Source organism: Oryctolagus cuniculus, chromosome 2 (genome assembly GCF_051225735.1).
Source record: "Oryctolagus cuniculus isolate XC-2025 breed Fujian yellow rabbit chromosome 2, ASM5122573v1, whole genome shotgun sequence".
In the NCBI taxonomy this organism is placed as follows: Eukaryota; Metazoa; Chordata; class Mammalia; order Lagomorpha; family Leporidae; genus Oryctolagus; species Oryctolagus cuniculus.
The window spans coordinates 5,233,703-5,303,348 of record NC_142868.1 but is presented as its reverse complement, the minus strand read 5'-3'; the positions used below and the strand labels follow the sequence as shown (position 1 = coordinate 5,303,348).

At 55.9% G+C, this 69,646-nt stretch overlaps 1 protein-coding gene across 2 annotated transcripts; it reads left to right on the top strand.

Annotated features, from left to right (window-relative positions):
* The first annotated feature begins 21,981 nt into the window (after positions 1–21,981).
* Positions 21,982–59,896, top strand: WDR1 (WD repeat domain 1). 2 transcript variants are annotated; one of them, XM_089326941.1, is made up of 15 exons: positions 21,982–22,093; positions 22,506–22,627; positions 32,568–32,658; positions 34,765–34,912; positions 36,434–36,614; positions 44,297–44,374; positions 44,562–44,642; positions 44,929–45,162; positions 47,006–47,095; positions 49,542–49,696; positions 50,835–50,922; positions 54,186–54,296; positions 56,625–56,798; positions 57,077–57,221; positions 58,846–59,896. In XM_089326941.1, the coding sequence occupies exons 1-15, from the start codon at positions 22,078–22,080 to the stop codon at positions 58,950–58,952; spliced, it is 1,821 nt and encodes a 606-aa protein (XP_089183067.1). In that variant the 5' UTR covers positions 21,982–22,077; the 3' UTR covers positions 58,953–59,896. The 2 variants fall into 2 exon arrangements, 1 of the variants encoding a protein (XP_089183067.1); XR_016229747.1 differs by lacking the exons at positions 54,186–54,296; positions 56,625–56,798; positions 57,077–57,221; positions 58,846–59,896 and having other exon boundaries at positions 47,006–48,214; positions 48,854–49,696; positions 50,835–50,877.
* The last annotated feature ends 9,750 nt before the right edge of the window (positions 59,897–69,646 follow it).

The following is a 69,646-nucleotide window of genomic DNA, read 5'->3' as shown; positions in this document are numbered from 1 at the left end:
ATAAGGACAGAGGTCAAGCTCAAATGCAAGAGCAGAGCCCTCACGTCAGATTTCCAGGGACATCCAAGCCAGAGAATGTCTTCATTTTGCTAAGTGGTAAACCAAGTGTGTGGCCTCCTCAGGTGGCTCCAGGTTTGGAACAATGAGAATTTACTGTTGACACCTACCTTGCAGAAGGAACTGACAAGTGAACCAGAGGTTGAGACGCGACTACAGGCCGTGAGTTTGGTAGCAATTCCCCCAGTAACGCACTCCTCGTCCCCAGCCCAAGTGACAGTGTTCCCGGCATAGCCCTTGCCCCAATGACCCAGAGTCCATGTCCCCATTTCCCAGGAAACCTGGCTGGCCCATCAGCAAGCTCTGTCAGACTCCTGTACACCTGTGGTGTTCCATGAGCAGACACGTCCGCTTTGCCACGGCTGCCAGAAGTCAGGTCATTCCCCCCAGTTCCCACAGCCCAACCAGTGGCAAGAATCAGCCCACCCAGTCCCAGGGGACACTTCCAGGCCTGACCAGTCTATTGAGACCTGCCAGGCATAGTGGAAGCCAAGGTGACCGCAGATCTGGAGAATGCCAGTTCAGTGTGGAACTGCCCTCTGAAACTCAACATGCCTACTTGTCACGAGCACTCCCAACCCCCCAGAGTTCTCCCTGGGCTCCAGCTGCTCACTCATGTCCCATTCGAGTTTGTATTGCCTCCCAAAGTCTAAAAAAGCCACCCTGAACACCACACCTGGGCCCCTTCTTGCTGGATGACTCCCCCTTTCCAACACCAAGGTCACATGGCCCACCCAGACCTGGCAGCAGTTCAAGGCACGTCTGGATGATCAACACCTGGGCTTGCCTCCCTGGCAGCTGCACCCTGTGCTGGCCCCCATGTCAGCCTCAAGGCTGTGCAGAGGCCCACGCCTAGAGCCAGTTTACCCCCAGGCACTTCTGACCATCCAGCACCAGACTGTCCCCCACCCACAAAGGGCTCCCAAGCGGGCCCTGGCTCAGGGAAGCTGAATTTGTGATATTCAGAGGTAGGGGATTGGTTTTGGACACCAAGTATCCACCTATGCAGTCAAGCAGGACATGGACAAAGTCCCCTCCTGGATCCCAGTGGCAAGCTGGGGTGGTCCACGTGGTCTGGGCCAGATACAGAACCCCAGTGTGAAGGACATGCACGCTCACAGGCTGCTGGGTCACCAAGCACCATCTCAAGTGTAGCGCCACATCTGCTCATCACAGGAAGCACCGTCATTCCTATAACCTGTGTTGACCTCCGTGGGACTTGGGAGAGCTTTTGTAAGAAACAAGGGCCTGCGTGTCAAGGGGCTAGTGCTGTCACACTGTGCTGCTGCACACACCCTTGTTTAAGAGTGCTCCTCAGAAGGTCCCACAGATACCAGACACAGGAAGGTGTTGTCATCCACGCATCCCACTTGCCGCCAGCAGAGGTGCACTGGGAGCACAAAGCCACCATACTCCGTGGACTTTTCAGGGTAACCATTTTGAAGGCCCCTTACCCTTCCAGAATTCAGATGAAAAAGCTGAGGTTTCTAAGGCCTTCAATTTAGAGCAAAACCATCAACTACACCCCCAGCAACACTATGTACAGGGCCATGTAAGTTACTTTGAAGGCAAGCCCTCAGATTCCCACTTTGCAGGGCTTTCTTGGGTTTACCTCTATTTTGATACATTAAGTTACTGCCTTATCCTTTAACACCATGGGAACGTGTTAACTGGACTGGTGCTACAGGCAGTCCGAATAACCCAGTGGAAGTCATGGGTTGATTTTCACCTGCAGCCCCTCAAGAGCTGAGCTGTCATCTTGATAGCCAGCCTATTTCGGCCTATACCAGAGCTACCCCCAAAGACGTGCTTGCTGGCTCCTGAATCTTCTGAGGCAGCGTGCCCCATCTCAGCAGCTGCAATAAAAATCCGTGCAGGCTAGTAGAGACAGCCGTGTTTGATTGCCGACCTACCAACATTAACCTTTTTACCCTCAAGCCACATTGACTTGGCACCAAGGACAGGAAGTGAGCTTTCGGTAAAGTTACCTTCAAAATTGACAAGCCAGCTAAAGGTGATCTTTTCAAATCCACTGCCACCCAACATAAGCGGTGTTCTCTCAACGTCTACAATAAAATCATGTATAATGGAAAGCCTTGATATACTTAAAGTACCTCAAGTTTTATCAATTCACACTTTAAGTTCGGAAGACATGACCCTGGTGAAGAACCTCATCGGTGTCCCACAAGTTACCCTTTATACCCCTCACCCGACCTCTAGGAGTGGAGCCACAGGCCAGCCCTTTGTGCACGACTCCATTGGAGAGCAGAGGGCACGTTAGTGGCCACCCTGCCTGCACTCCTGTGGGACAGGCGAGGGCTAATCCTTTCTGGTCCCCTTGACACCAGCTCCACAGGGCCAGGTCACCTCAGCTTGAGGGCCAGCACCCTCTTAGCTGCCATGGACAACCTCGACTGGCAGGAGCTATTTGACAAGCCCATGATCTGACTCGGCAGGCATTCACAGGTTAGCTGTCTCGTGGGGGAGTGCTGGATGGTAACCTCAGAGAAAGCCATCAAGATACCCCGGCTAGCCTTCATAGGCACACTGCCCAAGATAGTTTGACCAAGTTACTATGGTCCAACACCGGAGCGGCTCCTGTAAGCCTTTTCCTGGACACTCTCCAGGGAAAAAGGGCTTACGCCTGATGACCACTGATCCCCTGGGACTCCAGACTGAGCCACCATGGGAAACGGGGCAGCACTGGGTTAGGAATTTCTATGATTCCTGTAGGGGGGAAATGCAGGCTTCAGCAGCTGACAGCACTCAGGAGCATGCAAGGGAGTGCAGAGGAGACCCTCAAAAGCCTCGTTACCAAGGCTGGAGTGAAAGCCATATGTCGCTCCCCCTCTTCGCGGAGGAATGACACAGGACCCTGCGCTGTTCTTTCGTCTGCTCGGCCCTCCCCGGGTTTGCTGCTGGTTCTTCCCGGGTTGGCTACTATCCCTTCCACCTCCGTGGAAGGGCAGTTCCCCCTGGCCGCATTCCCCACTTCCGCAGGGGAGCGGCACACCGCCGGCCGGCTCTCTCGGGGGCTGCACAGGTGTTCCTCTTAGATGTTCCCCATAGATGTTCCTGGTGCATACCGTCTCTCTCCTCCTTTATAGTCCTCCTCTGCCAATCCCAACTCGGCTGCCCACACGCCGAGTACGCTGCTCTCCTCCAATCAGGAGCGAGTCCTACAGTTTATTGGTTGAACTGGAGGCACCTGTGTAGAAGCTGTTTTCTTCTCTCCCAGCGCCATATTGTGGGAGAGCAGATGCATAGAATAAGTCTTAATTCCAGTAACAGTCTAGTCCGAGCTGCTCCCCACAGCCATATCCCATCCTGCTGGTCCTAGCAGCCCCTGGAGGCATCCACCCATCTCAGACTAGCAGCCGTCACTCACAGCAGGGCAGTGGCTGAGGGACACTGGCCAGGTTGCCCAGAAACCGACTCTGCAGACAGCACCTTCTCAGCCCAAGTTTTTTGACCAAGGTGTCCCCTGTGACTGACATGGTCCGAGATCCACCCATGTCTCCATTCTCTGCCACCGGACGGTCATCTGCTTCAAACCCTTACCACCACTGAAGAAGCCAACTTGAGAACTGACCCCCAAACCTGACACGGGTCATCTGCCAATTCTTAGACTCACTGATCGAGGTGTGTGGAGGCAGATCTGGAGCAACCTGTGGGTACTGCCCCTTGGTTCCGTGCCTTAGCCATCATCCACCCATCCTGCTTCCAGCAAGTGAGGCTGCTGGAAGACCCGAAAGCAGCCATCAAGATGCTGGTACCAGTCTCCAAACCCCACCTGGGCAACCCATGTGCTCAGGTGGACACTGGGCTTGGTCAAGAGTCCCACAGGAGATGAGCACACCCAGAATGCAGGAGGACTTCAAGTGCTCAGCAGTGACCAGAGGCCGAGCCTCGAGACCAGCATCCTCCCTAGCTCTCAGGCAGTCCACGCCGTCTGAGCCCTTCCCCCCCCTGCCAAATCCCAGCGAAGACCCTCATTGCTTCCTTTCCCAGGTCACTCTGGTGGGCTCACAAGTGCCAACAGCAACAAGGTCTGGGTTACTCCTGATGACAGAACCTGTGCTGAGAGGAAACCTATTACCACCTGGTTAGTACCAGATCTGCCCCCAAACCCACTCTTGCAAGCCGGTCTTCCTGTTCTTGGCAACATCCAGACAGCACTCCACGTAAGGAGCCTGTTTCCTAGATGCTTGAGAGCTCGAGATGCAAAAACTGAATTCAAAGCCCAGGGAACACCGAGGTCTGGGACTTGCTAGTGAGGAAGCTGGTAGACTTCGTCCAGAGGGCCCACTGCTCACTCCCACGGATTAACTGCTGCCAGCACAATGCAGGGCTTCAGAACATACTATCTCCACCAGTGTGGCTTGTACATGACACCCAGTGCATGTCTGTGCAGTCATGGGAGAGCATTCAGGGAGCTAAGGCCAAGCCTAAATGCAAAGTCCTCAAAACCCACACGGGATAGAACTCAGTAGCTGTAAAATCTTGAAGATTCCAGAGCAAAGAGCTGAAGTTTCTCCACCCTAAGTTTAGAGTCACATCAACAAGGCAGTTCAAAGGTCAACACCACCATGGAGTGCACAACTCCCTGTGCATTAGGCGCATTGAATGCCTAGCACTCAACTATCAGTCTGAACTGAGCCATCCGCCCCTGGCCCAAGACATATCTATGGCCTACTCCTTCTCCACTGTCATCTCTCCTGGATCTACAAAGACCAAACACAATGAGAACTAGAGCCAGGTTGGGCTCAGAACCCACTAACATCCAAGCCAGTCCCCAGACTCCCGTGGTCTTTCACAGGTTACCAGCCCTGCCTTGCACCAGGGTGTTCAGATTCAGCTAAGTCGAGCCACACCTTAAGAGGTAAAAGGGATGTGTCCATCTCTAGACACCAGCAGTGTGCCTCAGCCACAGAAATGCTCCTACCTCACTGAGCTCTGCCAAGCAGAGACCGTGGTTGGTAAGGTGCTGCTTTGACCTGACCTGTCAAGTTCACGAGATCTCCTGCGTAGTGCATCCCAGAATGGATACCATCGCAGTAGACTCCAGGAGGGCCCCGCTTTTCCAGGAACCACCCCTTTTATTCCAGTTCTGTAGGGTCTTTGCTGCATCCCACCTGAGTTCTGAACCTTGCCCTCATGTCCCCAGATCACCCCGAAGAATCCCCTTCCTATTTGTGCAGCCTACACAGCTAACTCCTTCTGGAGTCTGGACTCTTGGCTTTGGGTACCAAGAGAATAGCAATCCAGATGTGGAAGCATCGAGAGCCTAGGGTCCTACAACGTCAAGGCTGTGGCCTCAGCTCCTGTGGTCAGGCTCCTCTCCCAGTGGCTCATTTTCAGAGCTTTCTGCTCTACCTGCTACTGCCTACACAGGGGCCTCCAGCGCCATGAACCGACTCACCTCACAGAGGCTACCTCTGGCCCTGGACTACAGGCAGCCTCAGGACCTCGAGGAAGCGAATATTTCTGGGCTGAAACAAACCTTCTGGTTTAGTAGCTACCCTAGTGCCATGCTGCAGCTGCTCTGCGCAAGCCACAGGCCCCAGGCCAAGTCCCCAAGAGGGCAGCCATTCATAGCAACTAGGACGCTACCCCCAAAACCGCTTACCGGAACTCCCAGCACTCTCCACCCACGCTGTCCGTAACGTGCCCTGTGTCGCTACCAGGAAGCCCCAGCACGACAGTAAATCAAACATTCCCACACAATGACTTCAGCCACTGTACTCCTGAAGGTTTCACACCAGCCGAGACCAGGCCCACAACCCATGCCACACAGGCCTCCATCTGGACAACTCAGTATGGCGAGATGTCCTCAGCAACACTCAGTGCCCAGGTCAGGGTCCTACAGTGGATCTGAACAAGATCCCATCCTTCAGTGACCCAAAGACACTAAGGACTGGCGTCTAGAGCCAGCAGCCAACTCAGCCACTTTTCACCGGGAGCATCCAGCCAAACAGAGGAGCTCCCCCTAACCCACAACTGCTGGTAACACCCACCAGGTAAGTTGGAGGTCGTGACCTACCTTTGTCCACGTAAGCCGATACCAGCCAGCCTGGAAGGACTGGCACCCACGTGGCATACACCAGGGGAGCTGTTTTCTCAGCTCAGTGGTATCCCACACGTCAACCCCAGATCTATGCATCTTCCTCAGGCCTCCATGCTCCACGACACAGCCCCATCTGCACGTTGTATGCCTTATGCAAGTGAGCCCAGGAGCCTCCCTCCATTTCTCTCCAGGCCCTGAAGCTCCCCAGAGGTCCAAGATCCAAGTCCTGACCAGCTGAGATGTCCAAGATGCCTGTCATGTCAGCACTGGTCCTAAGCTGATCATAGCTCAAGAAAAGTGAGAAGCTCCCAGTGTTTCAGTTGTAGACTACCCCACTTCAGGACACGAGGTACTGCCCCTGTCCAAAGAAAAATCTTAGGGGCTTCTGAGCCCTCAATTCTTTTCTAGGCAAGTCTGCGAACCTCCTCAGGTTTCGGCTCATAGCCATAAGAACTCTGTAGAAGGGTAGCATCAACTCCTCATGGCTTGAGACCCACAACTGTATGCCCTGGGGAGACAGGGTAGTGGGACCAGCAGGCATGAGCACCTAGCACACGGCATCCTTCGGCCTCTTACCAGGCACTGAATGTCGGGCTTTTTCTTCTGGGACAGGTTCCCAAATACGTGCTCCAGATGAGAAGATAAAGAGCCACATAGGACATTACACTGTCTCCTACATTCTACCAACTTAGAGATCAATGGAGCTCTAGATTACAGGCAGCATCCCATCCCCAGATACCTTTCATGCATGCATCACACCAACAGCAGGCTTATAGGTCCCCAGGGTCTTAGTTATGCTGGCCAGGGATTCAGGTTTTAACATCAGGTTCCATCCCTCAGCAGCTCCAGGTTTCCAGTAGGTGAAAGGCGGGGGGTGGGGGTGGTCTCTCCTGGTAGCAGTTCGATTATGAAGTCAATTTGTCCAGGGAGGTCTTAACACTGGGCCCAGACACTGCCCGATTCCAGTGGGCAAGTGGGTCAAGGGGGCATTTCCCGGTGCTTTACTGGGAGAAGTAGCTGGTGCCTTTCTGCCCACTTTGTACGGGCGCCCCAACCCTCCCAATCTGGATTCTCACAGATCCCTGTTTCACAGGGTTTGACTCCTTTGGGCAGGCCCTGGCTGTGCTCCAACACTGAACACTCAACTTCTGACCCCCCGTTGTCTTCAGATCCTCGGTCACATCTGGGATTTAAGAGAACTGAGATGTGCCAAGAACCTGAGGATGGAGGAAAGAAGGCATTAAGAGGACATCTCAGGCTTAAGATCAAAAGCCTACTCCACATCCCTTTGTTCAGGACCCATTGTCAAGGCAACATCACACCCGCATACTGACCCAGCAGCTGTACTGTCTTCCTAGGACTCTGCCAACTTTGTGCTGTCCTATCTCTTATCTACAGAGATTACAGGCTCAGAATTGAGTCATGCCGCCCAGATTATCAAATACCTTGGCTTTAACAGTCAGGTGGACATTTTTCCAAACATCACCATCTGCCATGCTGCTGGGGAGTTAGGCAATTTGTTCCAAGCTGGGTATTTTGGCTACTATCTCCAGTAGTGCAATAGGACACTTCCGTTAGTGACTTCCTGGCATCAGATCAACAGGGTCGTCTTCCAGTGAGGGCCTCTTTCCCAGTGAAGATACAGGCACAGATTCAAAAGCAGCTCCATCAGGCTCAAAGCCCCACACCCCTAAATCAACGTCCATTTGGGTGAGAAAGTTGAAGGGTTAGGAAACAGCTATGAAAGCTGACATTTTCTACCTTCCTTTGAAGGAAGACACATCTTGAACTTCGTTGCAGGTTTTAGATTCCTCAGGTGAAAGGCTTCATTCTAGCCTATCCAGGGACTGCAGGGTCCAGATTCCCTCAAGGTGCTGTATATCATTGATGTCTCTTGCCTGCTTTTATCAGTTACAATGTCACTTCTTATTTGGAGCAAGGATGCAAAAAGACAACATGCCACAAGGGACAGTTGCCCATCTGGCCACCTTGAGTGTGAGCTGCCACCTCCTGGAGAGGATTTTTATCATCTATTAAGGCATTCACAAGACAGTCTTCCTGCAGAGTTCCACGGCTGAAGCTTCTGAGGGAGCCCCTCCCAGTCCCAACAGCTCCAAAGATATGGAGCGCCAAGCCCTGAGCTGGTGCTCAAACCAGGGCACAGGTCCACCTGCTTTCCATCCTCCCTTCCTCCCACACAACCCACTGAGCAGCATGAGCTGTGCCTTGTGCTGGGATTCTCAGCCATCTGAAGGAGCTGCAGAAGATGGAGAGGGGTTCCCAAGGGGCAGGCATCCAGACAAGGAGTTAACATCTAATAGGATCTTCACTGGACGCACTTAGAGCCTAGATCTCATCCAAGACCACGGTCAAAGAGAACTGAAACCCTGCAGGATTTACTCAGCCACAGCTGGTGACCGAAATGCCCAGGGCACCCCACATTGGCAGGTGCCACCCATAGGGGCCTCGGGCAAAGTTCTAGCACTCCAGAGGGTAGGCTCACTTTTACCATGTTCAGTGCACAAGGCAGGGATCCCACCTTCCCGAGCATTTTCTGGGAGGAACACAGGAAAACCAGGATTTTCCACGAAGACAGAGCAGATTCCTCCCCCATGCTAGGTAATCCCAAGTCTCTTAAGAGATCAAGCTCGCTCAAGGGGGCCCCATAGTCCCTGCATTGGGAGGCTTTCTCCCTGAGCAAGTCCCTTCCATGTGTTCGTTTCTCTCCGGTCTGGCCTCCGGGGGGAGGAGTGCTCCAACACTGTTCATGGAGGATGTTCAAGGGATTCCCCCCCAGTGGCCGTGGCCCTGGCCCTGCATCTCAGGGGATACAGCGCTGCTCCAGTCACTGCACCCACACCGTCTGCCTGGCCCGCTTCACTCATCTCCCACCCGGACCTCCATTCCCGAGCCTCCATCTCTGCAGTCATCACTGCCCATCTCTGGTTTGGGGCTCCTCTCCAGGATTGTACACCCTAGCCCCATGTCCTTCTGGCTTCCCTATCTCCACTCAGGCCAGACCCCAGCTCCATCCAAGGTCGGTTCAGACTGGGAGGCAAGACCATTCCACCTTAACCCTAAGATCAGGGTCTTTTCTAGGTTTGAAAACCCCTCTTTTCAGGAGTCTTGCACCTGAGGTCACAAGTCAAAGCCACATTTGATATGCCCACAGCTGCAGTGGTCTAACATGCACACAGGCAAGGAGCAGCCTCCGACACAGTCCATGTCTGCCGAGAAGACACCAGCAACTAACCAGAGGTTCGTTCCTCCAGAACACTGACCCTCCAAGCCTGTGTTAAGGAGGCTCCCACTCGGGTCACACCAAGTTCTCATCCACCTTCAGCATTGCAGACACAGCGAAGTGAAGTGAAGCACTGGCCTCCACCCCAACTCCAGCATAGGGAGCCCTGTTCAGACAGCACTTCCATCAGGGGGAAGCATACTATAGGGCACCATTTAGGGCATCCATGAAGACCAGAGTCAGGCACAAAAGGGCAGTGACTGGTGCCTAGAAAATCTCCATGGTTCCCAGTAGTAGAGAACGGGGGCTTAAGAGGCTGATGAAGATTAAGAGGCTGGTGATTCAAAGGAGGATGTACTTTTCTTGAGAACTTCCACTTTGCTCATGGCCCTGTCTAGATAGTTTGTGGATTCCAAAGGCTTCCAGAGCCTAAGCAGCTCATGTCAAGAGTCTCAGGTGATCACCAACATCATAAGAGTGGTAATTGTTAAATTAACAGGAGTCACTGGGCACTAACTCCCCATAGAGGACCTCTGTCCTCAGCGAGTTGTACTATGAGTTAACTGTGATACTTGTTCTCAAACAGTTTGGTACACACCCGTATGTGCAACTTGAAGTCTTTGTATACAGTGTCTGTGTACAAAGCTAATTGAAAATAAATCTTAATGGAGACTGGGAACGGGAGAGGGAGGGTGGGAATAGTGGGAAGAATAACCTCCTAAGTTTGAACATGTGAAATATTCCTTATTTTAAAAGTGCTACAGAAGACAGGCTGATGAAGCAGGGCGAGTTTGGACATTCTGCTCCCCTGGTCAACGCTCACAAGCAGGTACTTTGTCCCTTCAACCCCAGCATCCGACTCGCCCTCCATGCCAACAGAAACCTGAACTTCCTTCTGTAAAGCTCCACGCCACCCAAACCCCTGCACAGCGAAGCCACTGATCCGACAGCTAGAGTCACCAAGAGCGTAACATGCTCAAGGCCAGCACGGTCCAACGCACTAGCACTGAGGAATGCCCGATACAGCCAGGCTTCAAGACAGTGAGTCCCGAGTTTGGCCAGACACTGATCTCCGTCAGGTTGCACCCAGAAGGCCTCCTTAACAAGCACTAAGGCTTCCTGAAAAGGATTCAGACGCTCAGAACATCAGAGCCATCTATCTGTGGTCAAGTACTAATGGTCACCTTTTCCATCTGGGATCACAAGGATTAAAGGCTGACAAGTCTGTCCTGACAGCTGACTCAGCCTGGCCTGCTTTCCCCTCATCTCTACCTGCCACCTTAGCAGTTAGAAGCATCAGATGCCAACTACTTGGCAGTGGACAGGTTTAGCTTAAGTATGTGCGATGACTTGAGCAACTTGAAAATGGCAGGTGAGAATTCGCATGTTTGACTTCTGAGGTTCTTGGGCCCACTGACTTGAGCTTGCCTACCACAATGAAGCAGAACCCACCTCCTCGACTCGGGACAGGTGTCAAAGGCCTTCCTAGAGACGTGTTTGCCAGTAGCAGCCCCAGCCCTGCTTCTCTCGTCTGCATAGCCCTCCCGACACAGCCATCTGCTGGATGCCCCAGGAACAGGAGGCACAGGTCTGTGCTAGTCACTGGGGGTGTGGAGACGCAGACAGCCAGGCCCTCAGTCACATCTCGTGAGCTTTCCCTGACAAGAGGCCACAAGAGATTCCCCCAGGACCTTCTCAGGAAGGGCTGCTAACTCGCCCCAGGTCTTGAAGGCCCTGTATTACCAGGCCAGCTCCTCCCCATCTTCTGGAGAGTCCCGATAATTCCCTGGCACTAAGTGACTCACAGGCCCACATGCTTGCACCTGCCACCTGTGTGTTCCTCCCTGATCCTGGGCAGGCAGCCCTTTCAGTCACTAAGTGTAAGCTGGAGCTCCACAGCCACCCCCCACCCCCACCCGGTTTCCTCCAGATCACAAGAGGGAGGATGAAGGAGTCTTCCTCATCTGATCCCCGTCCAGACCAGGGGTTATAAGGCCACCATCCAAACCATCTTCAAGTCGCCAGCCTCTGTGGTAGAATCCTTACCCACAGGGAGGCAGTCTAGTTCTAGGTCCTAGGATTCTGTGTAGTCAAGAGCAGACTCGGGCCTTGGTGCTCCCAGGTCCCTGTGTACCTTGGCCTTTTAGCTGACATCCGGGGCATTCAATGCAGTATCTGGAACACAGTACAGTCTTGGTAGCAGACAGTGTTCATTTCTGCCCAGACCTGGAGGGCCCTTTCACTACATACAAGGCACTTATTTCCTCCAAGTCTAACATTCTGGCCACTTAGACTCAGGTGCCAAGTAGCAAAGTCAAGTACCCTGCATCCTATTGCCCCAGTATGTCCAACACTTCCACACGTTACAGCAGAAAGCATACACCCAGTGGGGAAGGGGGAGATCACAATCCAATTTGCAGGACCCGATCAAAGCTCGGGTACACTGAACACCGGACTATCCTATACTACAGGTAGTTGTAGGAGCAAGTTGTGTAGCTAAAATAGCAGTTGATTGATGAAAAGACTAAGTCTACCCAAAGTTTGGAAGTGGGATATACCAAGAGACTTAAGTGAGATTGATTTGAATGTTAGCTGAGGCTTAGTATCTCAGCATAAGGTAGTTTGGATCATGCACACCATAATTTTATCATGAAAATAGGCATCTTGATGGCCAGAATATCCCCATAAACCTGGAGATTGTCAACCATGCTAACATCCATGTCCAATCCTAGCATTGTTTGTTCAGCCAATTCCCTTTTACAGGAAGGGTAACTTAGCTCGTCATCCTGATCAAGCCAACCATGGAGGAAATTGGTCGATTTGCTACTTAACCAGTCATAGCTTTGAGAACTTCAGGACCAATTCCTCTTTGGCTAGAGCAAGGGCCACACAGGAGGTCACCTCCTTTGGGAGAGACAAGAGTGATTAGGAAGTTGTGCATTCTACATCTAAATGTTCACCCCAAGCAGGGACAATGCAAAATACAAGATTAGACAATTCTAAGCACTAACACGTGTGTATACTTCATGATAGATCAAACAGAATTGGTCTGGCTACTAGGTCCGTCGCTGACATCTGTCAGGACGAAGAAATGATAGGCTCACACTGAGGTGGAAGCATTATCAGGCACACTACTCCAGGCCGTGATCCTGTAGTGTTATGACAAATGGAGCCATGCTTGTAATACTTGCGACTTCTGCCAACAGACAGCACTTGATGTGACAGGATCCATCAACGTGAATGACTTGGCTGCACAACTTTCAAGAGACAATCCAACTCTTTCAAGTAAATACACAAAATGTTAACAGCACAAAGGCGGCCAGTTCCTACTGGTGCGTGTGCAGGTGGTGTACCCACACCAAGGTCTCGAGACTCAGCCTGCAAGTCATAGTCACTCACCAGCTGTCCAAGATAGTTCTTGGGTTAAGTCACTAATTTAACCTTAGGTACCTGACATTAAAGTGGTCAACCTTAGAAGTAAATTTGCCTGCAAGTTCTGAAAAATCCCCAGACCCAACCATTTGAGCTTGGCTCATCCAAAACCACCCCCGAGACTGAGAACACACTGGAGATGAGTTTACTAACAGCACACCATGTCCCTTTTTCTACTTCCTGCACGTATCTGGCACAGCTCTCAGCTGAATGCCCCAGAACAGTCAAGACTCATGCAAGTCCCTGGGGACATGAAGGATGCAGACAGGACCCTCAGTGATCGGCTGCAACACCCTGTCCTGGTCCTACGGGCTCTGAACTTCCAAGGCCAGCCCCTCCCCATCCACTTCCAATAATCCTCGGCACTAAGTGACTCACATGGGTTTGTTAGGCACCTTGCACCTGACACCAAATCCTGTTCTACCCTTCTGCATATTCCTCTTCCCACCTTGGGATGCTTTTGTCTTATCAGTAATCCAACCTAGTAAGAACTAGAGCTCCAGAGATATTCCCTCTAAAATGTTCCAGATCATGAAAAGAAGCCCCACCCCACCTAGAAGTCCAACAGGTCCTAGGTATCCATCTCCAAGTAATGACACCTTCTAATTGGCACCAACCTGAACATTAGGCCCCAGGATTCTCTGTACAATCCAGCAGCAGCTACGAGCACAAACTTGGGTCCTCATGCACCTTGGCCCGCTGCACCTCTGGGGCACCCAGCACAGTACCTGGAACAGAGCTCAGTAGCAGTGTTTTCACACCACATGAAGGAGCTCTATGAACAAAGCCCTCCGTCTTAAAGTACCAAAGTCAGCCCTGCCACTTGTTACTGTTGTCAAGGTGTGATAAGTCGGAATATCCCACAGCATAGCACTTTATTCAGTGTATCCAGAACTCATGCATGTGTTATACCCCAGGAAGTGTAACACAGCTCATTAACATTGAGCAAACTCGAGGGAATTGTCACCCAACCAGTGTTACCCTCAGAGGCAACAACTTTGGGTCTAACTCCAACTTAAAACACGAGCCACACAGTTTGTTCCATCTAGGCTGAGACCAGAGTGAGCAAGTCAGCTGTGTAGTCTACATCATGCACTCGTCTTGAGTGGAGACAAATACTGGATGTGGTTGAGATATCAAGGTTCATACCTTGAACTCAGACAAAACTGGTCTGGCTACTGGGACTGGCACGGACATCTGTCAGGAACCAAGCAGCCGATCCTGGCCTAGCACACTTAATGCTGTCAACATCTGAGACCAGTGGTGTTATGACCAGATGTGTCCCCAGGACCTGACTCCTCTACACTGGTGAACGAAGTGTGACAGACGGGTCTGCATCAGTCATGGACTTGGATGCACAGCCTCCTCTGTGCCTGCAAGGCCCCTGATAGTAACAATCAGCTCCTCCCTTTTAATAGGAAAATACCTTGCTTTACAAGTAACTTAAGTGTAGGTGAACCCTTAAGTGTTCTGTAAGAAAGGCATGATGTGTTTAACATGCACAACTAGAGTCTTAAGTACCAAGAAGCCTACCACCCTCACCAGCCCTTCCACTCCGTGGGGAGGACTCCCAGGAGCAGCAGGAACTGCAGATGCAGTCTGGTCAGTTCCTACTGGTACACGTGAAGGAGGTCGTCGGATCCCTTGAGGCTTGGCGGCTTAGCTTGTGACAGCACTGAAGTGCCCAAGTTGGCTGCCACAGGTCTCTTCCAACTACAATGTCATGTCTCCACATGCACCTTATGTTGCCCACCATCTCCGTGTCCCCGCTGGTTGTCTTTCCAGCCTTGTTACACCCAAGCTACCCTCCAACGAGGTCAGAGTTCTAACCCGTGTCCTGTTTCCAGTACTGGGACACCCCCTTGGTGCTGGCATAAGGTTTTAAGGACCTTCTACTAAGCAACTGCTCGAGCCATTATCTCCTGCTGGCCCCCATACCCCTGCTTCTGACCCAAAGCACTCCTCCAGTCCCACTCAGTTTGTGTATCACCTGTTCTACACTCTCCCGTACCATGCCCAGCTTCTCACCCATGTCAGCTTTTGAGCCGTTCTTCCTATGAAAGGACCCCAGCCTTCTCCGTATTTCTATACCACCTCCAGGATTAGCCATACCTGGTCTACATGGCTTTCACGGTCCAATGAACTGGATCTCCTTACCCAGAGTCTGCCATCTTATACTGAATGCAGTGAGATAAGACACCCACCTTGCACCAAGGTGTAGCTGTTTTACACTGTGTCCGACCATTACACTATGCTCCAATCAGACCCAAGAGTGGCTGACAGTGTCAGCACTGCCTATGATTAAGGCTTTCTAGTTTAACACTGCTAACATGTAGATTCCACTAAGTGGGAAGACCCCTTCCCTGCACCTAACAGGACTGAGAATCATTTATTCAACACCCAGTGTGCCAGGCAGACACCAGATGTGTGGTTGATAAGCAACACCCAGCATAACTTTGGTGGTCTCTAAACCAGAAGCCAGGCTCTCGTAAGGGTCCATTCTTATCCACAACCTTACGTCCACAGTGGTTAAACCTACAGCATCTCTCCCAGTGCTTAGTCTGCCCATCAGGCACTCAACTGTGAACAGCTATAGTCAGAGCTCTTGGTCTTCTAAACTGAAGAGACAGCCTTAATTCAAAATCAAAACCCAAGTGTACATACAGCAGTACAACTTAATCCATTAACTCCACTACTCCCGCTTATTTCCACCTTCACCTTTGAACCATGAGTGATAAGCTTCAACGTGACTCAGGTTCTCTGTACAGAAGGTCCTATTTCTCTAGTCCCATCAATGCCATTGGTAGCGACTGCAGTCCAGCCCCAGGGCAGTAGCCCAGTCTGTGGCTACTGCAAGGGGAAGGATGTCCCAGCCATACCAGCCATGCTGGGAAGTTGTCCCCCAGCCCCGAGGGAAGGGATAGACGTGGAGCGATTTCCCAGAGGTGAACACTCTGGTGGCTCTTTTTGAAGGTTGCAGTTCACCTTAAGCTACTGCACTTAAGCATGTAGGAGGTTCCAAGTGGGAACTTGTGGCCGTCGAGTAAACGATTCTCGATCCCATTGAAGCCAAGAGCTGGGAAGGCAAACTTTTGCAGTCAATTTTCAAGCAACCCTTTGATCAGGTACATGCCTTGCAGGAACCTGAGGGCTGACATCAGGTGTAACCCCTGTACTCTCTCCCCAAAGGGCGGGTTGCTCCAGAACAGGCAATAGTAATTTGTGGTGTGGGTGCTAACACCATCCACGAGGCGGCGTGCTGCCAAATTCAATTCTGTCTTACCTCCAGAGGCCAGGGTTTGTGTGGTTCTAGGCCCAGGGAAGGTAAGAGGGGGCAAGTCCTGTCTGAACTACTGATTAAGACCAAGTTTCTAGCCGGCGCCGCGGCTCACTAGGCTAATCCTCCACCTTGCGGCACTGGGACACCAGGTTCTAGTCCCGGTCGGGGCGCCGGATTCTGTCCCGGTTGCCCCTCTTCCAGGCCAGCTCTCTGCTGTGGCCAGGGAGTGCAGTGGCGGATAGCCCAAGTGCATGGGCCCTGCACCCGCATGGGAGACCAGGAGAAGCACCTGGCTCCTGCCATCGGATCAGCACGGTGCGCTGGCTGAAGCACGCTGGCCGTGGCGGCCAATGGAGGGTGAACCAATGGCAAAAGACCTGTCTCACTGTCTACTGTCAAAATAAAAGACCAAGTTTCTTTCCCCCGCAATTCACATGTTCGAGTCCTCACCTCCACTCCTAAAACGTGTCTACAGTGATCATTCGCAGCAAGTTAAGACGGGATCAAACCAGGAGAGCATGGTTTGTGTAAGGGACACGTCTGGAGACAGATGCAGACAGAAGGTCCTGTGAGGATGAAGGCCAGGGGATCATAGAAGCCGAGCAGAGATGGCCGGCAAAGCACCAAGAGGTGGCCTGGAATGCAGGTTTTCCCTCCTAGGCCCAGAAGGCACCAAACCCATCCTCCCCTGCATTATGGACTTCTGCATTTAAGTACATGTGATACTGTTATGGCAATGCTAGCAGACAAACCTTCAAGCCACACGCACGCAAACCTGCAGAGTGCTGCTGACCCTGCAAGTGGGCTGAGCAGTGCCCACCGGGACAGCCTCCTGGAAGCAGCCATTCGGAGCACCTGTTCCCAGCAGCAGGCCGAGTCCTGAGCCCAGAGGGCAAAGGGGTTGAGAGTTAGGCCTGTGCAGATCAAGGATTAGCTTTGGTTCAGCTTGCTCCCCTCAGGTTGAGGCAATGAGGAAACCCATGCATCCAGCTCGCCAGTAATCCCTTGGCATAGAGGCAGACATGAGCCCTCTGTGCCATAGCATCTTTGTCCACTAGATAGGAACTAGGTCTCTGGCAGAAAGCAGACATTAGGAGTTTGGTACAACAGGCAAACCCTCAAGCAACCGAGGGCAGCAGCCTGCAGAAGCTGCTGGAGCCAGGATGACTCCCGGATGGCAGCACTCACTCCTAGAGATTCCCTGCCCTCTGGGGAAGGGAGCAGAATCCATTTCTGTAGAACTGAGACTTGAACAAGCCAGTCACATGGTGTGGAAGTCAGTGTCTCCTGGAGCCACAGGGGAAGGCGGCCGAAGAAAGACTTTCTGCAGAAAGCACAGCCCCGGGCCAGAGGCTCCACGTCATCGCCCAGACACTGGCACAAACCTCAACTAAGCCTCATATAGCAGAACCATGCAGTAAAGCCCTTGCACTAAGGGCAAGAAACAGGGTTAGCCACCAAGCAGACGACAACTGACCACACCTGAACCGGCGGCCAAAGGTTTGATCTCTGGTGTAGGACTAGAAGTCTCCACCTGCCCAGAAGGGATAGAGCGTTTAATTGGAGAGTGACCGATGCCTACAGAACTTGGCTAGAGAAGCCACTGGCCTCTACCCCTTAATTGGAGTAATAGCTGCCCATTTAGGGGCCTAACACTTGCAAATAACAGTCCCAGGTTACAGCCTTGTGTTGAGGAAACTGAGCTCTGAAGACGGCACAGCCAAGCTTATGCTAGCTGCAGCATCTACTGGCTTTGGAACTTTAACAAGTCACGGCTTCTAGTCCTCTTCCAAGGGCCAGAGCACAGCACAAAACCCAGACCTTGCTCAGAGGAAGTGCCGCTCAGTTTGAGGGGAGAGGCTGCCATTCCGGAGAAGGCCCCTGGAGATACAAGACCAGAGGTCTAGCTCCTGTCATTCAGCCTCAGGTCTACGCTTCATGGTAGTCTCAGACAGTGGAAGCAGGGAGTTCTGTTCACGAGGTGCAGGGGAACAGTAGTCGTCCTAGAGGGGCAGCCCCCTGCCCCCAGGAGATGGGAGAGGTTGAAGGAAGCAGTGTAGGACACAGGCTTAGGTCTGGCCCCCAAGCCTCCTAGACAGAGCTGGCTAGCCATTACCAACAGCTAGAAAGATCAGATTACCAGGTTGATTAGGAAGAGATTGTTTGAACAGGAGTACAACTAGCAAGTGGGATACATTTCCCTCAACTGTTACAGCTAATCCAGGACCAGGTGATACTGTTTACCAGCTCTCTGCAAGACAGCCTCAAACGGGGAGTTCAGGCACAGGTTTCCACGATTTGCAGATATTTGAAAGTCAGTGTAGTACTGGCTACAGGTGAGGAATCTGCCCGTTTGCCAAAAACCTACTTCCCTGACAGGCTGCTCAGTTACAAACGGTAATTTCAGGTAAGCCCAAACTCGCATGGGGTAGGAATTCACTTATTTCTCATCTTAGGATTTGTAATCCCGAGTTCAGACTCGAACCTTCTGTAGAGGCTTCACACGGGCAAGGCATCTTGTCAGTCACAGGCATGGGTGACAGAGGCCCTAGGGCTTCTGGAATGACGGCCCAGCTCTGCAAGGGTCCTCCCTTCTAGGACAGCCCCAGGCCCTCCCCCAGATTCCAACAGGTGGGTGCCCTGTAGCTAGTTTTGCACCAAATTCACCACCACTCCTCAGTTAATCAAACAGACCCTTGAACCAACCTAGACTGCTGAGAACATTGTAGATCAGAGCACAGCCAAAGACCTCACACCTTTGACCCACGGACACTGGCAGCCACTCCTTAGCAGGTAAGACCACTAGGAAAGTCACTGGCAGCCATGTGGGGGGAGGGGCTGCTCCCAGGACTTGGTGAGGCAGGCCGTCACAGTCCGGCTGGCTTTGGCAGAACTGACCCGCAGCCCATCTCTTCCAGGGGTAAGCTATGTAAGGGGCCCCTGTATCACCTGAGGCCAATCAAGGGTTATAGAACTCGTAGTTGAGCTAGTTCACCTGAAGTTAACCTAACAGGCGCGTCAGGTGTTCTAATACTAGTTTATGCTCTGGAATCAAATCCAAGCTCAGGGGATGCTTCTGTTGCTCACTCCCTCACATGGGAGCTAAGTTATTCGGAGCTGGTGGGTGCTAGTAGTAAGGGTTAGGAAACAAACGCACTCTGTTCTCCCATTCGCAGTGGGAGAAATAGAAGTTGATCCAGCACTCAGTCATGAGTGTGGAACAGGTACCTGCCTGAAAGGTCTAGTCGGAGGAATTGGCCTTAACTCAGGGGGTCACAGATGGGCTGGTAACTGCAGGTGCAGCAGCCCCAAGGCACGTGTGGTCAAGGGGGCAGGAGAGCCCTAGTGACAAGGCTTCAAGGTTGCTCACTGGCTGCAGTGGAGTTCTGCAAACACGTAGGGAAGCCAGGAGTTGCCCAGCTCAAGGCAGGTGCTGTACGTGACACAGGCATTTAGAGTGACAGGATTTCAGGTGGGATTGAGTAGGTTTGCTGTGGTTTCTGAAGACACCCTGGAGCAGTCTGCAGTGGATCAAGGGGGAGGTGGGTGCGTTTGGTCTGTGGTTTGACCCGAGCATACGCCTCAGACATCAGCACAGATACCAGGAAGCACGTGACCGTTGCAGAAGTGGGGCCCATACGGGCAGCTGTGATCCATCAGGCTTTGTGCTACGTATGCGGCTATATATGCGGCTCCGCAATCAGTGAGCACCTTACAGGTGTGGTGGGGACCACAGAACCTAAGGAGTAGGCTGGATTCACAGCTGGCACCAGCCAGGGGCTGCAGAGCCGCTGCAGCCGAGACCCGGGCCAACAGGGCGCCCACAGCGAGGCACTAGATACCCCAGGCACCCTCCATTCCAGACCTGGAGAACTGCCTGACGAGTTCACACTGCCTCTAGACACCTACATCACTTTGTTAGGCAGTTACTCCAGCACTCCCCATCCACGTTTTTCTTAGCTTCTAACTTATAATTTCCTCTTGAGCTAAAAATAAGCCATGAATCCCAGCCTCCTGCCAGGGATTTGCGAACAGTTTGCCCACATTCACTTTGTCTCGCTTTCAACAGTGTCACCTCCAACAAGGCTTCACACGCAAAGGTCCCCGGCTCACAGAGCACGAGCTGGTGTGTCAGCCTCCTACCACTACCATGTAAAAACCGGAGGTAGATGGAGCTGTAGCACTTGTACACCAGTCTAAGGTGGTCGGACTAGTCCTAGTTTCTCGGTGCGGCTAAGTGGTCTGCAAACGGGGGCTTGTCTCGTTTCTGCTGCAGGAATCTCAGCCTTTGTGGGAGACTTAACTTGGGTCCTTCAGCTCACAAGGTGTTCACGTTCACCGTTTCTCGATCAAGGGTTGTAGGCAAGGAGTGGGCTCATTCACTTAAGCACCTACACGTGTCAAGGCATCCAAGGGGAAGAGGGCAAACCAGCGACTGCGGGGGCGGGAAGGCCGCCGTCTAAGATGAGAGTGGGCACTTAGATTAGCTAAGGCACCTGCAACACGTATCAGCACCTGCTTTCAATGCTCGGTTCCTAACTCCACCTTTTTGCTGATGCTGATCCTAGGAGGCAGAGGCCACAGCCCAGGTAACTCCCGCTGCCTGTGTGGGAGACCTCGACTAGGTCCCTAGCCCCCAGCTTTGGCCTAGCCCCGTCTTTTAGGGACACTTTGGGAATGGCTCAGCAGATAGGAGTCGTCTACCTCTGAAGACTTAAACTAAGGTGAAGAGGAGGCAACGCTCCAAGTAGCTTGAGCACTGAAGTATCTCTGAAGGAGCTTTAGTCAGCTGGGTACATCCCAGCGAATCTAGGTCCAGGCAAAGAACCAGCACGCCAGGCTTCGGGGCAGGCGCACACCTGGGCACGCCTGCGAGGCAGAGGAACCCAGGGACAGGCAGAACAGCTTTTCCCTAGCAAGCCCAGGGCACAGGCTTTAGGGGAGCAGGCCCAGTTTACGAGGCTCACCGGCTCGTTTTTTGGAAAACAGACCAGAGGGGGAGGGGAGGCAGCCCTAGCCGGGAAGCTGACAGCAAACCCCCGTGATCTCAGGCGAGCGCCACCCAGCTCTGTGGTTAAGGACTGTGGAAGGTGGCACGAGACTTCCCGGTCCGACAGAGCAGAGCAAACCCAGGGTGACCCGAGGCTGGGTTTGGGGACGTCTGAGCAGCTCCGGGTGCCTTACCCGCCTGCCGTCCCCTGCACCCACACCCCGGGAAAAGCCCGCACCCAGCCTACCGCCAAGCTGAGGCCCAGAGCGCCCACTCCTCCCGCCCGCTCCCTCCACGAGGAAAACACCCCTGGCTGCCTCGGAGCCTACACCCCCTTCACCTAAGCGTCTTCAGTGAACACCCCTAAGGCTACTGCTTCCCTCCTCAGTCACGGTCGTGAAAAAAAAAGCACCCTCTGGCCTAGAACCCGAACCGGGGCTCAGCCGAGCACATCCACCCGCCACGCCAACACCGGCGCCAAGGAGCCTAGGCGGCCCCGGCGGGCTCGGCCACCCCACAGCGGCTCAGCGGCACAGGCCCACGCAGCCCACCCGACCCAGCCCTCCGCCGCCAACCTCCCACTCCCGCTCCCAAGGCCATTCTGACGCCAGGGCCGCCGGCACCGCCTTTTCACGGGGCCGCGGAGCGGGTGCGCTACGTCACTTCCGGGGCGGGCCGGGCGGGGCCGGGGGCGGGGCGCGGCGTCCGCGCAGGCGCTCTGGAGCGGCGGCCGCTGAGCCGAGCGCTTGACTATATATGGTCAAAGCTGGGGGCGAGCCGCGCGCGCGGGGCCGCGCTTCCGGGTTCGGGGCGTCCGCGGCGGCCGCGCGCGAGGGCAGGAGCCAGCCGGCCTCGGAGCCCCGGCCTGGGACCGCCCCCTCCGCGCCCGGCACGCCCAGCGCCGCCTTCCGGCCGCTGTCCCCGGGCTCGGCCTCGGCGAGGTGTGCTTGGCGACGCGGGCCGGCGCCGGAGGCTCTCGGCTAGCGCGGCGCGGTAACAAGTGGGCGAGGATGCCGTACGAGATCAGTAAGTGGCGCGGGGCGCCGGGGCCCCCACCCCGGGCGGCCGCCAGCGGCGGCCCGGCTCTCGGCCCCGGGGCGGCGGCGCGGTGGGCGCCCAGGGCTGCGGGCGCAGAGGCCGGCGGCGCGCCCCGCCCGCCCGCCCGCCCTCGAGGTGCCCGGCGGCCGCCCCCCGACCCCGGCCGGGGTCGCCCCAGAGTTGGCCCAGCGGGTCGGGCCGGCGAGCCCCCCGAGGGCTTGGGCCGGGAGCGCGGACCAGGAAGTGGCGCCGGCCCCTGCGCCCGGAGGAAGTGGCGGCCGCCCCTCCCGGAGGCGGCAACAGGTGACCGGCCGAGACCGGTCCGCTGCCCGCTGCCCGCTGCCCGCTGCGAGCCTCCGAGCAGGGGGCGGCCGCTAACGAGCCGCGTTTGTCTCCGCAGAGAAAGTGTTCGCCAGCCTCCCGCAGGTGGAGAGGGGCGTCTCCAAAATCCTCGGGGGCGACCCTAAGGGCGACAATTTTCTGTACACCAACGGCAAGTGCGTCATCCTAAGGAACATCGACGTGAGTGCCCCTCCCCACCCCCACCGGCGCCCGCCCCCAGCGCCGGGCTCCCTCCGGAATGGGGTCTCCCTCCCCGCGCACCCCGCGCCCTGGGGAGGTGCGGACGCCACGCCCCTCGGCCCTGGAGCCGCGCTCAGGAGCCCCGGAATTGGGTTTAAGTTCTCAATCGCAGTGGGGAAACTGAGGCAGGGGTTCCGGGTTTGGGGGGAGGGGTCGGACAGACCCGGCAGCTGCTGCTGGCTGTGGCCTGGGCCTCTGGGGCCGCCGACTTCTCCTCCGTGGAGGGAGGTGATGAGGCGATGATCCCCACTTCCCCCCGGCGACTGAAGGAGCCGCCGGCCTGCCCGGGCCCTCGCGGCGCCTGGCACAGGCCGCCGAGCGCTTGGTAAATGCCGCTGCCGCCCGGGGTCTCCCCAGTGTGGCCGAGCCCAGGCTGACGCCCAGTGCTGACTCCAGCCTGGTCAGACACTGTGGATCGGAGCCCCAGAGGGAACACAGGAACCAGTTTATCCCGGTGAATCATTCTCTGCGGGCACCCGCCCCCAGGCTACCACTGCTTCCAGAGCCAGCTCCTCGGGAAGCCCTGCGAGTGTGTGTTTCCTCTGCGATGCTCTGAACGACCCAGTCTGTTTTCCCACTTCCCCCACTAAGGGCATCGCACACTCCAGCCTTGCCTCTCCCTTCCTGGGCCTGAGGGGTGGATGCAGGCGGCGCAGCACGGCCATTCCAGGGGTTTCTGCCGGGTGTGGGGTTGGTGCAGAAGTGGGCAGCCTGTTGGGCCCACAGGGTCGCCGGCTCCGGTCAGACATGCTGGGCCTCTGGGAGCTCACAGGTGATGGCAGGAATGAAGGGCTCTGTGCACCTCCCTGTTCCTTGCCTGGAGGTGCAGGGCCCCTGCGTGGTCAGAGGCACTGCTGGCCTGCCCATCCCCCTGCTGGAGCGCCGGTGTTTTCTTCGCCGCCCAGGGTGCTGGGCACTTTGGGTGAGGGGTGGGTGTGAGTGCTCTGAAGGTGCTAACAACTTGCTGGCCGGGCAGATTCCTGGAAAGCCGATCCAGCCGGCCTTACAGCTGGGGAGTCATCACCAAGGACTGAACCGGGACGATAGGGAAGTCTCTGGAGTGAGGTCTTGAGATGCTGAGAAAGTAATAATGCGATGGCCCTGGGAGGTAGTCACTTAGCAGATTAGTGAAGATACGGAAGCATTCCAAGCGTTCCGAAGTCGCAGGATGTGGTTTCGTCTCTGACAAGGCCTACCCATGTCATCGCAGTCTGCGGCCGCTCCCAGGTAGACGTCCCGCAAGGTAGTGCTGGGAGTCTGGGGCCAAGTCAGCAGCGTGGGCCCAGCCCGGGAAGGAGGCCGATGGCGGGGGCTGCCTCTGCGGAGAAGCTGTGGCCCCTCTGCAGGAGGCCACTCGGACGTGGGAAACCCGTTCTGCCTGCTCCTCCTGAGCTGTTGCCCGGAGCCTTCCTGTGAGGTTTGCCGCCCTTCCTGGCCTTCCCACGGGGCAGTTTGCAGGGTGCCAGGGCGGCAGGGGATGCTGCTCGTCTGTCTCCCCCCGCGCCAGGTGTGACGCCAGGCACTTAGTCCTCAGTGGTGGGTACAGTTTTTATGAGCCCAGTGTTCCTGGAAAACAGGAGACATGAGCGTGAACAGTCAGTGTATGGAAGGAAGGCGGTGTGGTTGGACACTGGCTGGGGAAGAAGGGAGGATGAGACCAGACGCCTACAGCACCTTAACGGTAGCATACCCTGAGCTGCTTGGGGTTTCCCAGGTGCCCTTCCCCCTAAAGGGAAACCCCCTCACTCCACCATTCAGGCCCGGGGCCTTGGGCTTATCTGCTGTGCCTCATTCATTCTGCTGAAGCATTCAAGTGTCTGACAGATTTCTCAGTCCTCCTCTGCCTCCACCCCCATCTGAGCTACTGCTGTCTCCCCCACCTGGATTGTTGCCCAAAACCAGGAAACAGTCGCACGCACTCCCTGCTTTTATCGCTGTTGCCCTGGGTGTGATCTGAGCAGCAGCTGGTGTGGTTGTGTTCAGATGCGTCCTTGGCCCCGCAGCCTCCCACTTTGCAGAAAACCTGACCTCGCTGCCTCCCCAGGCCGGGGCACCCGGCTTCGTCTCAGGACCTGCATTTCCATTGCCTTTGCCGGGGTGTTCTTTCCTCAGATGCCTGCAAAGCCGCTCCCCAGCCTGCAGGTGTCTGCTTAGGAGTCCCTTAGCAGAGGGGTCTCCCTTAAATAGCGTCTCCCTCCCTGGCCTTCCCTATCCCTTTGCCCTAACAGTAACTAGGAAGCCAGCTGCAAGCAGACCTACAGATGGGCACACTCTGCCCCCGTACCTGCTGTGTCCTCGTGCCTGAGAGAGGGCCTGGCACACAGGAAGTGCTTGGTGAGTTACTGGTTGGTTGGAAGACCTTGGAAGCGCTCTGTTCATGGAGGTGATAGGCAGTCACTGAGGTGGTGCTGCAGGAGAATCAGCAAGGCTTGGTCTTGTTGAGGTTGGTGGAGTCCACCCTCGAGACGTGGCTGGAGAGCACTCTTGCTGACACCCACACGATCGTGGTGACTGGCACTCGTTTTGCAAACCCAGCACAATGGCGCTTCCTGAACCTGTTGGAAGAGAGTGCTGCTTACCTGTTTCAGCTCATCCCTTTCCGCACCTCGGAGAGGAAACTGCACCGTTAAAGGGTGTGATGCTGCCAGCCGTCGGGAAGCTGACGAGACCTCAGTGGACAGCATGGACGCCATGCGTAGGAGGAGTTGCCCGCCGAGGAGGGGTAGTCGGTGACTCCGGGGGCTGAGGAATACTTCCAGGCGCTGGGGCCTGGGTGGCTCCTCTGCGTTGAGTTGTCCTGTGGGCACAGCAACGCCTGATCCCATCTGGCATCTGTGAACAGAGTGTCACTCCCAGTGGCTGGGAAGGAACCTGCTTGATTCCAAACTCCCAGGATCCTTTCCCTGGAGAGGCCTCCGGTGTGCTACCAGAAGCAGCCAGCCAATCTGCTGTGTGAGCGGGTTTTTAAACGTCCCACTCCGGGATGCCAGCATTGCAGTGTGCAGTGGGGGATTTCATGGGGTTAAGTAGAAATGTGTTGCTTATCACAGTGCAGTGTTGGTAGCCTTTGCTGGTAACAGAGTGGAGGCTACTTTGGCGGCTGGAGGTTAGCTGGTGTCATGTGCAGAAGGAGCCCTGTATGTCCCTGCAGATTCGGGGGATGGGACAAGGTTTGCAGGCTGACCTAGGTCCTCTCTCCAGTTGCTGGCTCCCTCTGTATCCGCACAGCCACCATCCTGAGGGACAGGATGGTGGGCCCTGCGCTTGGAGCTTGCTGCCTCAGGAGGAAGTGAAATGAGACTGCTCCGATGGAAGTAAGCTGACAGCAAATGAGAGATCTGTAGCTTGGAGCCTCAGGCCTTCAGGCTGGCCCCCCTGAGGGAGGAAGCAGAGGGTGCCGTGTAACCCTCATCTCGGGAGACTCAGAGCCAGATCAGAGAGGGATCAGCAGGTGCCATTTGGGAAGATGGAATGGTGCTAGGGCCCTGCAGGACACTGCATCTGGGCCATGGCCACAGCACTAGGGGCAAATGGAGTGGACAGATTGAGACAGGAGGTATCTGGGCACCTAGTGCTGCTGGGTGGTTTGGGTGACCCTGCAGTGGCCTGGCTCGATTCCAGGGGCCCCTAGAACCGCGAAAAGGTCAGACAAGTCCACTCAAACCTGTAACAGTCCTGCACCTGAAGCTGCTTGAGGATTAACGCGTCCCTTGGCTGGCACTGCCCTCCCCAGGTTTCAGTGTTTTGGTTGTACCTGCACCAAACCCCCATCTCGCTGAGCCACACCCATAGGCCAGAGGAACAAGACTGACCTCCGTGGTTCTCAGGGAGGGGCCCCTGAGGGAGGTTTGGTGGTATTTGGAGACGTTTCTGTGCTGCTGTGGCCTAACAGGTAGAAGCTGGGGATGTTGCTAAGCTACCTGCAAGCCCCAGCACCATCCTACAGTGAAGGTTATCCAGCCCATAATGCAGGAGTGCCAAGGTTGAGAACCTGTGGGAGTGGCCTGGAGCTTCAAGAGAAGGCTGTGCTGCCCACTGTGGGAGTGGGAGGGGAGAGCTGAGTGCTGCAGAGTCGCAAGGGTGGCCGCCTGGAGACCCCACTTTTGAGTTGAGCCTTGGAGGATGAGTAAGTCTCCAGGAAGAGGGTTTAGACATGGAAACAGCCCATGCAGGAGACCGCCCCACCCTGTGTGGGCTCCTGGGGGGTAGCTTTGATCCATCTCTTTGTAGGGGGAGGGGTGTGGAAACCGTCTTGGAGGTAAAAGGTGCAGGCTTGTGCGGCGAGGTGCAGGCAGCAGCCGACCGTCCTGCCAGCAGCCGGGCTGGAGAAGATGCTCACCCCAAGACCCTAGGAAGGTGGCTGCTGCCTGCTGCGGGGCCCCGTGGGGTGGCTGTAGTTACTGGAGTTGGCAGGGCCTTTGTGGCTGTCACCTCTGCCCTCAGAGAAAGGCCACCATCCTCCGTAGTCAGCTCTTTGCAGGAGCACCGGTTCCCATCCGGCTCAGGGCTTCGAGGGTCCCTGGTCTTAGAGCACATCATGTGCACGTCTGTAAGAATGGGGAGCATATCTGGGGATGGTAGTGTGAGATTCAGCCCAGTTAACTACAAGGCATCCTTAGAAGATTGCCAGGGCCATGACCCACACCCCCTGCACGCCATGGCCACCTGTTGATTGAATACCCTCGGAGGTACTGCATGTGAGCCTTGGGACAACTCAGGCCTGAGGTGGAGACCCTGGGTGGGTAGGGGGAGTGAGGGACAGAAGGGAGATGGCAGTATCCAGATGACACTCCCATGAGGGCTGTTGCCAAGCCTGTCACAGGGTGAGACCTCTGGAGCTCCTGATCCAAGTCATGTCAATGAGTAGGGGGAGTCACTGGGGTGCGGCAGGCCCCCAGCTGAGTGACCAGGCTCCACGTGATCCTGCCAAAGACTGTGGGCCAGTGCAGACTTTGATTCCCTGAGTGGAGGCGTCAGATTAGCATGGGGCCCACACCAGTGAGAACAGAATCAGAGGAGTTGTCCCGAGTTGAGGTCCCAGCAGCGTGGCTCAGGATGCACTGCCCTCCCTCTGTCTCTGCCTTCGGGTCTCCACCTGTGAAGTGGCTATAAGGTGACCTTCCTTACAGAGAGCCGTGCCACCCAGTGCCTCTCTGTTGAGAATAGTCAGACTCCCATAAACGGCTCCCAGGGGCAGCCTTGTCCTGAACTTTGCGGGGACTTGGAGCTACATTGTGGTGAATCAAACGGGGCCCTTGCCCTACGTGGGATCCCCTTATGAAGAAGGGGGGCGGGGCAGAGATGACAGGCGGTGCAAGGTGGAAAGCAGTAAGGGCTGGAGGGTGGGGTTAGCTAGGAGAGATCACTCACTGCCTGAAGCAGTGGGAAAGGCTCTTAGAGGACGGTCCCTGGGGATGGGGAAGGAGCGGCAGATGAGGAGAGGTGTGGAGTGGTTTGCGGGAGGGGCAGGGCACAATGGGAAGGAAGTACACTTGTGCAGAGAGCTTGGGGCTCCGTGTGCTGGGCCTGGCTGCCGCTCTGAGTGGGGATCCACGGGAGAGTGCTCTGGGCAGGGCGTGCTCACTGTCTGCATCCTGAGTTCATGGGCCTTGGGCTGCTTCCTATCTTGGTGGCTGCCACCTTGTACCCACGGCTGCAGAGTGGGTGCCGGCAGGTCTTGGAAGGAAGGCGTACATGGTGCCTTGGGCATCGGCAGTCTTTAGAGGCAGTGTGCTTGGGAGCTGGGTGTGAACTCTGGTCTAGACGCCCAGAACTGTTTTGCTGCTTTGGAGCTGGGCTTCTTTGCATAATTGGGTTTGGCCTTGGTCACCAGGGAACAGAGGGCCCCTGCACACTGCATTTGGCTCCCAGGCCTGGCCACTTGAGGTCCTGAGCCCAGCTCTGTTACTCCCAAGCACTTGGACACCAGTACCCTGCCTGGATGCTCATGCCCACCTTGCGCAGGTTTCCCTGTGGGCTCCAGGGACCCTCGGCATGTAAAGAGGCGCACAGGAGGCCCCTTCGCTTGGGAGGCCTCCTCCACCTTCTAGCACGTTTCCTCCAGTGCACTGTGGGCCATCACAGCCTGCTGTGAATCCTTGTAGAGACCTGACCTCACTCACACCTGAGGTGAGAGGACAGGATGTGAGGGAACTGTGAGGAGCTTCGGATGTGGGGACCCCTCGCCTAGCCCCGTGGGCATGAGCTTAGAGCAGGTCTCACGGGCACCACAGAAGTGAAGGTCTTGCAGTCTGCTCAGGTTCCTGTGTTCAGGCTTCCCAGGAAAGGAGAGGGGATGTTGTTGCTGGGCGGGGCGCCCCAGCCGCAGGTGGCGGTGTAGGGGTGGTGTCTTCTGGGCATGGCAGGAAAGCCCTGAGCAGAACAGGCCTCCTGCTTCACTTGCCACTGCCAGGCAGGCCTTGCGCCCTGTGACCAGGCCGGAGCAGTCCTGCTGCCTCCTGCTGCCATCTCTGTTCCACAGAGCCACCTGGTTCCCTGGACTCTGTGCCAGTGTCACTGCTGGGGCCCTTGAGCCCTGTCGTCCTTCATGTCACCTCTGCCGAGGTGACAGTAGCATTCTGGGGCTCTCCCAGGGCTCTCCCCGGCCCTTGGCTGTGGCCCTGGTGGGAGCACTGGGGAAGCCATTGGAGCCAAAGCAAGAAAGGGGGTGGCTTTCGCTCCGAGGTGAGACTGGCAGTCAGTGGGCCCACGCCTGGGTGGGTGACTTAGGTGGATAGGTTGAGGACAGTCTGGCTCAGGGAGAAGGAACACTGGGCCAGGCTCAGTGGGCTGGAGCCCCAGGGTCCTGTTTGTAGTGGGCAGCAGGGTCAGGTCCTGCAGTTCCCAAAGGGAATGAGGACGGACTTCTAGCTGGGGAATGAGAGCATGAGTCTGGATTTAGAGGTGGAGATGGGTTAAAAAGTGATTGAAGTGCTGGGTTGGAAATGGGGGGAGGGGGCTCTGATGAAGAAGACTGGCAGGTCTCGGGTAGGGACCAGGAGGCCTGCCTGCTGGAGGTCCCATACTGTCTCGGTGTGCCCAGGCTTCCTCCTGTTTTCTGCCCAAAGTTGTCTTCTGACTGCAAAACCTGGCTCAGCCTGGGAGGAGGGGCACCCCAGCTTACGCACCTGCGGCCAACCTGGACAGGTCCCCTTGCCCTGGAGGAGTGCCCTTGGAAGTGGCTTCCCTTGCCAGCTCCAGCCCAGAACACGTCCCCAGATAAGCTGCTCCTCCCAGTCCTAGTCTCCCTCCCCAAAACACCAAGAGGGGAGGACACCCTCTGGGGTATGCAGTGAGGGTGCTGACGCAGCTGGTGTGCATTGAGCCTCAGGTGCACAGTGACACCGTGGGGCCTGGGGTGGGAGGGATCTGCTCTTTCCTGCTCCAGCAAGGGCCTCCCCCTGGGAGCTGAGTGAGGAGGAGGCTGCTTGACTCAGATCTAAGTCATTATCTGCAATTTGGAGTCTCTCACCCCCACGCTGACCCAGTTGTATTTAGAATACAAACGAGAGTGATTCATGCAGCTCAGTGTAGGATTCTGCTGCCCTTTGGGTGTTCTACACACCCTGCTGCAGGCTGTGACCATGTAGGGGAAGGAATCTTCCAGGGCAGAACTTCCTGTCGTGGCCCCTGCCTGGTCACTCCATCCATCAGATACCCTGGCCCATGACCTTGCTCCCTGGGGAGGAGGTCAGGAGAGTTAACCCCTTGTGGAGGGCTCTGTTGGCCATGAAGTGTGCGTGTGAGACCCTTGGTCAGCTGTGAGTGGACCCTGGATGTTTGCATTGGACAGACTGGTCTGAGCAGAAGAATTGGATCAGGCGGACATTTAAAATCTAGCCGGCATCTGAGTGCTGTTGAGGTGTAATTAGGATACAACAAGGCTCATCAGTGTTGAGTGCACACCTTGAATGTTAGCAGCCAGTTCTGCATCCACCATGCACCACGCAGCGGCCACGTGGTCCTCCTGCAGCCCAGCCTCTGGCAGCTCGTGCTCGCCTTTCTGCTTGCCTTCCCTAGAACTGACCCCCACCCCCACCCCCACCCAGTCTGTTCAGCCTGCCATCTTTTGGCGGTAGTGCTGCGAGGGAGTTTGCAGTTTGTCCCTTCTTGTCGCTGAGTGTTCTTGTGTTGGCAGATCCACCACGACCTGTTCCTCTGTCTGCCTTCTGATGGGCGCTGGGGGTGCTCCCAGTTTGGGGCTGTTATGAATAGCTGAGTCATGGTTCACATCTCTTTTGGGGACAGAGGCTTCCGTGTCGCTTGCCTAGGTACATTTGGCGCGTGATAAGTGTTAGGTTTAATCTCGTAAATGGCCTACCATTTTGCATTTCCACCAGCAGTATGTGCAGCCCAGCATCCTCCCCCTCCTTGCCAGCAGCTGGTGACCTTGGTCTTCTAACCTGGTTGATCATGGTGGGAGTGTGGTGGGCTCTCACCATAGCTGGGGTTTGCATTTGCCCAAAGACTAATGGCACTCGTCACCTTTTCTGGGCTTACTTGCTGTTCTTGACATGCTCTTTGGTTACTTGGTATCTTTATACCTTCATTAGTGAATGTTTGTTCCAAAAAGGACTAATTTATGAGTCATATACCCCTGGGTACTTAAGAAAGCTCATGGAAAAATGGAATTGAAAGGCAAGTGTATTTTGAGGCCAAAATGCTTTTTTGAAATCCATGCAACTTTTTTCATAATGCACATGAATTTTCCCATGAACTTGTTGAAAGTGTGAAGTGTACTGTTGGCTGCATCCCATGTGCTCTCTGCTGGACCTGAAGGGAGGACTGTGTACACCCTTTTCTCCCCAGAACCATTTTCTGAGCACGTGTCGTTTGCTGAGTGCTGTCATAGGGTAGGTGAGGAGACAGGTGCCGTATTAAGCAGGTCATTAGAAAGTTGGAGGAGACTGGTAGGAGCCTTGGGGACCACCGTGTGTGCCCTGACTGCCTTGGAGGTGCAGCGGGTGCTGTAGAAGCACAGAAGAGGGCTTCCTTGAAGAGCAGCACTTGGTTGGGCCTGAGAGACACCTGGGTAACCCCAGGCAAGGGAGTGGGCACCGAGTGGCGTGTGTGGCTGGGCCGGGTCTGGGTGCTGCTCTGCTCTCAGTTCCAAGAGGGAGACACGGCATTCTTTGGCCAGCAGGCTGAGCAGAGCGGCTCCTGGGATGTTGTTGAGGGGTGTAAGGGAGGCAGGAACAGCTTGAGGTGGCCATGGGCGAGGTCAGCGATGCCTGAGCAGCCGCATGGGCATCGGGTGTGTTGTCAGCCTCAGCCCTGGGCAAACTCTGCCTCTTTTCCAAAGCGCAGTTGATTCCTGGGAAGCTGACAGTAGGAATCAGGAGATTAGGGAGAGCTCAGCTGTGGATCACTTGATGGTGTGTTGGGGGGAGGGAGGCAAGGGAGGGATCATGATCTGCTTGCAGGAAATCATGTGTTAGAAACACAGCGCTAGGGCCATTAAGATACCACTGGAGACACCTGTGTTCCATGTCAGCGTCTCTGAGTGTGCATCCAGACTGCTTCCAATCCAGTTTCCTGCAAATGTGAAGGCGTGGATGGAGTTTCAGACTCCTGGAAGTTAAACTTTTGTTGTAAGGATATATGTTTATTGTGTATTGTGGAAAGTACAGAAAAGCAGACAAGGGGGAAATTTGCCTTGAAATTTATAATTACAAACTAAATAAAAAGTTAAAATTGCCTGGAATTCCTACCACCCAAAGATAGGCAGGCATAGGTGTGGGGCAGCAGGCTTCTGTGTGAAGGTTTTCAGTGTGTGTGTGTGTGTGCACCCCCTCCCCAACCCACCATCTGTTAACTGGGAGAGCCACGGGCAGTCTGGCTCCGTCTGCACTCTGCTCACCCTGTGCTCTCCTCCCTGCAGAACCCAGCCATTGCTGACATCTACACTGAGCATGCCCATCAAGTGGTGGTGGCCAAGTACGCACCCAGCGGATTCTACATCGCTTCCGGAGGTACTGTGTGAGCATGGCCCCTGTGCACGTGTCGGGTGTTGTGTGGCCCAGGGACACCGAGGTTGTAGGCCAAGTGGGCTCCTGGCTTGAGAGGAAGCAGGAAGAGGGACTGAGGAGGGTGAGGTGGGGAAGGAAAGGTAGGGAGTGGAGGTCAGTTGAAAGGAAACAAATGTAGCTAACAAGGAATGAATAATAGCAAAATGTCCCTTTCCAGAGTTGGCCTTCATTCTAGAAAATGCACTTTGTTTACCATATTCCAGTAGGTTCCAGCTCAGCGATCAGAAGGGTGAGGTCGGCCAGAGGCCTCTGATGAGGGCCGTATTGTGAAGCACTTGGGCTCATTTATGTGCATGTGTGCACTGTGGCTTTGTTGTGTGCCTTCCTTGCCCACTGCTCCTCTCCCAGTACCTAACCTAACAAGAGGCTTCCCTTTAAAGAGCCGGCTTTGTTTGAACCTGGACTGTGCTTTTGTCTCTGGCCCCAACTCTGTGTGGCCCGGCAGGAGGGGCCTGAGGATCTGCTTTGTTCACTTTGTTCTGTGAGGTGGAGGCTTGGGCCACTTGTACAGGAGAAGGAGGCAGGCTTCAGAGTGGTTGCCTTCTGCTCATTCAGGGATAGCCAGGTGCATGGGGCAGGCGATGGCTCATCAGAGTGTCCGACGGTAAGGGCTGCAGCCAACAGCTAGCAGGGGACATCTGTGTGCTGTAGCCACTTTATCTGCACTGCCCTTGCAGCCGGCGTGCCCCAGTTACAGTGAGGGGCTGGGCCAGGAGTCTGGCACATAGTAGGCTCGTAATGGCTTTTGGCTTAGAGCTGCTCTCACTCCATCTGTATAACTTGCTGTAATTTATGCCTTGATTTATGTCAGCTCTGGGATTGCTCCCACCCCACCCTACTTGCCAGCTAAATGTCTCTTCATTTAAGCCCCAAGATTTGGCCCAGGTGTCTTAAAATTGTTGCACACACAGCCAGGCACTCTGAGGAGTGTCTTGGGAAGCGAGTGTGATTAGTGAAAGCCTCAGCTCTGCCTCCACCTCCCCCTGGCCCAGCTCCCTGCAGGCTGAGAGCCGCCCTCCCCTTCCAGAGGAGCGTGCAGTGAGCCAGGAGCCGATGGCCTCGGGTGCGGACACCAAAGCTGTACCCGAGGCTGTCGCAAAGGATGGTCCCTGAGGATACAGGTCATCCGTTCCAGGTTCCCCTTTCCTCCACGCACCCTGACGTGGCGGAGGAACCGAGGGTGCTCGCTCGCTCGCAGGTGGAGAGCCATTCATTTCTTTGAGTAGCCACTGTGATTGTTAAGGGTTACAATGGAACACTTGTGCAGAGATGAGGGCCTTGGGCTAAGAATAGCGTGGGGTGTGGAGTGAGCGGGGCTGGCACTCAGACAGGGCTGTGCTGGCTCACAAGTGGGTTACCTGGTCCCTGGTGTGCCTGGCTGGGTGAGGGGTCCCAGGACCCTGGGAAGCCTGCTGTGCAGTACTCCCAGGTGAGCCTCAGCCTCTGTGGGATCTTAAATCCCAGTCTTACGGCCTGCCAGGGGAGGGCTACTCACACCAGCTGGGGCTTGGAGCACCCGATCCCCAGGCACAACTAAATGGAACAGTGAGGTCCAGCAGAGGAGGCGGGAGGTCTCGATGGGGGAGGCAGCGGGAAATGACTGGGTGCTGGGCCTGCGGTGGAGCCCGAGGGCTGGGGCCGCTGGGCCTTGGCCCAGATAGCATGGCCTTCTCTATAGGGCAGCTTGGGCATGGCAGGCCACATGGCTGACGTGTGGCTTCAGGTGTGTGTTCTTCATGCACGTGTGGCTCCTCCTGGCACTGCCAGCCCATGTTTACTCCTGCAGGGAAAGAGACACTGTGGAAAGCTGAACAGCCTCATCATGGGCTGGAGTCTCGCCCTCCAGTGTGCCTGCACTTCATGCCTAAGCGGGGTTTGTTTATCCTGGTGGTTGCTGGAGAATCCAGAGCCCCCAGGAGCAGCCTGCATGGAGACAGGAGGCTGAGAACTAGACCTAGAGGTGGTTCCTCCCCTGCAGAAAGCAGTGGGCTGTGGCCAGGCTTGGCCAGCCCAGGAGTGATGGTTTCCTTGCCCCTGGTGTGTTCACAGATGTGTCTGGGAAGCTGAGGATCTGGGACACCACGCAGAGGGAACACCTCTTGAAGTATGAGTACCAGCCTTTCGCTGGGAAGATCAAGGACGTTGCGTGGACGGAAGACAGTAAGAGGATTGCTGTGGTCGGCGAAGGAAGGGAGAAGTGAGTCACTCGCCTGGCCCGGCCCTGCCCCGTTCTGCGGCCTGTGCTCTGGTGTGCCCCTGGTGGGGTGGCGCACAGTGAGCTCCTTGCCAGCTTGGACTAGTACAAGCTGAAGCCCTCTACCTCCTTCACGACGGTGTGACTCCCCAGGCTCCTGGCCCCCTCCAGGCTCCTCGTCGGGCCGGCCCCTTCTCTCTCTCCTTTGACATCCTTGGCCCTTGTGCTAGCCCTCCAGCTTGTCATGCCCTCGTGGCAGGCAGCAGGAGGGGGCCAGGGGGGAGGTAGCTCTTTTGTTGGAAGTCCCCATCAGAAGGTACCGCACAAGCACAGGGAGGAGAGCGGATGCCTGTTGCTCCCAGCTGAGCACTCCCTGAGACCCTGGCCACCGAGCGGGCGGGGGTACATGGAGATGGCTCGCATCACTTGGTGGCTGCTGCCCTCTGGCTCCGGTGACCCGCAAGGGGCAGTGTTGGAACCCGGGTTCTTGTTCCTGGAGCAGTCAGGGTTCCCTCCCCACGCCATGGCTGCCTACAGGCACCTGAGCTTGACAGCCCTTTCAGACAGCTTTCTGTCCCTTGCTCAGTTGCCCTGTTGTTGGGCTCATCAGTAACTAAGGCAGTGCACGAGAACGCCAGCGCAGAGCAGCAGTCTCCTTTCCTCCAGGGTAGGGCGGGGTGGTCGGCCCACAGGCCACGGAAGGGCTGACTCCACCAAGGCAGCTGCGCCTGGGACAGGCTAACCTCTAGTTACGATTTTATGTGACCCATAGTGATGGTACATCCAGATGACTCAGCAGAATAGCGGTTCCCCACCTCTGCTCTAGGGGATGGTGCCTGGCCTGTTTCCTGGTCCCTCCCAACACCAGTCAATACCAGGAGAGCAAGGAGGCCACAGCGATGCTGTCCCCCCCACCCCCAGGAGGTGCTTTTTTTCTGTTTGTAAGGTTTTATTTATTTGAAAGGCAGAGTTAGGAGAGAGAGACAAGATCCTCAGTCTGCTGATACACTCCCCCCGTGGCTGCAGTGGCTGGAGTTGAGCCAGGCTAAAGCCAGGAGCCTCTTCCAGGTCTCCCATGTGGGTGGCAGAGGCCCAAGGAATTGGGCCATTCTCTGCTGCTTTCCCACTGCATTAGCAGAGAGCTAGATCAGAAGTGGAGCGGCTGGGGCTTGCACTGGCACCCATATGGGATGCAGGTGCTGCAGGCCATGGCTTAAGCTGCTACGCCACACCGCCCAGAGCAGGTGCTTCCTGAGGCCCCACCTAGGTGGGAGGGGCTTTGCACTGGGTCCTACAGGCTTCCCAGCAGCACCCGGGTTGCTCCTGCTTTGTTGCTGGACCCTTGTTGATCCAGCATCATGGTACCTCCAGTGTATGCAGGTTCTGTACTGCACACTCAGGAGCTCAAGGCAGGCTGCACCAACACCCCTTCCATCCTTTTTCAGCTTGCGGCTCAGCTGTCAGATTCCCCTCAGCCTTCTGGGATTGATGTGTTTTCTCTCTGATCCCTCTTGTTGGGTGAAGGTTTGGAGCCGTCTTCCTGTGGGACAGTGGCTCTTCCGTGGGTGAGATCACAGGACACAACAAAGTCATCAACAGTGTGGACATCAGACAGAGCAGGCCGTACCGGCTGGCAACAGGGAGCGACGATAACTGCGCCGCCTTCTTTGAGGGGCCACCATTCAAGTTCAAGTTTACAATTGGCGTAAGTGCACTTCCCCTTAGGGGGTTTGGGTGAACTCTGTGGTCCAAGCCCGGGGCAGTTCAGGCCTGTTGTAGATGCTGATGGCGGGAGGGTCACGATGTGAGTCGTGAATGCCATGATACAGACAGGAAGTCTGTGGGAGAAATGTCATGTGTACAGGCAAGACCCCACTGTGCCCAGCCATCCTAAGCCCAGGTCCTAGGCTGGGCACGGTGGTTCCAGCAGGAGGACCCCACCTCGGTACCATGTGCCTGTTACCTGGGGTGGGAGCGGTGTCCTGGACTGTGGTGCCTGTTAGAAGGGGCTCCAAGGGCCGAGGAAATGAGCTCCAGGACATCAGAAGAGTCTCATGGGGCTCTCCTGCTCCCTGAGGGAGTATAAAACCCCAAGGCCCTTTGCGGAGGAGACAGCCCAGTGCCTGGTGCAGTGCCACAGGCTTGAGCATCAGCAGCAGGTCTCTCGGTTGCTCTGCCCTTGCTCCCTGACTTGGCCTGGTGCCCAGGCCTCTCTCAGCCTCATTTTTCCCATCTGCCGGTTGAGGCAGGTGGGGGCCTCGGCACCCCAGGAGCTTAGCTGTGAATTTGAACTGCGAACACTGCCCCGAGGTCCAGAGTGGCCGTGATGCTCATCACCATGCCCTGGGTTGCACCCCAAAGGTCTGGCTGGAACGAGGGTGGGTGACAGAGGAAGCCTGGGCAGTTCTGCACCTGTGCTGGCGTTCTCAGTGAGGCCAGTGAACAGACAGGAAGAGGCAGCCAGCTCTCGCACTGGTGATGAGGAGGAAAACACGGCGTGGCCCTGCTCTGCAGCGTGTGTGCGTTCTGTGTGGGGACTATTTGTGTCCTGGGGAGGGGTGGCTGAGTTTGGGAGTTGGGTGGAGGTCTCAGGACGCCCTGTCCTTCAGAACACCCAGTGTCCATGCTTCATGGACTATTGTGTGAGGCGATGTCCTCAGAGCAGCTCCAGCTCGGCCTAGTGAGCACGAACAGTGGGCAGAGCATCGCCCAGAAGGGCCAGGCCAGGGCGCCGCCATGGCTGGGGTTTCCAGGGGGGTACACAGGGCTCTCCAAGGTTCCCCCTGTGCAGTGACCGGCCTGCGCAGGGCCCGGCTGGCCGAGTGGGAGGTGAAATGAGGTGTTCTGCAGAGCCTACATCTCAGAGGCCCTTCCGAACACCGCAACTTCTCATCCTGCCTGCTGCCGGACTGCCTAATTGCCAGGTAGTGGTGACTCGGCTATTTTGGGAGTTTTGTTGAAGGCTGTGGTTCAGAATCAATATTCTTAAGTGGAGGTGGAGGTCCTGTGTAACATAGGATGAGTAATGCTGGCTCAGTTAGACACCTGATCCGACCCGGCGAGGAAGAAGGGGAGAGTTCCGCGGCAGTCAGAGCCGTGCTTGACTGTTCCTGTGACACTCTCCCTACCCTACCCCCCACTCCGTTCTGTTTTGTCTCTGTGCACCTTAATCTGGGCTGTTGCATGGGTGGGGGCCCCATTCTCTGCCCTGAGATGTGCTGAAGCACGGGACAGAGCTGCTGAACGGTGTGCAGGTCGAGCTAGGGTTTGAGTTCCGCTGGCTGAGTCGAGCCTGCACCCTTCACTTCCTACCCCCGTGTATTCTCACACCTGCCTTGGCCACAGTGTCTTCTCTTTCAATTTCCTTCCTAACCTCAGAACAGCGTCGTTACCCCATAGCCCCAGCCGTGCAGTATCTGGTAGAAACATCTCCCTGGCGGCCCTGGCTCCAGGGTGGGCACCACCACTTGTCCTGGAGTCCTCCTGGAACCCCCCCTCACAGGTCCTACCTGGTGGCAGCTGGCGCCCAGCTGGCTGGTTCTGGGACCTTCATGCTAGTTATGCCTTGCCCAGGAAAGGCAACGATGATCCCCTGGCTTTGGGGAGGACTCAAGGCACTGGTGACCATTAGAGGTGGCTGGGGCTTCTCTGAAAGAAATCTTCCCGGCTCGGCTGGCATGGCATAGCAAGGACAGGACGACACCCAGGGACCCCACGCCTGCCCAGAATGCCTTGTAAGGTGTTGACGTGGGAATCTGGTGTAACTGGATAAAGCTGCAGTAGGGGAGGCCTGGCTGTGGGCTGCCTGTCCACCTGTAATCTAGCCCGGCCACAGTCAAGACCATGGAGTAAGGGTGGGATGGGAAAGTGAGCAGCAGGTGGGGAATACGCAGAGGGCGTGAGTCTGAACGTGGCCAGGGTCCATGCCCCAGGTGGGCTCCCCATGTGAGGTGATCCCCATGTGGGATGTGGGTGTTCTGAGAAATCACTTGAGCTTTGCTATGGTAACAGGTCTTACAAATTAAAATGTATGCATTTTGTTTTAAAATTTTTTCTTACTGTGAAGCCCAAGCAGTGCCACTTGTTTCTTCCCAGATCTTTCACTCCCACCCCCGAGACTCCTGTGGTCAGGGCTGCCTTGATCTCCCAGCTGTGCAGGGTGTAGTGGCTGTGCCAAGAGGGGGCAGCTCCGTCCTGACACTGTGCATCCCTGTGCACCCACACTACCCTCCTCCCACCGCCTGCCTTGGCCAGAAGGCCCAGAGGCTGCCACGTGGTGTTGTGAGGCAGTGCCCAGCGAGGGGCCGTGGAGCAGCATCCACGCTGCTGCCTGAAGAGGAGCCAGTTGTGTTTGGAGTTGCAGTCCTGCCAAAACACAGCACCCATGACCGCGCCCTCAAGTGGCTCTGAAAGCAGCACTTCAGTGAAAGCAAGAGGGACCTGGCTCGCAGTCAGACACTGCCGGGCCTCCAGGCCTGCGGAACCCTGGTCCTGGATCTCTGGGTGCCCGTGACAGGTGTGTGCAGTGTGCGATGACCACCTCAGGCTGCAGTCAGTGGGTGGGTGTGTGCAGTGTGCGATGCCCACGTCAGGCTGCAGTCAGTGGGTGTGCAGTGTGCAGTGACCACCTCAGGCTACAGTCAGTGGGTGTGTGCAGTGTGCAGTGACCACGTCAGGCTGCAGTCAGTGGGTGTGTGCAGTGTGCAGTGACCACCTCAGGCTGCAGTCAGTGGGTGTGTGCAGTGTGTGGTGACCACGTCAGGCTGCAGTCAGTGGGTGTGTGCAGTGTGCGATGACCACCTCAGGCTGCAGTCAGTGGGTGTGCAGTGTGCGATGAACACATCAGGCTGCAGTTAGTGGGTGTGCAGTGTGCGATGACCACCTCAGGCTGCAGTTAGTGGGTGTGCAGTGTGTGACCACCTCAGGCTGCAGTTAGTGGGTGTGCAGTGTGTGATGACCACCTCAGGCTGCAGTGGGAGTGTGCAGTGTGTGATGACCACCTCAGGCTACAGTCAGTGGGTGTGTGCAGTGTGTGATGACCACCTCAGGCTGCAGTCAGTGGGTGTGCAGTGTGTGATGACCACGTCAGGCTACAGTCAGTGGGTGTGTGCAGTGTGCGATGACCACCTCAGGCTGCAGTCAGTGGGTGTGTGCAGTGTGTGGTGACCACGTCAGGCTGCAGTCAATGGGTGTGTGCAGTGTGTGATGACCACGTCAGGTTGCAGTCAGTGGGTGTGTGCAGTGTGTGGTGACTACGTCAGGCTGCAGTCAGTGGGTGTGTGCAGTGTGTGGTGACCACGTCAGGCTGCAGTCAATGGGTGTGTGCAGTGTGTGGTGACCACCTCAGGCTGCAGTCAGTGGGTGTGCAGTGTGCGATGACCACATCAGGCTGCAGTCAGTGGATGTGCAGTGTGCGATGAACACATCAGGCTGCAGTTAGTGGGTGTGCAGTGTGCGATGAACACATCAGGCTGCAGTCAATGGGTGTGTGCAGTGTGTGGTGACCACGTCAGGCTGCAGTCAGTGGGTGTGTGCAGTGTGTGGTGACCACGTCAGGCTGCAGTCAGTGGGTGTGTGCAGTGTGTGGTGACCACGTCAGGCTGCAGTCAGTGGGTGTGTGCAGTGCGCGATGACCACTTCAGGCTGCAGTTAGTGGGTGTGTAGTGTGTGATGACCACGTCAGGCTGGTAGCTGCTCTCCTCCAGTGTGCCGTACAACTAGAGCTCTGAATGTGCTGGTTTTCTTTTTCTTGTTGCTTATTCACGACAGGGCAGGAGACAAACATTCCTGTTCTTCAGTTGGTGCTCTCAGCCCATAGCCCCTGGCCAGGCACCCAGAAATGCCTCCTTTCATCCTCAGTTTGCCATCCCCTCAGTGTCGCCTTGTCTTGCTGCCAAAGGCTGTCCTGTGTGACCACCAGTGGCCATGCTGGGAGACCAGGAGGCCTCTTAGCAGACCCAGAGGACCTGGGGTGGCGGCAGGGAGAGCGCCTGGCCCAGGAGGGGCCCACAGAGGCGTAGAGCGATTCTGTTGGCCATCGGTCTGGTCCTGGTTTTCCAGGGTAGTGGCCGTGGAGCTGGGGAGATGAGAGAGGCTTAACGTAGTGGCAGCCGGGCGCTCCTCTGTGCCTCCTGGCGAAGAAGCGGCAGAGGATGCAGTGCAGTCGCTGGTGCCTGATGGGGAGCGCTGGGCCGGAGGCTGAGGAGACGGAACCACCGCTGCACCCGTGTCTGGAACATACCATCTCCCTCCAGGAGCTTGCAGGATGGTGGTCCTCCCATGTACAGGGGCAGCCGGGGCTGTGTGTGCTGTGTGTGCTGTGTGTGCTGCTGTGTGCTGCTGTGTGCATGCTGGAGCCAGCTCCCTGAACCACTGGTGGTGTGGACCTGGGTGTCGGCTATGACCGGATTGCTTCAGGCCTTGTCTCCTCAGTGGTGGAAAGGAGATAATGGTAGGGGTGGGGAGATCAGTAGGGCACACTCCAGAGTTCCATGGAAATTGGCTAGAGGGGCCTGGGAGTGGGACCCGGGGGCAGGCGTGGGCCAGGCACAGGGACCTTGGATGTCTGCCCCGGAAGATGGCCTGAGGCTGGACCTGAAAGGTGGTGCTCTGACCCCACTGGATAGATAGGGAGGGGCAGGAGCCCAGCATAGCAGAGAGCAGGGTGGGCAGCCTCAGCCGTGGGACCCTCTGATGTTTCCCCCGTGTACCTGTCTGAACACTGGCCTGTGAGGCTGTTTTTAGTCCTCACTTCTTTGGTTCAAGAAATGCTGGTGCTATTTCAGGCACAGACATCAGTCCTTCCTGCCCACTTGGACTCCTGGGGCTTGGCTCAACATGCAGGAAACGGTGACAGGGTTAGGCTCTGAAGCCAGGGGCCCTGAGTTCACACAGTGCCAGCACTGGGGGGGGCATCTCCTTTGTGGGACCTTCAGCATGGCCCACGGCCTGCGGGTGGGGGACAGGGCGCTGCCCTGCCAGCCCTGCAGGAGTAGCCAGCAGAGGCGGACTCTTGGGTGACGCCCCCATCCCCAGCCTCTGCTCTGTTAGGCAGAGTGCTTGTAGTGTTGCAGTTCTCAGAACGCCCTGCCTTCCCGGTCCAGCCAGGGACCCGGTGGGACACTGATGTCTGCCCATCTCTGGGGCACGTCAGCATCGAGGAAATAGCAGCAGGGTTGGGACAGCCAGTACGTGGCTGAGGTGAGAACTGAGCCTGTGCTTGCCAAGCAGAGGGAGCTGGGTGATGCGCGGAGGAGACTTGGCCTAGCCTCTTACATCCTCTAAGGGCCGGTTGTCTGGAAGGCTCTGTCCAAGGCCCTCCTGTCACTGACTTGCAGGCCCCGGGGTCCTCGGTGAAGGGTGGAGCGTGTGGCAGTCAGCCTGAGTTAAGGATCTGATCTCTGGGGTAGCTCCCAGCCAGGGCCTGCCCAGCACCTGCCCGAGCCGAGCGCCAGTTCAGTTGAGATGGGAGCTGGGCAAGAAACTGGAGCTGGGGCTTGGAACCGAGCGGCTCACATTTCCCTGCCTCCCCAGGCCTGGCTGCCAGCAGCTCTCAGGGGTGAAGTGGGGGGTCTCTGGGGACAGCCGTGAAGGCAGAAGCCGTTGGGGGAGACTGAGAGACTAACGGGGAAAGTCAGTTTTGCCTTTTGTGCAGTTTGGAGGGTTGTGCCCATGGGGAAACTGCTTTTCGTCGGCTCCGTGCATCTAAGAATTCTAGCAAACAATTGAGAGCACAGAAGGTAGGCCGTGGAACGGAGGGGATGAAAGTGCTCACGGAACTGAAGAGCAAGGGGCGTGGCTGAGCTAAACACTGACGCGAGGGAGGGTGCTGTCCAGTTCTAGAACCAGGCTCTGCTCACTGTCACCACCTCAGGGACCTTGCTGCGCCACCCGCTGGACCCGGGGTAGCAGGAACACTGTAGCACACCTTGCTAGAGGGATCCGCCCTTCCCAAGGATGCCAGACTGCCCGCGTTCAAGCTGTCACCACCCTGTGCTTTGTTTCTGTCACGGGCAGTGTCTGTCAGAGCACGAGCTCACCCGAGTCAGCCCTCAGTGCAGTGAGCAGCAAGGACGGTCTCCCTGCCCACTGCTGGATCTGCGACTGTGCTGGCCCTCGGGGACTCTAAAGTGACCAACCGCAGGCCTCCCCATTGTGAGGACATCTGAGTTGTCCACTGTCCATCACCCTAAGACACAAGTGGGTGGGCTGACCCCACCCAACTGCTTTGGGGTTATGGGTCCAGGAGTGGATTAATTGTTGATGAAAGGTGACTTTAAACTGGGATTCTCGGGCTGTGAGGGGGGAACTCTGGCATTGGGCCCCAGTGACGACCCTGACTCCGACCCTTGGGGTGTATGGTTTGGGAGCTTGACCAGCAGAAGTGCGTTCCCACAGTCTGGAAGGCAGACGCCCGTGGTGGAGCTGTCAGCAGGGCATGAGCCTTCAAGTCCTGCCCGGTTGCCTCCAGGCTCTGGCAGCCAAGACATTTCTGGACTTTCACATTCATGTCCACGTTTCCCTCTTATCAGGGCACTAGCCCTGTCAATTATAGACCCACCCTAATAACTTCATCCTGACCACATCTGCAAAGATGATTTCCAAATAAGACCACATCCGTGGGTACCTGGGACTCCAGCCTTGTCTTTGTGGGATACCGCAAACCGTTACACAACAAACACAGCTCCTTCCACTACATAGTCGTGGGCTTGGGCAGTGGCAAGGGATGGCGCTGGGTTGAGTTACTGCTGCAGGTGAGGGTCTGAACCCACTGAGGCCGTTCACCTGCCTTCCCCAGGGGAGGCCACTCTGGCACTTGCTGGCCGAAGCTAGGTGAAGGGTCACGTCGGGGTGGAACGTTGGTGTTGGCAGGGAGGGGGGAGTTTAGAGGATCATTCTGCAGTCCTGACTCTTGACTGGGAAAGGAATGGATTCATTGACTTACTCAGGTGGGGGACTCCCATGGGGCATTTCCCAGCTACTCAGAATCTTATTCCTCATGAAGGTCGCGGTCTCTGTTTAATTTCTTTTCAAAGTCAGTTATCCAGTCAGCACATGCGCCTGAGCACCTCTTCTGGGCTCGGCCTGTGGGTCTTGGGGAAGAGGCCTCGCGGTGCTGACCATCTTGAAGCTGAAGGGTAGGTTTGAGATAGCTCCAGGTCCCAGAGGGAACAGGACAGATTGGGGGCTCAAGGCTTGGATGGGTTCAGCCTCCAGGTAGAGTGGTCAGTCAGAGCCCAAGCAGGCCGGAATGGACTTCCCTCGAGGGGCCCGCCTGGGACTGTGTTTAAGATGGAGGTCATCCTGTGGACTGACAGCTCCCATTCTTGTAGTCGCTGGTGTTGGATACAGGCTGCGCTCCCCTGATCTTCGTCTTCTCTCCTGCAGGACCACAGCCGCTTTGTCAACTGTGTGCGCTTCTCTCCCGACGGGAACAGATTTGCCACGGCCAGCGCTGATGGCCAGGTAAGGGCCAGCAATGGACGTGGTGGTGATGGGCAGACAGGCAGGCTTGGGAGCTTCCCCCTCCCCTGCCTCCTGAGTAGCACTGGAGGCCAGTGTGTGAGAGCCATTCAGTCGACAGGTGTGCCGGCTCCTAGGGGCATTCGTGGATGTGAGCACGTGATCCACTTTTGTTCTTATTTCTTGGAAGATCTACATCTATGACGGGAAGACGGGAGAGAAAGTGTGTGCTCTGGGAGAAGGCAAGGCCCATGACGGAGGAATTTACGCCGTGAGTACAAGTCCATTTCCTGAGGAGGGCCGAGTTGGGCTGAGGCTGTGTCTGCCTCTAACGGTCCCCCTTTTGAAAGGAGGGGCGGAAGTCGGGCAGTGGCCCAGGTCACTTTGAGGTGACGTGGGAAGGGAGGGGCAGAGCACTAACCTGGAGGCTGGTCCTGTCTGTGCCTGACTGTGTCCCTGCACTTCCAAGGCTGTGCTTGTCTCTGCCTGTGAAAGGGGGCTGTGGGGACAAGCCACTGTCTGGAATTCTCGTAACGTATGACACACTGTTTGTATAGATCAGTTGGAGTCCTGATAGCACCCACTTGCTTTCTGCTTCCGGAGACAAAACTTCCAAAATTTGGGATGTCAACGTGAACTCTGTGGTCAGCACGTTTCCCATGGGCTCCAATGTTCTGGACCAGCAGCTGGGCTGCCTGTGGCAGAAGGACCACCTCCTCAGCATCTCCCTCTCTGGCTACATCAACTATCTGGACAAGAACAACCCTAGCAAGCCCCTGCGGGTCATCAAGGTGAGGGCGGCTCTGCCCTGGGCTGGGCAAGACGGAGATGGGTGGCCAGCGGTAGAGAGGAGATGGAGGGGGGTCTGAGCCAGACTCCCTGGGCCTCCCTCGGGGGCTGTGAGCATCGTCCCCTGCCGTACCAGGCCTGAAGCCCATGGACTGTGCCTCCTGTGGCTCTGCACCCTGTTTTCCCGCTGCTCACAAAGAAAGGCCCTGTGCCCCTTGTATGAGATCTGTCTCTGCGCTCAGCCAGTGGGGCGCAGCTGAGAGCCAGGGCAGAGCTGTTGGAACAGAAACTCTGGGCTCCTGCTTTGTTCCGTGAGTTCCCTGAGCACAGGGAATGAGGAGCCACTTTCTGCGAGACTCCCAGCCAGGGTCATGAGTGTGCAGGGGAGGCTGGCACCTGGGGGAGTTTCCCAGGGCCGTGCTGTGCAGCCCTTGCTGTCAGGCCTTCTGCCCAGGAGAGCAGTCTGCCGTGGTTACCCCCGATGCTGGGCACCAGGTGTGTCTGCTGGCCCAGCTACCCTCAGTGCAGGAAGCGTGTGCATGTCTGCTCCTGCTGCCATTACTGCAACACTGTTGGTCACCATATTGGGACCTGCCACCCTGGCTTCAAGCTGCCATTGTTTGGCCAGGTCAGCTCAGGGAATCTTGTGGGCTTTGACAGTTGTCCAAAATGAAGCTCATGTCCCAGTTCTCAGGCCATATGCAAATCACTGGAGATACTTGATGTTGCTCACAGGCTATGAGAGTTTCTAAGCCACGTGCGGGAGCTATGATAGCGGTTCTCATCCCATCTGCGTATCACCTGGGAGCTGTATACAGGATTTGTGGCCTGGCTGGCCTCGGGTTCAGGAGGGTCTCCAGGGGAGACTTCACAGGGGGGCACCTGTGACACCTGAGGGTGAGGGCTGAACGCTGGCATTGCAGGAGTTCTGGGAGAGGCTGTGCTCCGGGTAGTGACTGTGCACATCGGCCCCAGCAGGCCAGGCAGGCCTGAGACTCCCAGTGGTGCCGCCCTTCTGGGACTGGCGGTGACAGGAAAGGCAGTCCCTTTCTGGGGCGTGGAATGGAGTGACTCACTGGCTCCTCACTGGCTCCCCAGCCCTGCAGAGAACCGCGTGTACCTCCTCCCAAGATAAATGCCGTGTTGTGGCAACAAGTGGGACACCCACATGCTTGGAAAGTTCCTGGAGAAAGCTCTGCACAGGAGTGCCAGCTGGTAGTCAGACGTTGCTGATAGAGAGCAGGGCCTGGCTGCAGGAGCCGCCTCCCTCGGCTAGGGAGCGGGCTGTGATTAGACTACAGCCAGCCAGGGATTTCTGTGACGGGAGCAGTGTTGAAGAGGCGAAGGGTCCTCTCTGGAAACAGCTCTTGGGTTGTGGGCGCATCATCGGTGTGCCACCATGGCAGCAGTCGGGGAGGTGGAAGAGAAGAAACCTGCCAGCCAGAGCCTGAAGCTGGCAGCCCCAACCGCCTGTGCGAGCTCCTGAGGCTGACAGGCTCTGCACAAAGCAGAACCCCCAGCGCCTCCTCATTTGTGGTGGACGAGAGCCGCGTTTCCTCCTGCAGTGGCTTAAGGGTGTCTTGGGAGCAGGCCGTGCCTCTGCGTGAATGAGGTGCCCGTGTGCTGGGCTTTGTTTCAGATCCCGGTGGGGTTGGGCACCTCGGGGGAAGGACACACATGGTGGGGACTTGTCAGATGATTGGCCAGCCGGAGAAGGGCTGCTCACTGTCCATGGAGTGTGCCTTTGGGCACTGGGGCCACCGGGGTCATAGCTGCTGTGTGCTGAGGGGCTGAGGGTAGGCCTGTGTGTCCTCAGCTCACCCTGCCCCTCTGTCTCCTCCACAGGGTCACAGTAAATCAATCCAGTGTCTGACGGTGCATAAAAACGGCGGCAAGTCCTACATCTACTCTGGGAGCCACGACGGGCACATTAATATCCTTTGACTCACAGAGCTGGCTCCCGTCGCTGGCAGGAGAGGGGAATTTCCTGTTCCCACGGTGCCAGGGGCCAGGCCAGCCAGGTGGCACCCGCCCCAGCTACACGCTCACTGGGCAGCACTTGTCTGGGACGGGCCTCACCGCTGCAGGCCTCCAGCTCCGGGGGCTGCAGCCTTGACCCAGTCAGTCGCGGCTCTGCCACTTAGAGCATGACTCAACCTCTGAACTCAAGCTGCTGCTTCTCTTGCTTTTTGTTTTGTTCTGTTTTGTTTTTTTAGGTTTGTGTATTTTATTTGAAAGAGTTACAGAGAGGGAGAGGCAAGGAGAGAGAAAGGTCTTCCATCTTCTGGTTCATTCCCCACATGGCCTTAACAGCCAGGGCTGGGCCAAGCTAAAACCAGGAGCTTCTTCCAGGTCTCCCACGTGGGCCCAGAAACAGAGCCATCTTTCGCTGCTTTCCCAGGCCATTAGCAGGGAGCTGGATCAGAAGTGAAGCAGCGGGAACTCAGACAAGCCCCCGTGTGGGATGCTGGCATCACAGGTGGCGGCAGCCCACTGTGCCAGAATGTCGGCCCAAGCAAATGACAGCTGCAGCCAGTCTGGGCCACGTCACAAGTGGCAGAATTCAGAAGACGTTAGACACCCCCTAGTATACAGACCTCCTGGTTTAAAAATGGAGAGACTGCAGCTGAGAGAGGGGCCTTCCCCAAAGTCACAGAGCCCATCGGCAGCAGAGCTGGGACCAGAACTCCTGATGGGGTTCTTTGTGCTTCAGTGATGTCCCCTGGAGGTGTGTGTGGCCGCTTTCCAACCCCCCCCCCCCCAGAGATTTCTAAGAGTGGGGGTTACTGTTGTGCTTTCTCTGTGTGGCTTGGGGCTCCTGACAGCCCCTCACAGGATGGTCTTGAACCTCAGTGCGCAGGTACTTGACCACGCCACAGAGCCAGCAGGTACTGTGCGTGAGTTGGGTCACCTGCTGCATCTGTGTACAGTCCTCTGGTCCACGGGCTACTGCGTCTCCTGAGGGCTGCCCAGGGGCTCATACCACGTGCCTGTTGGCAGGAATTCAGTTTCACAGGATCTGGGGCAGACTCCCCTGCCCCAGGAGGAAGGCAGGTAAGTTACTTCTGCCTTGCTGAAGGTAGGGAGGTGAATGTGGGGGAGAGCGGAGTGGGCCTGCCCGAAGCTGCGTCCCAGCTGGTGGTGGAGAAGCCCCGAGAATCGGTGTTTGCTCTGGTGGTAACCTGTGAGTTGGCCCTCAGTGTCCTGGCTGGGCTTTCCGTCCAGGACTGCGTCGGCCTTGGGCATCTCCAGGAGACGTAACTTTGATTGGAATGAGATTCTCACTTTGTGCTGAAGCCGTGACTTAGACCTAAGAGCCTGGGCCCTGCGTCCACAGCCCCAGGGCCGATTCTCAGGAGCTCCTGGGCAGCCGTTGGCCGAGCAGAGGGTACAGCCAGCCTCCTGGGCTCGGGCATGGGCTTGACAGAGGTCACGGAAAGCAGAGTGCCGCGGGAGCTCGGTTAAGAGTCCCCGTGCGGTGACTGCATGGGAGCCATCCACTCTGACAGCGGGGCTGACCTGTTCCTGAGGAGCACACCGAGAGGCTGTTCTAGAAGTCACTGCAGATTCAGGGTCCCGCTTCGGAAACGCTTACCAGAAGTGTTTGGGATTTGGGGATATTTGCAGTCTGTGTAATGAGATGCCTTCAGGCATCTAACCATGACGTTCATTTATGTGTCATATACACAACAGAAACAGCACCTGCGTTTTGACCGCAGCCTGTCGCGTGAGAGCAGTTGTGGGAGCTGCAGACTGGGAGCAGGCGTGCCGTCTAGCAGTGAGGACGCCCGTGTGCCACAGAGAGTACCTGGGTTCAATTCCTGACTCTGGCTCCTGACTCTGGCTTTCTGCTAATGCAGACCCTGGAAACACAGTAACGATAACTCAAGAAATTGGTTCCTACCACGCTCCTGGCAGACTTGGATTGTATTCCCGTCTCCGGGTGCCAGCCCTGGATGTTGAAAGCATTTAGGTAGTGAACCAGTGAGCGGGAACTTCCCACCTTGGCGCCTCTACCTCCCAAGTTAAAAATCAGTTTAGATTTGGAGCGTTTCTGATTTTTGAATTAGGAATTCTGTCTTAGCCATGGCAGGACAGGGGGATACTGTAATCTGAGTGGGCCAGTGTGGCATTGTAGGAGCTTACTTGGACCATCCAGAACTTGGCCGAGGAGTTAGCGTTGCCGGCGAGCTTGTGTGGCTGGCTCACTGGCTTCCCACGTCTGCCTCTGGCCTTGCAGATTTGACTTCTATAGGAGTTCTCAGGCCAGCTCCTGCTGGCTTCTGTCGCTCCTGTGCTGGTCCTCTGAGCTGCCTGGAATGAGGAGCTGGCCCCAGCCCCAGCCCTGGAGCCCAGGCATTTCCTTAACCCGGCCCCACATTACTGGGATTCCGAGACCGGGGAGAACGACTCCTTCGCTGGGAAGGGCCACACAAATCAAGTGTCCAGGATGACCGTGGATGAGTCTGGGCAGCTGGTCAGCTGCAGCATGGACGATACCGTGCGGTACACCAACCTCATGCTGCGGGACTACAGGTGAGAGCCCCCGGGGGAGCTTGGGATAGGGGCTGTCAGGTCGTGGGGGATCCAGGATGAGCCCTGTACCAGTGGCAGGAAACGCTGTGTCTGCTCTTTTCCTTTGTGTCATTCACTGCAGAGGTGTGGGGCTCTGGCCCATGTAGAGGGTGACCAGGGGCAGCTCAGCCCAGCAATAGGTGGAACAGATCACAGCCTCACTCTTTAGCAACCTCTTTGTTTCCTTATCAGAAAAGGTCAGTAACATAGAGCCTGCCTTGGGCCCTTGTGGAAAGTCAAGGGAAACCCTGAGAGGCACCTGGCACAGGGCAGGTGCTTGGTACAAGGAATATCTTCCTGCTCAGGGCTGAGACAGCCATGCGGGTGCTCTGACTGAAAACAGTGCCTGTTTGTTTTTGCTCTGTGCCTGGTTGAGGGCAGGGAGGTGGGAGAGTGCTGTAACAATGAATCCAGAGCTCTAAGTACTAGCAGAGGGGGAGCACCTGCAGCGTCACACTCTTGGGACCCACCCGCCTCCCACTGCAGGTTCCTGGAGGACTCCTTGGTGAGCCTCTCACAGGGCAGGATCAGCCTTGGGACCCAGGCATCCTCACTGTTGTCCCATGGCAACCCTGTCTCAGCACATGCTCAGTAAAGGTCTTCCCTCTGGTAGGCTGCAGTGGCCTGGCTATGGCATGGTGGCCTTTTTGCAGGCCCGTCCAGGAGCCTTTGGGACTCCACACTTGGGCCAGTTACATGGAGGTTTCCTCAGTGCACAAAAGTTTTTAAGTGTGTGTATCTGATAGCACATGCTTTTCACCAGCCAGGATTCTACAAAGTCAGCCTTGTAAGGAGAATGGCTGTGACTTGGCAGGAGGGCACCAGCCTTTGGCCAGCACACATGGGGAAGAAGCCACAACTGGGTGGGGTAATGGTGGCTGTTCCCTGCACTTCCTCTGGGCTGCCGTCATGCTGTAATCTCAGCCCGGCGTAATGAGTCCCTCTGCCCACCTGCCCATGTTTCGGGGAATCGCTCCTGAGTGTAGAGTGCAGCATTTCCTCCTCCTGCGTAGGCGAGTTTCTGTGGCTTTGCAGTGAGTGCACACCAGACACCTGCACAGAAGCGCTAATCCTAAAGTCAGGTTTTTCTCTCTCACAGTGGCCAAGGAGTTGTGAAACTGGATGTCCAACCAAAGTGCGTAGCTGTTGGCCCTGGGGGCTATGCTGTGGTCGTGTGCATTGGGCAGGTATGGAACCAGCTGAGTCTGGGGCTAGGAGAAACTGGAGTAGGGGATCGGAGCCTACAGCTCTGTCTGTGGGGTCCAGATTGTACTTGGCTTCCTGCTGGACAGTATCTGTCGCTGGTGATTTTGGTTTGGTTTTAAGATTGATTTATTTTACTTGAAGGCAGTTAGCTGTTTCATCTGCTGGTTCATTCCCAGAATGGCTTCAACAGCTGGAACTGGCCAGACTGAAACTAAGAGCCTAGAAGTCCATCTGGCCTCCTGGTGGGTGCTGGGGCCTACGTACTTGGGCCATTCTCCACTGATGCATCAGCAAGAAGCTGGATCAGAAGTAGAGCAGGGGCTGGCACTGTGGCATAGTGAGCCAAGCCTCTGCCTATAGCACCAGCATCTCATATGGGCACTGGTTCGTTTCCCAGCTGCTCCTCTTCCAATCCAGCTCTCTGCTATGGCTGGGAAAGCAGTAGAAGATGGCCCAAGTATCTGGGCCCCCGCACCTGCATGGGACACCCAGAAGAAGCTCCTGGCTTTAAATTGGCCCAATTTTAGCCATTGCCGCCATTTGGGGAGTGAACCAGAGATGGAAGACCTTTCTCTCTGTCTCTCCCTCTCTGTGTCTGTAACTGTCTCTCAAATAAATAAGTAACTTTAAAAAAAAAAAAAGAAGACGAAGAAGAAGAAAAAGGAGTGGACAGCCGGGACTTGAACCGGCACCCATATGGGATACCAACGTCACAGGTAGCTGCCCAGCCACTGTGCTACAGCACCGGCCCTTCACCCGTGTTTTTGTTGGGCACTTATATGTATGTGCTGAGCTGTGTCTCACGTTAAGTCCTGCTAAGTGGGCAGAGAAGAGTCACGGCCTGAGCTCTGTGGCTGATGAGAGGCAGCTGGGCTCTTTCCCCAAGCGTCTGACCGCATGTGTGTGCCCTTCATCCTGTGAGGCCCTAGAGGATGCAGCTCCTCGTGTTCAGATCCCAGCCCTGCCACACTGGAGCCGCGTGACCTCAGGCGTTGACCTCACTCACCCTCTACGCTCTAGCTTTCTCATCCCCAGCAGACTCACAGGCGGGTGAAGAGGAAATGTGTGCCGTTCCTCTTAGACAGGGAAGCTGAGGCTAGAGGGCTCTGTGGCATTTGTTCGCAGGCCACCAGGCAAGGGGGGCCTCAGCCTACGTGGGGCAGTGTCTGACTCCACAGCCTGGATGCTCGTGCCCACCGCGAGGCCACCTGCACGCCATTCCTGTTGGAATTTCTGGGACAGAGGGCCCTTGACTGGAAGCCACAGCTGACCCACTTTGTACAGACAGCAGGTGCCGTCTGCCTGCAGACGTGGGCGTCCCAGCGTGTACATCAGGGAAGGCAGGTGGTGACTGAGCCCCTGCCGGCACGCATGACAGACCTCACTGCAGAAAGCTGCTGTTCAGGATCCGCCTGCCTCTCCTGCGTTCTGTGAACTGAATTTGCTTTGGGGACACCACATTTCTGTGTGTCCTAGATATTGAGAGCTCCTTGCCAAGTAATTATTGCCACAGCCTGATGACCAGTGGGGGCACAGAGGTGACCGAGGTGTGTGCTGCCTGGCCTTCGTCAGGGCTGGCCGGCCTCCTCCCCCTCCATGCACGGTGCCTTGATGTCTTCTCTGGTAAAGTCGTGGTCGCTCAGGCTGTCCCCATCTGAGGATCACTGGAGAGGTTGCGGCAGGCTCTGCCCAGTGCCTGGTGCTCAGGATGTGCTGACGGGGACCCTCGGGGGAGGGGTCCTAGGATCCCTAAGAACCTCAGGCACATGTTTTTGCCTTGTCCTGCCATTGCTCACCCGGGTCTCTGCAGGGCTCCTTGTCTCAGGTCACAGGGCCCGGAATGTGCCCAGACAGGCCAGAGATTTTAGGTGAGCGAATGGCTTCAGGTCTCATGTCAGGCAGATACCTCTGCCCTAGCTCTTCGCTGTCAGGAAGGTCAGTCCACCTCCTGACCCTGGAGGTAGGGAGAGAAGTGTTCCCTGAGTTCTGTCCTCAGCAGTAGATTGCAGTCAGCGTGCTCCTGCCCACCACCCCAGAACAGACACAGAAGCTCCTTGGGGGAGCAGCTGATGGCCTAGGCAGGGCTACGATGAAACAAAGCCACAACTCTGAGATGAAGGTCGTTCTGTTTGGGAACAGTCCAGTAGGTAAGCAAGGAGCAGTGGTCTGGGGCCAAAGAGGAGCCTCGTGTGTGTTTAGGAGAGGCCTAGTGCAGTGTTCAGGCACGGGGATTCAGGGGTCCCCAGGGCTTGGGTGCTGGGGTGAATCCTGTCTCACTGACCCCTGAAGAACTGTGGGACCCCAGGCCTGTGGTGTGAACTTTCTCCTATTTCCATCTGTAAGGCTGGGGAGCTGCCCTCCCTTTTCCGAGGGCTGGAGCACTCAGTGCACACAGCTGCTTGTTTACTGTCACTGGTTCCTTGTGTACCCCAAGTCCTAAATTCCATTCTCATGAGATCCGCCTGGGAAACTGAGGCCAAAATGGTGTGTGAACTCTCGCTACAGCAGTGGGTGACTAGGTCAGGTCTGTCCCAGAGTCCTGCCTGTTCACCGTATTCTGCAGGAGTATCTGTATCAGGGCCTGGACGCATGGGCTCAGCCCACCTGCCCTTTCTGAGGACAGACAGCCCAGCCTGATGTGGTCCTCCCACCCCCTTAGGGGCAGCTCCAGGCTGGCGTTGTGGCAGCAGAGCAAGGGGTCCTCACTGCCCACTGTGGCCTGGGGCTGTGGGTGAGCAAAGAGCCTCCCTGAGTGGGGAGTCCCAGTTGTGCTGCTGACCTGCTGGGGTTGGGAGCAGGCACTCAGCACCTGCCCCTGGTGTGTCTTCAGTCCCAGGGGCACCAGCAGCAAACCAGGCTACACTGGCTGACAAGACCGCTGCTTGCAGCCTGAGAAGCCAGAACTTGAATCCTGCCTGTCAGCATGTCCACTGCTGCACTAGACCTGTGCACTCCAGTGTTGTCCCCTTGGCTCTTGGGAGAATTCGGTTCAGCAGGGGTCATCTTCTGCCACCCACTGTCTGTCTAGAGAGCCACAGAAACCTCAGGAGACTCCGCGAGCTTGGTGCTGACAGTAACGTGGCGACGATGAGGTTCATGGCCGGTGTTTGCTGAGACACTGAGCAGGGCCTGTCGGTGAACTGCTGACTGATGAGGTCACGAGGCTGTGACTGACGCTCCCCCTCCGACGGCTGCGGGTCCCAGGGACTCCAGGCTCCTCTGACCAGCTGCCCCTGTCCTGCAGGTGGTGCTCCTGAAGGACCAGAAGAAGTGCTTCAGCCTCGACAGCCTCGACTACGAGCCGGAGGTCGTGGCGGTGCACCCCAGCGGCGACGCCGTGGCTGTCGGGGGCGCAGTAAGGCCATTTCCCTCCCCCTGTCCTCTGAACTCACATCCAAGCCGCTGGAGGGTGACTGGGGAGGCAGGCAGTGGGCCTAGGGCTGTAAGGAACCTGCTCTCAAGCCTGCTGGTCAGGGTACAAACTTTTCTGGTGGTCTGCTCTGCCTCACATGGGCCCCAGCCTTTAGCAGGCCCCTTGCAACAGGGCAGGCAGCAGTGCCGGTGATGTGGGCCTCTGTCCCCCAGCGCTGGGGCCCCTGGACTGGGCAGAGGTGGGGGTGACCCTGGCGGCATTGTGCTGCAGTCTTTGCACCATGTTCCGCTGAGCGGGCAGCTGCTGCTGCGTGCTGAGCCCTGCCTGGCCCGGGATTTCGTGGCCAGGGTATCCCCATCTTGTGGAAGCCCAAGATCCCATGTCAGGGGAGAGGACAGCATCCCGGGGTGCTGGGCCCACAGGTGCCGGGAAGACACTGCTGAGAATCTTCTTGACCTTCCGGGTACAGGACCAGCCTGATGATTGCCCAGTTTTCCTGGAGTCCTGGTTCTGCTTACTTGTCTTTAACAAAGAGAGCTCATGGGCAGGGAGCGGTCGCCGTCTTGAGGTCCTATATAGCCGCCCTGTTTCATCCTCGCGGCCCTGGTCGGAGGATGGGGGGGAGCAGTCCTGCCACTGAAGTGACTGGCCCTTAACTCCCAAGGGAAGCAAGAGCCTGCTGGGCTGTTTGCCCAGAGCTGGCCAGACTCCAGGTGCAGCCTGCCAGGCACAGAGCCAGCTGTGCACCCAGGCACTGAAGGTGTTTCTCACGGAGCTAATCTACGAGATGGCTTTGCCTAGTGCCAAGTTCATGGGACAGAAGCCGTAGCATCAACTCTGCAGCAGCCACTCTGCACAACTACTGAGTCAACCCACCCCAACCTCAAAAGCCATACCTGGTACCTGTTCTCTGCTCCCTCAGCCGGTGGGTCAGCTGGGCAATGTCCCTGTGGAGGGTAGGGGTAGGTCCCTCGCCTGTGCCTCCTGCCTGTAGGCCGAGCCCTTTCTGCCCCCTGACTGCTAATGCCCTTGCCCTTCTGGGCAAGCCACTGGCCCCTTGGCATTTATCCTCGCATCTGCTCTGTGGCCAGGCTAGACCTGCCGTTGTACTTTGGTGTTCCAGTGAGGTGGCGTGAAAAGGTGACGTGGCAGGTGGGTGTGCTGACCCTGCCACGGCAGCTGTTTCCCCTCCTCACCATTGGTGTCAGTTTTAGTGGGCTTAGGACCCATAGGCCGCGTCACCTCTGTTTTTCACAGACATGTGTTTTTGAACAGCTTCTGTGTCTGTCTCACTGACTGCACTCCCTCCGCCCTGCCCCTGAGCCATGCTGGCCCCACGAGAATCCCCTTCTCCCACCTCACTGGCTGACTGGTCAGCAGCCCCACGGGCTCCCCGGGACCTGCCCTGCTCTGTGCACCACCAGGCACTGCACTGCTCTCCTGTCCCTCCCACACGTGTTCTGGCTGGACACTGTCTCTCTTGGTCCTGGGGCCTACTGCCGTGGGGGACTCTGGCCTGTCCACCATTCTCCTTCCCCCTCACTGCCCTGGCCTGGCTCCTCCCCAGCCACCCGCAAGTGTGTTTGCCTGTTCACAGGGGGTGCACAGTCAGGGCCTGGGTGGGGGGCTACAGCCAGATCTGGAGTTGAGCTCAGGGTTCCCCTTGCATGGCTGTGTCATGCCCCTCTCGTGTGACTGAGTTCTTTCTATCAGTGGGAGAGAGGTTGCTCATGCCCCTCTCGTGTGACTGAGTTCGTTCTATCAGTGGGAGAGAGGTTACCCTTTAAGCAGCAACATGGCAGAAAACGGGTTGGATGTCTGACAGCCAGTTGTCCCGCTTTACCTAGAGGCTGCTCGGCCTGTTCCTCCTGGTGTGTGGAGGCCCAGGCCTGTGTGTGTGTGCGGGAGCCATGTAGGTGCAGCTTGCTCCTGTGCTTTTTTCCCATGGGGTCCGAGACACTAGGCTCAGTGGCATAGCATTGCAGCAGGTGGATGTCCCACACTCACCTGATTTCCTGTCCTGGCCTCTACCCCTGGAGCTTCCTGGGCCGTTCTTCAGCACAGCCCTTTTCCTTCGTTTGACCCGATCCTGTTAGGTGTGGGCTTCAAGAGAGCCTGGCAAGGGCTGTGACAGCATGTGTCCCAAAGGAGCCTGCCAGGACAGGGGCGGTGCAAGACAAGGCCGAGAGCCTGGGCCAGGACTTGGGCTGGCGCCCCAGAGCAGTGTCAGCGGGAGGCTTTTCCTCCCTAAAACCTGGGGGTGTCCTGTGTACGCCTGTGCTGAGAGTGGCTCCCCCTGCCCACCTGCAGGACGGCAATGTCCGTGTGTACAGCATCCTGGGCACCACGCTGAAGGATGAGGGCAAGCTCCTGGAGGCCAAGGGCCCCGTCACGGACGTGGCCTACTCCCACGACGGCGCCTTCCTTGCTGTGTGTGACGCCAGCAAGGTAGTCACAGTGTTCAGCGTGGCCGACGGCTACTCGGTAAGTTGGGTGGCAGACCCCCCGCCCCGTCCCGTGCAGGTGGGGCAGGTGGGAGGTGACGCAGATGGAGGGTCTTGGGCTGCACCTTCTCCCTTGTCTCCTCGAGCAGTGAGTATCCTGCTGGGTGCTGCAAGGAGTGGGGGAGCTTGTGAGGCATGCCTGGCACAGTCAGCACTTAGTGTGGGCCCGCAGTGCTGTCACTGGGAGGGCTGGGTAGATGACAGGGGGAAGCTGGCCTGAGCCCTGACCTCCCTCCTCTGTTTTCAACCTGCAACTAGGAGAACAATGTCTTCTATGGACACCATGCAAAAATCGTCTGCCTGGCGTGGTCACCGGACAATGAACACTTTGCCTCCGGGGGCATGGACATGATGGTTTACGTCTGGACCCTGAGTGACCCAGAAACCAGAGTCAAGATCCAAGGTGACTCCATTCCTCTAACTGCCCCCAGGGCCAAATGTCCCCCGTGATTCTAGGAAGGTGCCAGCAGAGGCACCACAGGATGCTAGATGTTCGTAGAGGGAACACAGTCTCTGTACATAGGACAGGGGAATCAGCTCTGCCTGACCGGGCACCCTTCCCTGGTACAGGGCCATCTAGCAGAACCGTGTGAGCTTCTTGTGGGTGTGCAGTTCTAGTAGTCACATTTCAAAAAGAGACAGGTGAAATTAGAATTTCCTTTTGAGTGGCAGAGCGCCTATCTGCTGGTTTGCTCCCTAGGTGCCGACAAAGGCTGTGGCTGGACGGGGCCAGAAACTCAGCTCTGGTCTCACACATGAGTGGCAGGAACCTAGTTACTTGAGCCATCACCCCTGCCTTCCAGAATTGCCTTAGTGAAAGCTGGAACCAGAGGCAGAGCTGGGACTTGAACCCAGGTACTTCAGTGTGGCGTGCAGGTGGTGAAGTTAGCCTGAAGTAGATTGATCATTTGCACCTGTGGCACTGGAGGCAGGTCCTCGGTCAGCTGTAGACTTCGGAGCTTTCCCACTTCTAGATTCTCAGAGTAGTGATGCTGAACCGCTGAAGTCTGGACAAGTGCTCAGCCATAGCTCATTTCCAAGATCTGGTGTCCTGTGGCCAGTGGCCCTGGATGAGGACTTGAACCCTGCCCATGACACCACCCCCCCCACCCCCCTGTGTGCACGTGCACACACACACACTGACACAGACACCACTTCCTCTCACGCTGCCCCTCCTCATCGTCCTTTCCTGCCCACTTTGTGAGGCTGCCTTGTGTCATGTGTCAGTGGGGTCCTTTAAGAGCAATGTGAGTCCATCGCCTGAGGCAGCTCCCAAGCTACAGGAGAGGGCAGGCGCCTGAGGCCCTCCTGTGCCTAGGAGCCAAGGGGGGCAGAGCCCATGAGCTGTGCTGAGGAGGAGGTTCCCGCACGTCCATGGATGAAGTGGATCAAGAAAAAGACGCAGCAGGCGCTAGGTGGGAGCCCAGGTTAGCAGACACTGACTGGCCCACGGTTGGTGTTGGTGCGTGTGGGTGAGTGCTCACCGGGCATGCAGCACCGAGCCCAGACTCCTGGTTGAGGCGTGGTTGGTGTTGGTGGCACCCCAGCACTCCCAGGCCCACGTGGCCCCTGCTGGCTAGGATGCTCGGCATCAGGCCGGTGTATCCTAATTTGCCAGGGGCTCACTCTGCCTTGGTCCAGTTCTGGGGACCACCCACAGCTAGGATACATTGAGCCCATAGGGACTCCCTTCCTGGGGCTGGAGACCTCTCCCTGGGCGTCACAGGAAGAGCTGGCTGCAGAGGGACACAGTTAGGGTGGAGGGCGGGGCAGATGACAGACAGAGCCTGCAGGGTCCAGGCGCCTGCTCTAGAGGGCAGTGCCCTGGGGTGGGGCCCCGCCCCCTAGCTTCTCGGTGTCTTACTCAATATCACTCCTGTGTTAATCCCGCAGGCAGACTGTGTGTTGTCTGCCCGTGGGGCGAGGACACTGGTTGTCAGGACTTGAGCGGGATGTTGGGCAGTAGGTAGGCAGAGGCCGAGAAGCCAGGAAGTTCCGCCTTCCTTAAATGCTGCCCTTTCTCCCAGATGCACACCGGCTACATCATGTCAGCAGCCTGGCCTGGCTGGACGAGCACACGCTGGTCACGACCTCCCACGACGCCTCTGTCAAGGAGTGGACAATCACCTATTGAGGAGCCCCGGCCTCTGCCCAGCTGAATCAGGGACTAGTTTCACTGCAGCGGATCATACTTCTCTAACCGTTCTGTACCGGCCCCACCCCGCCCCGCCCCAGCAGGGGAGCCCCTCAGTGAGTACCCTTGTGTCTAGGGTACTCCTGTCTGTACACATCCTTCTGAAAGCTTTAGACAGTGACTGTTTGCACATGGAAAATAAAGCAAGCACTTCAACAGTGTGTGGAGCATAACTAAAACCCACAGCCCAGCCCGCCTTGCGGATGTGGAACATTCCAGAGGCACAGCCTCAGAAGCACAGAGAGCCCCAGCCCTCAGCGGCACTCGCTGCAGTCAGGGAGGAGGCCGTACAGGTGAGCTTAGCCGCAGAGCAGTGCTGTCCGAGTGAGGAGGGAGCGCTGTGTGGAGCAGATGTCTGTCTCCCCGGCATGCGCACCGCGCAGCGCGTGGCTGCCTCCAGATCACGGAACATACGCATCAACCCTGGATGTGTTTCATTGTCAGGTTTTGTGCTTGATTTTAATGGCGTCGTGGGATTTTTTTTTTAAATGTAACTAGCTGTTGCCTGTCGGTGTTTACAAGCTAGTGTGCTGACGGCACCAGGCCCCAGCACTGGGCCCGTTAGCCAGACCGAGGTGTCCTGGCCACCACTCCTCTTGCTTTGGTGTTTTCCTGTCCTTCTCTCCACTTCAGCCCCCATCAGCAGAGATTAATTTAAGGGCAAAGATGGTGTCGCTGTGAACTGATCTGTCGTCGTTCTTACCTTCCCCTTCTTTTTCAGTGCAGAAATTAAAGTAGCATAAAGCACCGTGATGGGTGTGTGTGCGTGTGTCGGGGCACTGGTGGCTGTCGGCCGAGTGCAATCCCTCTCCCTTGCACTTGAGAAGACACTTGAGCGCTTTAAGAGATTAGACTGAGAAATAATTAAATATCTTTTCTCTTCATTGTGGATCGCTGACTCTGTGTGATGGGGGCACCCGGGGGCGGGGGAGCTTGGTGGGGCTCTCCTAGCTTTAGGCATCTCACCCAGCCTATAGACTCTGGAGGGAGACAGGAGAACCCAGAATCCTTGGATCACCGTGTGTTGGAAGGAGGGGCCTGGACTCGGGGAGTCCTGTTCCCATCCCCCCCCCCGCTGTGTCACTGGCCTCGGCTGCATCCCTCTCATTTCTGGCCTGAACTCGATGTGGAAGCTGAGCGCCCTGGACCAGATGCTGTCCAGAACCCCACCTGGCTCTCGATTCTTGGTCAGCTGTGGCTTGTCTAGTGCTGACTTCCAGAAAGGGCTAACATGCAGTTAGATACTGAAAAGAACTGAATTCCTGAGTATCCAAGTTAGTTGCAGAGTGAAAGGCCCTACTCTTGGGTGGAAGGAAGGAAGTCCACGTGTGCAGTCCCGTTAGGACATCCATCTCTCAGGGCCTGGGCACACTGCCTCTGTTCAGCCATGTGTTCTTTCATGGAAAGGAAGATCTTTAGTCTCTAAACCTAAAGTTGGGGCTGTCCCAGAGCCAAGTCCAGAAACTTTCGGTTTGGGACAAGGTCGTTCCACATCACCGGGGAGACTGAAGGTCGTTCCACATCACCGGGGAGACTGGTTCAGTGACCCATGCTGACCGAGCTTGGCGAGAATCTGGAAGGGGAGCGGGATTGCTCACCTGTGACAGCCCCCATGAGAGGTAGGCCAAGGGTGAATTAAAACTGGGACCTTCAGAGGGCAAGAGGATGTGAATTCAGTCGCACAAACACAAGTGTTTCTAAGGATAGAATCAGAAGGATAAAAGTGGTATGTCTGACTTGAACATTGTCATTGGACGGGGAAAAACAAAATCAAAATAGCACATGATTGGGCCGAATGATGTCTAAGTATGTTTTGTTGTGGAATTTCACTTGAGAGAGCCATACCTCTTACCCACTGGTTAATTGCCTGAGTACCTACAGCAGTAGCCAGGGTAGGACTAGGCCAAAGCAAGGAGCTGTGAACTCAGTCTGGGTCTCCCCACGTGGGTGGTGGGGACCCACGGTCTTGAGCCATCACCTGCTGGCTTCCAGGCTGTGTATGAGGAGGAAACTGGAATTGGAGTCAGCCAGAACTCAAACCCAGGCACTCGGGATATGGGATGTGGGCATCCCAAGCAGCACGTAAATGGCAGCACCAGATGCCTGCCCCAGGAGTGCGTTTTGACAGATTTGTGTAGTTTTCACACAACGTTGAATTTTTTTATGATGAAAATTACGTGCCTGTGCACGGGAAAGCTTGTTAAGTAGGTGATGAAGAACCGCCAGTCGCAGAGTTAATGCATAGTGCGGCCCCGTTTCTAAAAACACCTACAGACTCCATTTAAAGACGAGGCTCAGGAGACCCCAGAGAGGATGGGGAGGCTCCCTCCAGCCAGCACTGAGACTGCCTCGTTGCTTCAGCAAAATGAGACTAAAAGCCACACTCAAGATCACCTTTTCCAAGGAGAGAATTTTGTACTCACAAGTTAACTTCGAAGGACATAAGCTAAATATCAAAAGGCTCTCTTTAAAGAGACGCGGATAGCATTTGCCAGCCAACACCCATGCACCCAAACACTACATAATTGCCTTTACACAAAGGATCCAGGCAGGAACCACCATCTGTCTCCATCTAAGGCAGGGCTGACAACTGCACAATCGCATTTTTTTTTTTTTAAGATTTTATTTGAGAGGTAGAGTTACAGTGAGAGGAAGAGACAGAGAGGTCTTCCTTTCTGTTGGTTCACTCCCCAAATGGCTGCAATGGCTGGAGCTGCGCCTATCCAAAGCCGGGAGCCAGGCGCTTCTTCCCAGTCTCCCATTGCGGGTGCAGGGACCCAAGGACTTGGGCCATCTTGTACTGCTTTCCCAGGCCACAGCAGAGAGCTGGATCAGAAGTGGAGCAGCAAGGCGGAGGATTAGCCTAGTGAGCCGCGGCGCCGGCCGCCTTCCCACCTTTTTTCTCCCCCCCTCCTTCTCCCGAACAAGGGACTTGATGCGTTTAAGTACGAAAAATTCCTGAGTTTTCCCCCCTGAAGTTATCAGACAGGGGAAGCCTGGCTGGTGTCTCCCTGCCTTAGAGGAAGGATATTTATCAGGCCAGGTAGAAGGGGCAGGACCCCTGGAAGGTCATCAGGATCCAGGTGGGACTTTGGAGTGCAGATACTAGGCTGCACCTGGAAGGGTATCTGGTAGAGGGGCAGGACCCCCTGGAAGGTCATCAGGATCCAGGTGGGACTTTGGAGTGCAGATACTAGGCTGCACCTGGAAGGTTATCTGGCAGAAGGGGCAGGACCCCCTGGAAGGTGATCAGGATCCGGGCAGGACTTTGAAGCGCAAGATGCTGGGCTTCTGGAGCTTCCACAGTAGGTGCTGGTCTTCAGCCTTTCTCACACACACATAGGCTCAATTTCTGACTTCCTGCCTAATAGAGGTAATGTGTTTGAACCATGTGACTTTAAAAAATACTTTATTTGAAAGGTAGAAAAAGCTTCCAACTGCTGGTTCACTTCCCAGATGGCCACAACAGCAGAGACTGGACCAGGAACCAAGAACTGAATCCATGTGTTCCCAAGTGGATGGCTGGGGCCCAAGTACTCAGGCCATTCTCCACTGCTTTCTGGGTGCATTAGCAGGGAGCTAGCTGGGTTGGAAACAGAATAGCCTGGACTCGCCACAACACTATGCCCCAGTGTGATCGGTTTTTGAAAATGTGTGTCTGTGTGTGCATGTGCAAACTGAACAGGAGGATATACTGGCACTGAATCCTTGCTGGGAGGTTTTCATGTTTACCACTACCACTGCGTTAACATAATTGTATTGTTCCTGCAAACCAACCTGTTGTGCTCACACACCCATCTCGTCCTGTATTTTACGGGATGCTCAGCCACGTGAGCACACTGACCTTGGAGGCATGGGGCTGAGGAGCACAGCCCCTGCTCACGCTGTGGTGGGCTCAGCTCTGAGGGAGAGGAGAGCTAGCTGACCTCCACATACATCTGATCCTGATGCACCTTCCTCACATCCGCCCGCCTGCTAAGCTGGGGCTGTTGGGGGCAGATCCGGGAATATAACTCTCCTGACTCCCCACTGTATCCTTGGCTCGCCAGGTGAGTTGTGGTTTTTTTTAATCTATCAGTTGCAAATGTTTCATCTGCATAAACCAAGATGTTCTCAACACTCAGCAACTAACACAAGGTGGAGAAATGTTTCGTCATTGAGATTGACATTAAGCTCCTGAGACCGACAGAAAACTGCAAATGCCGAAGTTTCTGTCCTAATCCGCGGGCTGCACACAGTTTATGTTGATTATGCATCTGAAAGCAAACTCTGTTAAAAAAGGCACAGAGTGCAGACAGAGCTGCTGCCTGATGGTTCACTCCTTCAAATTCTCATAATGGCTGAAGCTGGACAAGGCCAGAACTGGGATCCGGGACTCCAACCGGGATCTCCCACATGGGTTGCAGGGACCCACCAGTTGAGAATTGCAGTGTCTGCATTAGCAGGAAGCTGGGATAGGGAGCAGAGTCAGACCAGAATCCAGACACTGTCAGATGGGAAACAAGTGTACTTCCCTGTTTTTGACTAACAAAATTTGCTTAATACCTTTATAAATTGGGATTTTGTGTAAAATTTTATTTGCAAGAATAATTTGAAAAAAAAAATTTTTAATAGCTCCTGGATCAGGTCACACTTAAAAAGCAATATTTCTTACGTTTTATAGACTAAAAATAAACTTCACATTTGCCTATAATTAAGTGGGGCCAGAAAGTTTCCATGGAATTAAGTTTTAGTAATTTTTATTGTGTTTGAAAGGCAGAGAAAGATCTTCCATCCACTGGTTCACTCCCCAAAGGCCTGCAACAGCTGGAGTCGGACCAGGGCAAAGCCAGGAGTTCAGAAATCAATGTGTGTGTCCAACATGGGTGGCAGGAGAGTTCTTGAGCTGTCGTCCCTCGCCTCTCAGAGTGTGCATCAACAGGAAATTGGGTCGGAAGCAGAGAAGATGGAGCTCAGACCAGGCATCTTAACTGCTGTGCCAAATGCCTGCCCATCATTTCTTAAAGATCATTTATTTATGTATTTATTTATCTGACAGTAAGAAATAGAGACAGACAGCTCCTCTCTGCTAATTCACTCCACCACATGCCCACAACAGCCAGGACCAGACCAGGACCAAGCTAAAGGCAGAAGCCAGGAAACCGATTCATTTCTTTGATGTGGGTAGCAAGGACCCACAGACATAAGCCACACCTGCTGTCTCCCACAGTGCCTTTTAGGAGGAAGCTGGAATCAGGAGTGGAGCCAGGGCCCACTCAAGACGCTGCTATGGGATGCTGGAGTCTCTAGCAATGTCTCTCTCTCTCTCTTTTTTTTTTTTTACAGGCAGAGTTAGACAGTGAGAGAGAGACAGAAAGGTCTTCCTTCCATTGGTTCAGCCCCCAAGTGGCCACTATGTCCAGCACGTTTCAGCCCAAAGCCAGGAGCCAGGTGCTTCCTCCTGGTCTCCCATGCGGGTGCAGGGCCCAAGCACCTGGGCCATCCTCCACCGCCCTTCCGGGCCACAGCAGAGAGCTGGACTGGAAGAGGAGCGACCAGGACAGAATCCGGCGCCCCTGCTGGGACTAGAACCCGGTGTGCTGGCGCCGCAGGCGGAGGATTAGCCTAGTGAGCCGCAGCACCGGCCTCCAGCAGTGTCTTAACTAGCCACCAAGTCAAACACCCTCTCAAATTTTTAACTTTAATGATATTTTTTAACTCTAGGTTTAAAAAAGTGCACAAAGAAAAGCAATGCCCCCCCCCTTTTTTTTTTTTGCTCTAGAACTTAGCACTAAAGAGTCCATATAGTGCGGCTGTTGTAATTATTTTATTTAAAAATAAGAATATAGGCGCCAGTGCTATGGCATAGCGGGTAAGGCCGCCGCCTGCAGTGCCAGCATACCATATGGCACTGTTTTGAGACTTGGCTCCTCCACTTCTGATTCAGCTCTCTGCTATTGCCTAGGAAAGCAGTGGAAGTCTTTGGGCCCCTGCACCCATATGAGAGACTTGGAGAAGCCCCTGGCTCCTGGCTTCGGATTGGTGCAGCTCCAGCCGTTGTGGCCATCTGCAGAGTGAACGAGCAGATGGAAGACCTCTCTCTACCTCTGCCTCTGCCTCTCTATAACTCTGCCTTTCAAATAAACAAATAAATCTTAAATAAATAAATATATATATATATAATTATTGGGCTGGGGGAAAAATAAAGACAGTTGCCAGTGGCTTTGAGAATCCACTCAAAGCCACACTACCTCTTTTTTTTTTTTTTTAAGATTTATGTATTTATTTGAAAGAGTTACACAGAGAGAGGAGAGGCAGAGAGAGAGAGAGAGAGAGAGAGAGAGAGGTCTTCCATCCGATGGTTCACTCCCCAATTGGCCGCAATGGCTAGAGCTGTGCTGAAGCCAGGAGCCAGGAGCTTCTTCTGGGTCTACCACACGGGTGCAGGGGCCCAAGCATTTGAGCCATCTTCTACTGCTTTCCCAGGCCATAGCAGAGAGCTGGATAAGAAGAGGAGCAGCTGGGTCTCGAACAGGCGCCCATATGAGATGCTGGAGCTTCAGGCCAGGTATTAACCCACTGTGCCACAGCGCCAGCTCCAACACTGCCTCTTTCTTCTGGAAATTTCCTACACTTTGTTCCTGGATTTGGAGGGAATGCTGGGCGAGAAATGAGACCTGAATTCCAGACTCCTTGCCACCTTTCTGCTGAGTGCCTCACTGCAGACCAATCATGCCTCTAGTGAGAAATGGAATGAGTGCCTCACTGCAGACCAATCACGCCTCTAGTTAGAAATGGAATGAGTGCCTCACTGCAGACCAATCACGCCTCTAGTTAGAAATGGAATTTAAAGATAAGTTTAGGGGCTGGCATTGGGGCATAACAGGTTAAATCGCTGCCTGCCTACAATGCCAGCATCCCACGTGGGCACCAATTCATGTCCCAGCTGCTCCACTTCTGATCTAGTTCCTTGCTAATGCACCTGGGAAAGCAGCAGATGATGACCCTGCTTGGGCCCCTGCACCCACGTGGGAGACTTGGAAGAAGCTCCCGACTCCTGACTTCCACCTGGCCTAGCCTTGGCTGCTGTGCCCATCTGGGGAGTGAACCAGGGGATGGAAGGTACTCTCTCTCCCTTTCTCCCTCTCTCTCTCTCTCTCTCTGGAACTCTTTCAAATAAACAAATCTTTTTAAAAATAATAAATTATAAGTTTATTTTGGCATTAAAAACTCGCAGTTCAGGGCTGGTGTTGTGGCACAGCAGGTTAAGCCGCTGCTTATGGTGCCAGGGTCCTATATTGGAGCACTGGTTTGAGCCCCGGCTTCTCTGTTTCCTATCCACATCCCTGCCCCTGTGCCTGGGAAAGAAGCAGAACATGGCTCAGGTGCTTAGGTCGCTGCATCCACATGAGATACCCAGATGCAGTGCCTGGCTCCTGGCTTCCGTTTGGCCCAGCCCCAGCCATTGTGGCCATTTGGGGAGTGAACCAGTGGATAGAAGATCTCTCCACGTCTTTCTCCCACTGTTGCTCTGCCTTCCAAGTAGGCAAATTACAAAATAAAAAATTAAATCCATACATTTTTCATTATTTAAAATTATTCATACATTTTTTCATGAATTTTTGTGACTCCTTGTATACATGTTGTACATAGAACATAATTTTTAGTACAAGTGTATCCCAAATCTTGCCCACACACTAAACACTTAAGAAATCATTGTTTAACTGAATTTCAAATGCACCAAGGCATCCTGTGCTACTTTTGATGCTAAATCTAGCAAGCCCACATACATTGTTACTTCACTTCATTCTCACAACAGTCCTAAGAGATGTGGGTGTTACTCCACTTGGAGCAGGTGCAGAAACAGAATTATCAGCAGGGTAATTTTGAGCAAATGATTGAGCTCCTGCAGGGAATGAAACAACACGGAATTCTCGGTGGGAGTTCCTTGTCGTGCAGAGGGCAGACTCGGGACCAGAGGGTGGAAATCAAGGGGAGAGACGTGCTCCCCAGGAGGATGGCTGCTGCGGGAAGGTGAGAGCCTGCCGCTGTTGGTGTGCAGAACACAGAGGGCAGCTCACAGGGTTAAACCGAAGATAATTGAATGGAGCGACCATTTGGCGAGGTCTGGCTAGGGTTAGAGAAACCAAGAAGGGGATGACAAAGCACCCAGAGGCAGCCCAGCAGGAAGCTGCTACCAACACTGGCCCTGCAGGTTGCCAAGGGAGGGACTTGGCTCAGCACCCAGCAAGAGCAGCAGCAAGAATGGGAGGCCAGGGGAGGCCGGGGGAGGCCGGGGGAGGCCACCGCCTGACAGGAAGCAGGGGCCTGGCTCACTGGGTGCCCCCAGCACCCATGGCTGCCCCCTCAGCAACTGCTGTCAGGTTCACAGCAGAGCAAGGTGACCGCAGTGTGGCTGCTGGTGGGGACTCTGCTGTGCACGGCCCCCACTAAGCTGTCGCCTTTAGTAGCCACATCTGTAAGCTGTGGGGAGCAACTCAGACTAGACTGTTACTGGAATTAAGACTTATTCTATACATCTGCTCTCCCACAATATGGCGCTGGGAGAGGAGGAAACAGCTTCTACGCAGCTGCCTCTCGCCAACTTGAGTGATGACCTGCAGGAGCTGATCCTGCTCCTGATTGGAGGAGAGCAGCGTACTCGGCGTGTGGGTAGCAGAGTTGGGATTGGTGGAAGAGGACTATAAAGGAGGAGAGAGACAACATGCACCAGGAACATCCGGATAACATCTGAGCAGCCCCCAAGAGAGCCGGCTGGCGGTGTGCCCCCCCGCAGAAGTGGGGAAAGTGGCAGGGGGAACTGCCCTTCCACAGAGGTGGAAGGGACGGTAGCCAACCCGGGAAAAACCAGCAGCAAACCCGGGGAGGGCCGAGCAGATAAAAGAACAGCGCAGGGTCCTGTGTCGTTCCTCCACGAAGAGGGGGAGCGACAGTAAGCTGCATCTGCATTCGCTGGCTGCTTCTCTTCCATCCCTTTGGCAGCTCTGCCTGCAACATTGTATCGCAGTTCAGGAAGGAAGCTAAAGAAGGGAGGGAGATGGAGGAGGGGGCGGTGCCCATGTCAGGGGAGCAGAACCTTCCGGAGTGACTGCTGACCTCTGCGTGGGTCTCTTTGTCTGGGGTCAGACCACTGAAGGGTGTTGAGGAAGTTTAGGGAACACAGTGTCCTAGCAGGACAAGCTACTGTGCTCCACAGAACTGGTAGAGCCAGGTGTGCTCACCCAACGTCGCTTAGTCCCCAGATGTCCCAGCCTCTCGCAATGCAGCTGGGACCATGAAGGGCAGCAAGCAGCGGAGGGGGACACTTCTGGACAACGGCACTTTTAACAGCAAGGTGGCTCCTCCATCTCCTGACCTCGGAGGACACGTGTCTGGGCATTGGGATGGAGGAAGGCCACTGGTCTCACAGCAGACTGTGGTGTGAGCGGGACAGAAGCCTCTGCTTCCTCAGCCCTCTGTGATTTCACTGTTTGTGCCCACAGCAGAGCCATCCTCCGCTGACTTACACAGAAAGAGCAAAGAACGGATGCACGCTGTAACCATGTGTGTCCATCTCTGTATTTGCAGAGGAAGAGTATCAAGGGTTCACGTCCCAGAGGGCTGTGGAAAGATTACAACAGGTGCCCCAGGGACAGCCCCGAATCAGTGCTTGGCCCCTGGCAGCCATGCATGTCGGACGTTACTGCTGTTGTTTCTACAGACGCAGAAGGCTCTCCCCACCATCTTTGACCTGGGAGGAGAGCTGCCTTTCTCACTGCCTGGGCCGGAGGCTGCAGCACAGGTCTGGGCTGGGCTGGCTTGTCCTATAGGAAAACACACCCATGTCTTTATGTCCTGCCACACACGTGGACCAATTCTTCTACTTTTGCTGATATGACTTGTAAAACCTTTCCTAAGGGGTTCTCGTTCGTTTCTTTTTTTTTTTTTAATTTTTATTATTTTTGACAGGCAGAGTGGACAGTGAGAGAGAGAGACAGAGAGAAAGGTCTTCCTTTTTGCCGTTGGTTCACCCTCCAATGGCAGCCGCAGCTGGCGCGCTGCCCCCGGCACACCGCACTGATCCGATGGCAGGAGCCAGGTGCTTCTCCTGGTCTCCGATGGGGTGCAGGGCCCAAGCACCTGGGCCATCCTCCACTGCACTCCCTGGCCACAGCAGAGAGCTGGCCTGGAAGAGGAGCAACTGGGACAGAATCCGGCGCCCAGACTGGGACTAGAACCCGGTGTGCCGGTGCCGTTAGGTGGAGGATTATCCTATTAAGCCCTCGTTCATTTCCATTTCTAAATCTGCACTTACCTGGAGCGAATTCTCAGTGGCAGAGTTTGCGGCTGCCAGTCTACAGCCAGCAATGTGGACAGCGGCCCTGTGAGCGCCACTTCTCTGCTGCCGGCTTCCCTGGGCCCCTGTACCGCTGACGTGGGGAGCAGGACGCGTGCTGGCTGCGGTGCTGTCCCGGATGCTGCAGGCTGTGTAGCCGCATCCCAGGCCCTGCCCAATGGACACCAGCAGCGCCTGTCAGGTTCTGAGCTCGATTTGGCTCCCCAGACTCGTGCAGATGTTGAAACTCCAGAGTTTACCCTGGATGTTAACGAACGAATGAGGTGAGTGTGCACACTTGATCTGATTATGGCATCTG

Excerpts from the sequence above, each read along its gene's own strand:
- WDR1 (XM_089326941.1), top strand. Across the intron at positions 44,375-44,561 it reads CGGCCAGCGCTGATGGCCAG|ATCTACATCTATGACGGGAA; the intron begins GTAAGGGCCAGC and ends ATTTCTTGGAAG. Across the intron at positions 45,163-47,005 it reads AGCCCCTGCGGGTCATCAAG|GGTCACAGTAAATCAATCCA; the intron begins GTGAGGGCGGCT and ends TCTCCTCCACAG.